Source organism: Cannabis sativa, chromosome 6 (assembly GCF_029168945.1).
Source record: "Cannabis sativa cultivar Pink pepper isolate KNU-18-1 chromosome 6, ASM2916894v1, whole genome shotgun sequence".
In the NCBI taxonomy this organism is placed as follows: domain Eukaryota; kingdom Viridiplantae; phylum Streptophyta; class Magnoliopsida; order Rosales; family Cannabaceae; genus Cannabis; species Cannabis sativa.
This window is the reverse complement of record NC_083606.1, coordinates 13,630,071-13,687,279: the sequence shown is the minus strand read 5'-3', so window position 1 is coordinate 13,687,279 and position 57,209 is coordinate 13,630,071. Positions and strand designations below refer to the sequence as shown.

The window sequence follows — 57,209 nt, the reverse complement described above, 5'->3', positions numbered from 1 at the left end:
GCCTTGAATCGGCTAAGCAGGTAAGTACTCCTATGAGCACCACACTGAAATTAACAAAAGATGAGAATGGAGTAAAGGTAGACACTACACTCTATCGTAGCATGATTGGAAGTCTTTTGTATTTAATCGCTAGTCGCCCTGATATCTGTTACAGTGTGGGAGTGTGTGCTAGATATCAAAGTAATCCTATGGAATCTCATGTATCAAGTTTGTAAAAAGGATTATTAGATATGTTAATAGCACTCCCGATTATGGAATTTGGTACTCGAAAGATACCAATTCAAATCTTGCTTGTTTTAGTGATGCAGGATTGGGCAGAAATGCCGATGATCGAAAGAGCACAAGTGGAGGGTGTTTCTTCCTTGGGAATAATCTAGTATCTTGGCATAGCAAGAAACGAATTCCATCTCCTTATCCATCGCCGAAGCCGAGTACATAGCTGCTGGCAGTTGTTGCACTCAACTAGTGTGGTTGAAACAAATGTGTATTGATTATGGGTTTGATTTGGGTGTTTTGACTATTTTTTGTGACAATACTAGTGCCATAAATATTTCCAAAAATCCTGTTCAACACTCTAGAACAAAGCACATTGATATAAGACACCACTTTATTAGGGAACTTGTTGAAAATAAATCATTGCAATTAGAATATGTTGATACTGAAAAACAATTAGCTGATATTTTCACAAAGGCCCTAGATGCAAGTCGCTTTGACTCCCTCAGAAAGTCTTTGGGAGTTTGCATTGTTTAATTTTATCTGTTCATCATTCGTGTACAATAGTGTTGTGTGATTCTTCTCTAGCTCTAATTCTTCTATCATTGGTTTTGACAAATCATGTTTATGCTTTTGGAATATAATTAGTTAGGATCTCTGTCTGATCATACTTTGTGATGTTGTGTTAAAAGATTCATGTTACTCTTTATTTGTGTCTGGGATTAAATAATGTTCTTATACAGAGTTGAGCAATTTTTGTTTCATGCTTGTCGGGCCCCTTCTTTGGAATAGAGCTACCCATACTAAAGTGTGAAAGCCATCGATGAGTAAGCCGGAACATTGTAATTAGCAACTATGATGAGGATGCACTACCATAGAAAAGGGCTACCTTCGGTATGGTGTGAAAGCATCCGATTGCGGGATCAATTTGAAAAAGGCGAAAATGAAAAATCATGCCAAGGACAATGATCCTATTTTCACTGCACACACTTATGTCTGACAAGTGTGTTCAACTCTGTAAGTCTCCTCTATTAAAATTAAATTAATAATCCTGGTTCACAATTCTCAGTAACATGCATATCTTTTTCCTCAACATCAATTAAGTATGATCATCTCATGAGATTCTAATTAGTTATTTTCCTTGAAAGCATAACATGTAATCTACTTTGTCAATTGTCAATGATATTTGATTTCTCTGCTTGATTCGAATCACATACACTCACTGTACACATTATTTTTTTTTGTTTCGGTTTTACTTTAAAATAAAAAAAAAAAAAAAAAAAAAAGAGGGAGGCGTGTGACTTGCTTCATGGGTCAAGGAAAATCTTGTGCATAAATGGTAAGTATCAACATTCATTCTTTCTTTGATTTATTATGATATTTTTCCAAGTAAAGATTAATCTTTATATGGTAATGTGTTTTTATTCTTGAAAGATTGCTTTATTTTTGGAAAAATTTGTTGGTATTTCTAGTTTCCTTTTATTTTTTTAAAAAAAAAAAAAAAGAAAGGGGAAAGGAGTTGAGAAGTGGGCGGTTTCCTCTTTTGGTTCATGGGCTGGCGGTTTCCTTTTGAATTTTCAAAATTGGTTTCCTTTTTCTTGTTTTGATTCCAAGGTTATATAAACCAAATTTTGTCACTTATTTCACCACCTACCCGAACCCCCTTTCTTGTTTCTCTGTCAAACACTATTCATCTTCTCTTTCAGTTTCAAAATGGTGAGAACCAAGAATCTAGGGCACTCTAAAAAATTAGAAGAAACCGTTCCAACTCCTTCTAGTGCTTCCCCTGCTGCCTCAGTTCCTCCTCCCCGCCGTTGCAAAGCACGGAGATTCATCGCTTCCCGGCGTGAATCTCAAGCCGTGAAGCCAAAACGTCCACCCAAGCAAGTTGCTCGCAAATCCGTAAGGCCCTATCGCACCCGGACTTCCTCTTCGAATCCTCGAAGGAATCTCCTCCTCCATTGGCCGTTCCTCCTCCCCGCCGCATCAATGGCCGGCACCACTCCAACGAGGCCCTTCCTCTCGAACTCGAGCCCAAAGAAGCCTCGGCCGAGAAAGAACTTCAAGCCTCTCAATCTCGAGAGAAGATCGCTCCTCCCGGCCAAGAAGAAACTCAAGACTAATCCTCCCTCGGCTTCCTCAAGTTCCGGTTCGAAGAAGAGGATCCAATGGAAGTCTCTTCGGACAAATCGGTATCTCCGCATACCGAGAAGGACGGTGAAGACACGTAACTCGAGCCGAGCCTCCTCGTTCAAAAGCGCTTCGCAAAGAAAGGCCTCGCCGTCGCCAAAGGCAAGCGGCCCATGGAAGATCCTCCATCCGGTAATATCCCTTCCTCTATCTCTCGCTGTCCAACTTTTTACTATCGAGACAATGAGCGTGATTTGGAATCTTTATGCAACTCGTAAGTTTGAAAGTGAGAGGAATTATGATTTGCATGCCCATCGTGTATATGGTATTGTAAAGTTCATTCAATTTCATCAATGGGAACACACTCTTACTGGTTTTATTGGATTCATTGCTAACATTGTTAAAGAGTTTTATGCTAATCTTACTGATGATTTCCTTGATGAGAACTCTAGACTGTATAGAAGAGTGTATGTTAGAGGTCACTGGTTCTCATTTTCTGAAAAGGACATTGCTCAGGCTCTGCAATTGCCTGAGAATGTTTCCAATGCTGTGATGTCCATGGATCGTGACTTGATGCACTCTGAACTCACTGGAGCTCGTTCTGAATTGAAACCAGGGGAGAGTCTTCGAATTACTCACCTCACTTTTGCTCATGCTTCCCTTATGCGGTTTGCACTAAGCAATTGGGTTCCAAATTCGAACAAGACCGTGGTGTCTCAAGAAGTGGCTACACTCCTATACCGCATCACCTCTGGAACTTCCATTGATCTCGCCTCTCATATTCTCAACCAGATTGTCTCCTTTCGAAGAGGTAAAAAGCCAACCTTCAAACTTGTATTTCCAAATCTCATCTATAAGGTTTTATCTTCTCAGAAGAATGTGGCCCAAGAACATGAAACTCTTGAGCCTCCCATCACTGGCCCTACATTCCAACCTTCTGAATATTTTGATGGTGTGTTCCAAAAACGGCCAAAGGCTGGTCTTCTTAGCTTCGCCGGTGCAAGTTCGGAGCTCGCCGCTGCAGAGCTCCTGGAAGTCAAGTCTGAACTTCAGAATGTGTACACTCGTCTTGAAGCAATGGCTGATGTCCAGCTTGATATGTCCAGGCAACTGACCACCTTGATTAAACTCTCCAAAAATTAAAGTGTTATAGTTTGTTTCTTTTTACTTAAACTTTGGTCTATTTTTGTTCTTTGTTTACTTTGGCACTCCGATAAACAAAAAGGGGGAGAGATATTTATTTTTTGATTTGTTGCCCAACTCTGGACCCTCTTTTTCAGGGGGAGTTGTGGTTTGTTAGTACTTGTGAACTTAATGTTTCTTATTATTTAAAGTTAGCATGCTCTTTGTTTTTATTGTGATATTCGATTGTGTTGCTCAGGGGGAGTAGTAGTTTTTGCTCTTGCTAACTTTGCATTGCAGGTACTTTATGGTAAAAATTATTTTGTTCATCTAAAGTGCCAAAGGGGGAGATTGTAAAGTCCTTTTTTGGCAAGTTAGGTGACAAAATAATTTTTCCTTTTTATGGTAAGATTGCTATGCATTCATTTTCGAAATCTTACCTCTTTTATTCGGTTATAAGTTGCCATTTTCCTTGTTTGGAAAGTTGCACTTTCAGCTGAACTTTCCTTTGTTGAAAACTTCTCAAAAGAGAAGAAATTCTCTTTTGGAAAGTTGTCCTTTTAAGGGAAACTTTGATTATTGCCTTTTCCTTTTTAATTTCGATTGTATCTTGATACAATCAAAATATCTAATCTGTTTTTGGCAGGAATCAAGCTTTGAAAGAAGATCGGACCCGATTTTAGTAAGTTTCCCGTTTAAGGCGGATGCTTCGTCAGCAACCGAATCTGATGTAGCAGATCGTGTTTGTTTTTGGAAAGTTTTTGTACAGCTGCTAATTCGAACTTGTGGTTGCCTCTTTGGTTTCTATGATCTATAAATAGAGCCTAGAGAGCAACCATTCGAATTACCTCTTCCATTATACATTTTTTGCATTTATCTTTTGTGAGAAGAGAGTGTTTTCTTTGTTTTGTGAGAGCCTAGTTGTTCACCTAGGTTCTAGTTGTTCTATTTCTGTTCTTACTCTATCCTAGAGGTTGTGAAGAACTACTTGACTGAACAAGAGATTGGTCTTCGGGAGAAGACTTGATTAAGCCTTACTTCGGGAGGAAGTAAGCACTTGGTCTTCGGGAGAAGACTTGCTAAAGCCTTACTTCGGGAGGAAGTAAGCACTCACACTTCAAAGACGAAGGGAGTTCGGTCTTGAAGGTGTTTCAAGAAGTCAGATTCATAAAGTGGATTACAAAGGATTGCGGCAATACTTTAGAGGGAGTCTAAACTTGTTTAAGTCAATTGTCTTTGTAATTTTGATACTTTATTAATTGATTTCATTCTCTGGGCGTGGCCCCGTGGACTAGGAGTGTTCGTGAGAACACTGATACCACGTATAAATCTCTTGTGTCAAGTTATTTATTTTTCTCGCAAAATATTTTATATTACGCCCGTTCGCTTTCTTTGTAGCAGAATTACTTTCTGCTGCTGCAAACGCTTACAGTTTTTTATATTTTCTTATATACAACTGACATTTGCAAAAACACCGTTTTTCAATATATATTATATTTATTACATTTTTATTTTATTTTAAAATCAGACAATATTTATCTTTCTCTACCCTCAACCCAAAGTGCATTTATTTAATCTCTAATATATCTTTTTCCTATTTCTCAATCACCATTCACCATAGCTTAGTTGGTGGCATGGCATGATGAATGATCCCCTTCCCAAATTTGGGGTTTAAGGAGAAGTCTAAACGTATATATACTGTGCTGAGATGATAACATATAATTTGTTGTGTTTTTTTTCTTGACTGTGTATGGATTGTAAGTTAGGACAATTTATGTGTTTTTTTTTTTTTTGAAGTGTATGTTTTTTCTCAGCTTGAAATGGAATTTTTCAAAAGATCATCGAAAGAAACTACTTTTGGCTTATATAAAGAGGTACTGAAATGGTCATAGACCATGGAAAAGACTATGGATGGAATGGTCTTAGACCATGGGAAAAGAAAAACTATAGAGAAAATGTTCAGATGTTTATACATGTATGTGATTTTGGATTTTATTCTGCACATCACACGTCAAATTCCATTTAAGAAGTATTTGAGGGTGCAGAGAAATTCAGTATTTGATTAAAAATTAAAAGAAAAAAGAAAAAAACTTGAATGGAGAGCATTTAATAAAATTATTAAATAACACGTTGACAATATTTTTATCTGTACATAGGGATGTTTTTCTACTCCATCCAAATATTATTTAAAATTATATACTACATAAAAATTATAATAATACTAAATTAATTAATATTTAAAAAAACATGTATATCATACTAACAAAATTATATATATTTACTATTAAATTAAATTAGGTATACATACAAATTTTTTTATATATAATCCTTATATATAATAAAATAAAAACTAAATATTATTTTAAATAAATATACTATACATAACAAAAATCTATATATATATCTATTATTTGTAATAAGACATAATATTTAATTATAACAATAATAATATGACACTTTTAATTTTAAATAACATAATGTTTTTATTTAAAAGTTATGTTTGTTTTGTTTTCATTTACTTCTGATATATTTTGTGAGAAGACTAGTCTATAACGTTCAAGACGTGTGTAGAAAAATTCAATGCAATAATAATGTGTGGTGTTCGAGTCTCCCCTATTATTTGGTGCATCGACTTGGAAAAAAACACTTCAAAATAGTTAGATGAAAGTACTTGAATTTAATTCTTTCTTATTTACATGAATTCCCATTAATTCAGATATGTAAGTCCATAATATCAGCTCCCTCATTTCATTATAGTAGACTTTGATTGAGTTTTTCATATTCTTTCCTATATATACAGTGACGGATCCAGAATTTTTAATTTGTGGGGGTTTAATTATTAAAAAAATATTTATTATTTACTTTACATTAAAATTATAATTATTTTGTGGGGGCTTTTTACTATTTTGTTGTATAATTATTTAACTAAATAGAAAATATTTAATTTTTTTTTCACACTAACTTTTTTTTAGTGGGGGCTATAGCCCCCACACTCTTATTATTGTGTCCGTCACTGAATATATATATGATTATATATACTACAAGACTATGTCATTTAGTATTGTGCGTGAGGACTCACACAATCATTGTGTGCCATCATTTTATGTTTTATAGAAAATTTATTAATTAAATAAATAATATTTATTTATTAATTAATTAATTTTAACACGTTTCATAAAATCAATAAATATCAAACTCCTCTTGATGTAAATATTTATAGATTAATCATAATACATCTAATATTTATCATAATTAATAGGTAGTAGTAGGATGGAGTTTAATTAGATCATTTTAAGAGAGCATATATTTTGTTGAGTTTTTTCGGGCTAAATTTTCTCAATTATTATTTTATTTATACTTAATTCTTTAAGCTCAAATTTTAATAGTAAAGTCTTCCAAATTATTTAACTGTTAGCAAATTCAATGTCTATTTTTCATAGTTGCCAACATGCTTATATTGACACTTTTGTACCCGTGGTACATTTATATTGGCACACCTAATATTATTTTATTTGAAAATTTATAATTTTTTAATTTTAAATATTTATTTTTTATTTTTTATAATTTTATTTAATTTTAAAATAAATTTTTAAAATAATTTTTAAATAATAATATTAAGTATACCAATATAAACGTGTTACGTGTATAAGACTGTATACAAGTAATCCATGGTAGCAATTAACTGGATAATACCTTAAATTTGCTACCAGTTTAATAATTTGGATAATTTTACCGTCAAAATTTAAACTTAAAATATTAAATTTTTATCTTATAAAGTTACCCTTACAAAAATATGGATGCGTCCTCGTCTGCGTCGCCAGTGTTTGCCGGTGTTCCAAGGATGTTATCTGGGTTATTTTGAAGGGTGAGATCCTCCTGTTCATTTGCCATATCTTTTGTTGATTATCTTACGAAAAGGTTCTTTCACTGAGAAAAAGAAAAGTTTCCCACAGACGGCGCCAAACTGTTTTGGTCGGAAAACAGTCAAGATTTCTTTTTGGGGGCCTTTCTTTTTCCAGTTCTTAATCCGCTTTTCTTTTACGTGATCCTTCTCTATATATCCACTACGTCTTTTTTGCTTGCATGGGTTATCTATCATCTACCCATTGTTATGTTGACACATGTTCCCATTCTTTCATTCTTTTTGCCCTCTGCCACGTGTTTGTATTTTAATACATAACTCCCTTGTTACACGTGTTTGTGCCTTTAGCGGGTTTTAAAGTTATTATTCTCCCTAGTTTCAACGGTGTTGTGTCCGTCGGCATCACATTCCTGAATTTATCAATTTCATACTTTATGCTTTAGTTTCCTCCCTACTTCCGACGGGGTTCTTGTCTGCGGGGATCCGAGTTCTCCTCCGCCGGGGGCCTTTATTCCGTAAGTACTTTTACCTGGGTCCCCTTTTGTTGTGTTTTAGGTACTTCCCCCGTCGGCGTTTTAGGTATTTCCTCCATCGGCAAGGTATCCGGGTGCCTCTTCGGGTCCTGGTATACTATTTTACTTGTAGTTAATCCTTGATTCGTCGATTACCCGTTCCTTCCTGTTTTTCCTTCTGTTTCCGTCGACACTCCCTTTACTCGTTCCTTGTCATTTATCGTTTTCATCCTTTTTGTCCGTAGTGCTCCCTTATGGATTGGTGACATGGATTGATAGTTTGGTCATATCGAGTTGGGCCTACCTTTATACTCTTGGGCCTGGGTGTATTTATTTTGATGGGCCTTTTTAATGTGGGCCTTTTGGTAGTCCTTTATTTTGTTGGGCCGTTTATTTCCAAGTTCGATTTTTTCCCCCCAAACATGGTACATTTATATTGGCACACCTAATATTATTTTATTTCAAAATTTATAATTTTTTAATTTTAAATATTTATTTTTATTTTTATAGTTTTATTTAATTTTAAAATAAAATTTTAAAATAATTTTTAAATAATAATATTAAGTATACCAATATAAACGTGTTACGTGTATAAGACTGTATACAAGTAATCCATGGTAGCAGTTAACTGGATAATACCTTAAATTTACTACCAGTTTAATAATTTGGAGAATTTTACCGTCAAAATTTAAATTAAAAATATTAAATTTTTATCTTATAAAGTTACCCTTACAAAAATATGGACACAATATTAAATTGTAGTAATAATAATGTAGCACTTTTAAATTACGTGTTTGGTATACATTCACTTCTCATGATATTTTGTAAGATTAATCTATAACGTCCAAGACGTGTGTAGAAGAATTCAATGCAATAATGTGTGGTGTTCGAGTCTCCCCCTACTATTTGATGCATCGACTTGGAAAAAAACACTTCAAATAGTCGATGAAAGTTGAATTTACATGAAGTCCCATTAATTCAGATATGTAGTCCATAATATCAGCTCCCACATTTCATTAGTAGACTTTGATTAAGTTTTTCATATTCTTTCCAACAAATATATATATTTATATATATATACTAGCAAAAAACTACGTGCGAGGCACGTATATTAAATTTTATGTTATGTTTTTTCTATGTTATTTGAAAGTGAGATTATTATTGAATACTGAATGCAATATATTAGTGTTTAAGAAAGCTTAATGATTTAAATATATTCTTAAGTTAATCTACAAATAAACTAAAAATTGATGTTCCAATATTTAAAGAAACATTACTTAAATAGGAGTAAGATAAAAAGAAAATTAAAAATCAATCTCTAAATTGTTGATAATCGAAGATAGCATTAGTCTAAAAATTGTAGATAAGAAAACTAATGATAGTCATTGGTGGATTTCAATCTTCATTTTCTTTGATAGAGACAATAGTGTAATTTTTGTATTTTGCACTTTTCATTCTAGCCGGGTCCGCATATATCTGGATTATCCTTTTTTTCTTTGATAAATTGAATATGGTAGTGTCGACAAAGCGGCGGTGTTCCTGCAAACAGTGATGTATTTTCATTTAAGATGATTAGACATGGTGTGCATAATTTATTTAATTAAAAAATCAACTTATGAAAGGCATGTAAAACTATTTTATTTTTTAAAAACTACACCTCCGCATTATATTTCATTAGTTGGGCAGCATTACACGAAAATATTTTTTCCACAATATCTGCGAACATGACAGCAGATAGGCTCTTTGTATTGTCATCAAGTTCAACATATGCTATAGCACTGTAAAATGTATAATAAGATTGTTAGTATATTTTTTTCTTTTAACTTAATTTCAATAACATCATATGTTTTTTGTAATATACCGTGGTGTAGGAAATCCTTCTTGGCCGCATGTTGGCTTGTCATATATGATTTTTTCATCGCGATTGTATAAATCTATTTTTTTATGACACGCGTCACATGACATGTAATAAAAATTCTGGAGAGTATCAGTTATTTTTATTGCCGCCTCAATCCAAAAGTATTTTTTCTACATCCAAATCAAATGGTGTTAATAATAGTAAGATATTGAAACGAAAGTTTTATAAAGTAAATATTATAGTAGTTTTTACCTCATTCAGTTGCAGATTTTTCGCCAACTCTGAAATTTGGATGTTAGTCACTATTTCGTGTAATCCAACAAAAGATTTTGGAGAAGATTCATATGTCAAGCAGTTTGCTATTGCGTTTTTAATTTCTGTTTCGTTACTCTCCGCCCTTAAAATAGAATAAGTATTATTATAAATATAGTATACAAAAAATTAATTTTTTTTGTAAAATGTGTAGCTATAATAGTATGTGTATTTGATTTTATGAGTATTACCATTCCTTCAGTGCTTCTACCTCAGGGAGTTGAGGATTGATTTTGAAGGTACTCGCGTCGCGTGACGATAGAGACAGCCCTAAATCAAAATGTATGTGTTAATTGAATTTTTGAATTTTTGCTTTTAAATATCAGTAGTTTAATTAATGCAATAACCTCTCTTGGTTTGAGCAATTAGTTTTGATCCCGATATTATGGGTCTGTCTTCGATTACTTCTGCTATTTGTAAGCATTCATCGTAGACTTTATGCCCCCACATCGTCAAACATACTGGTTTGAAGCTACAACTTTGTAAAGAAATAAAAAAATGTATTAGCATAAATTTTGTTAAATAGTATTTAACATATCGCAATAAAAATGAACACAAGGGTGTATTTATAGTGGTAGATTAAATGTATAGTTTACCTTTCATCAATTAAATATATCTCTTGAATTGTATGTAGTCCATAGGGAGTGTTGACTTCTTTTGGTGGGTTCATTTTGAGAGCAATAGCCAAAATATCTAATAAATTGAAATATTAAATAGTTAGTCAATGAGGAATATATATTTATGAAAATCAAATTGTAAATACCTATTGGTTTGCTGAATTCTTTAGGTGTATGCAGGTCGCTAAACGGAATGAAATCATAGTTTGGTGCTGATATCTGGTTATCTTCTGTTTGGATTTCTTCAATTTCTGTTCTTGAGTTCACTGTCCAAGAATATTTGTAGTCTCGCTTTTTATCGAAAGGTGGGGTTGTTTTTTTTTACATAGGCGTTGCTGATGTAGTAAGTGTGGAACACTTCTAAAGTGTTTCAACATCATTACCCTGTGTTCATTTTTAAGGAAAAAAATATATTTATGAAATAATAATCTGTTGCAGCGCGTTTATAGTCAGAATTCGGAAAATATAGCATTTATTAGTAGAGTATTGACAATTTTAACGGTAAATAAACTATTTGTATACCTTTTTATCTGCTAACATAAGCTTTTGATATTTGAGTGGTGAACTCTTGCTTGTCCGCTTTCTAGATTTTTCTAACACTCTCATCTCAATCTTCCAACTTTCTGTAGTTGGAGTGATGTCCTTAATTGTTGTGTATATTGTAGCCATTTATTCATCTATTTTCAAATAAAACAATAGATAGACAAAATAAAAAATATAGTAATAACAAAATAAAACAATATATCAAATTTCTTGTACAGTCATTATTCCTAACAATGGATACAATATAGCTATCCACTATATTTGTCTCTCTCTCTCTCTCAATAATATTTTTATATTTCGGTAACAGTGTTGTATATTTTACAATGCTACTACAATATTATTTACCATCGGTTTCTAAAACTGATGCATATGTGATACAAGCGAGCCCGCCATAAAATTGGGACCATATATAAAGTAAAAAAAAAAAAGAATGTATTATTCTTCCTATAAACATAAACATATTTTTCAAAAATTTCTAAACTGATAACAAAAAAAATGAAAGAATGTGGACTGACGTAAGTTTTGATTTGATCAGAGGAAGTTCTTGCTTGTTTCCGAGTGAGGATTTGGTTCTTTAAATTTTATATTTATAGGCAGTTTCTTCTTTTTTTCAAAATGTGAAAAAATATTCAGTTTCTTATTTGTTTATTATTTATATTATTTTTTTTTATCTTTAACAAATATATTATTATTGAAAACTAATAACAGTTTAAAAGATTATTAATTTTAAAAAAAGATTGTTAAGTTTGATATGTAAAGCTTTGTCCACTCAACAGTCAACCATTCTTACTACTACTCCCTTCCACTCGGTCCAATGACTGTGTCTGCCACTGTTGTGAAGACAAAGTAACAACTGTCCATGACAGTTATTACAGTTAGTTGTTTTTCTAACTGTTTTTCTGTTATGAGTTAGTTACAGATAGTTTGGTTGTTAGCTCTATTTCTGTTGTAACCAATTCTTGTTGTGATCACCTAGAGCTACTGATTGTGTATATAAGATCATATTGATTCATTCATCAATAAGATTCTTTTTCAATCTTCAATCTCTCTCTTTCACTATCTTTCTCTGTCTTTCTCTCTTTCTTCTTCTTCTCTGTTTTCTGGTATGGCTAATAACTTTCACATGGTATCAGAGCAATTTCCGCCATTAATGGCGAATGTTGTTTCTGGTGGAGCTGGTCTGAATGGTTCAAGAACTAATTCTGGTGACGGCAACAATGGAGGTGCCACTGGTCAACTCGCCGCCGTCAACCGACTCTCAATCGAGGAAGAACTAGAGATCATGATGAGTTCTCTCCTGTCTATTTCACTCACAATCTTTCAATTCGTTTAAATGATCACAACTTCCTGTTGTGGAAACAACAGGTCTTAGCTGCGATTCGTGGCAACAGGTTACAACAGTATATCAAAGCAGATCCCCCTGCAAAGTTTCTTTCTGATGCAGATCGAGAATCTGGTGTGCTTAACCCTGCTTATTTGGACTGGGAAGTCCAAGATCAGCTCCTCATGTCCTGGCTTCTGTCTTCAATGTCTGAAAATCTCCTCACGCGTATGGTTGGATGTGAGACATCGAATCAGATCTGGTCAACATTGGAGAAGTTCTTTACTCTTCAAGTTTCTGCAAAAATACTTGAGTTTCGAACCAAGCTTCAGAACTTGAAGAAAGGCTCACTCTCACTATCTGATTACTTACTCAAGGTCAAACATCACGTTGATCTTCTTGCCTCAGTTGGAGAAGTTTACACAGCAAAAGATCATGTCGTCGCTATCTTCAAGGGTCTTCCCAGTGAATATGACACCTTTGTCATATCCACCAATACAAGATTAGAAACATACTACGTTGCGTAGATCGAGTCTCTTCTTCTAGCCTCGTAATCCGTAATCGAGAAAACCGATCGAGAGATTGAGATCAGTGCTCAAGTTGCCTCACTTGACATTGATAATCCAGAAGCTAATGTTGCCAACTTCAGAAATAACTTTGGTAATTTCAGACAGCAATCTCCATCCCCGAGGTACAATTATCCATCTCAGTTCTCTCCTTCTAATCGAGGTGGCTACAGAGGTGGATACAATCGTGGAAGTGGCAACAACAGCTCCTATTCTAGCTTTGGATCTGGAATGTATGGCAGAGGTGCTGGCAGGTCAATGAACACAGCAAACAAACTTCAATGTCAGTTGTGTTTTAAGCTTGGTCATACTGCTATAGATTGTTTCTATAGATTCGATAAGAATTTCACTGGTACAACACCAAATCAAGCTTCAAGTCAGTACCACTCCTCCAAGTTCAAAGATGTGCCAATGTTGCTAACATCAACAACTCGCTCAAGACAACAATTGGTACCCCGATTCCGGAGCTACGAATCACCGCACCTGCACCAGCAACATCTCACCCATGGAGCTGAATATGATGGAACTGAGAAACTCTTTGTAGGTAATGGGGCAGGTTTGTCAATACAACATGTTGGTCAGTCATTCTTTTCTACACCTTACTCATCTAAGTCATTTCAATTGAATAATCTCTTGCATGTCCCTGACATTACAAAAAATTTGTTGAGTGTTTCTAAGTTTGCAAAGGATAACAATGTTTTCTTTGAATTTCATGACAATTTTTGTTTTGTCAAGGACAAGGAGACTCGTTCAACTTTACTGAAGGGGACACTTCAGAATGGCTCGTATGTTGTTTGATGCTTCCCAACTCCAGTTTCATTGTTCAAAACCTTCTAGTCAACCAAGTTCGAATCTCTCTTTTTCACCTACTGGTGTCACAGCTGAAGTCAATACTTGTTCCAATTGTTCTCTTAATAATTTCTCTCAGTATTCTATTTGGCATAACATAATTGGACACCCATCTTCTAGGGTTGTCCAAACGGTGCTAAATCATTGTAATGTGTCCTTGAATAATGTAGAGAGCAATAAGATTTGTACTGCCTGTTGTCTTGGAAAAATACACAAGTTTCCATTTCCTAAATTCTCTGAAACTGAGTATACACAACCACTTCAGCTTGTTGTATCCGATTTATGGGGTCCCTCCCATACTCTCTCATCCAATGGCTATAAGTACTACATCCATTTCATGGATGTGTACTCAAGATTCACTTGGTTATATCTTTTGAAAAATAAATCTGATGCCTTTAAAATTTTTCAAAATTTCAAAGCTGAAAGTGAACTACAATTAGGCACCAAATTAAAGGTTTTACAAACAGATTGGGGAGGGGAATATAGAAGTTTCACACCATTTCTGAACAAGCTTGGAGTCATTCATAGACATCCTTGTCCCACAACACATGAACAAAATGGATTAGCTGAGAGAAAACATAGACATATTGTGGAAAATGGTTTAACCTTGCTAGCTCAAGCATCTATGCCTCTTAAGTTTTGGGATGAAGCTTTTAGAGCTGCTGTCTACATTCATAATAGGCTACCTACTCCTATTTTAAATAACAAGACACCTTTAGAAGTTCTCTTTAATCAAAAACCTGACTACCTATCTCTTCGAACTTTTGGGTGTGCTTGTTTCCCAAATATAAGGCCCTATAATAAACATAAAATGGAGTTTAGATCTGCCCCTTGCACATTCTTGGGCTATAGCCTAAACCATAAAGGGTATAAATGCCTTGATTCAAGTGGTAGAATGTACATATCCAGGGATGTTATTTTTGATGAAAATTCCTTCCCTTTTCATAAAATCTCTACTGCTACTGCTTTACCAATCAATTACTCTCCTGAGTTTTTCACTTCTGGCATTATTCCTTCAATCACTCATAGTGATGCACCTGTTCTAACTCCTACAGATTCAGTTAACTCCCACTCGAATACTGAATCTGCTACTCCTTCAGCTACATCTTTTTTACCAAATCAAGTGTCTGACCAACCTGCTTCTATTGACACTCCTTTTTCACCTACTGTTTCTGTTTTTAACAATATCCAGGATTCATCTAATGTGTTGTTTGATGTAGATGTTGCTCAGAATTTTGACAATGCAGCTGTAACATCTGTTCAATCTATTCCTGTGGAAACTACACACTCTGCTGCAATACCTACAACAGCACCTGGTGTCTCTCCAATTTTGCATACTGACATGGTTGTACCAGTATCCAGCAGCTCAAGAACTATCAACTCTCATCCAATGCAAACTCGGGGAAAGTCTGGGATCACTAAACCAAAAGTTTACATGGCTTCCAAAGAACCTCAGACATTAGCTGAAGCTTTACAAAGCCTACACTGGAATCAAGCTATGGCTGATGAGATACTTGCTTTAATAAGGAATCACACCTGGAAACTTGTCAAATTACCAGAAGGGAGAACTGCTATTGGTTGTAAATGGGTGTACAAGGAAAAGCTCAATGCAGATGGCTCAGTCAATAGGCATAAAGCAAGACTAGTAGCTAAAGGGTTTCACCAACAACCTGGATTTGACTTTACTGAGACTTTTAGTCCAGTGGTGAAACCCATAACCATCAGGGTGGTTCTTACTTTGGCCTTAGCTCGTGGTTGGAAAGTTCAGCAACTTGATGTTCACAATGCCTTTTTGAATGGCAATTTACAAGAAGAGGTTTATATGACTCAGCCACCTGGCTTTGAGGATCCAACAGCCCCTGATCTTGTGTGCAAACTTAATAAAGCTCTATATGGTCTTAAGCAAGCACCAAGGGCTTGGTTTGACAAGCTGCATCAATGCCTATTGAGTCTTGGTTTCTGTTCCTCTAAATCAGATCAGTCCTTGTTTATCTGTTCAACACCTCAGTCTACTACACTTATACTAGTGTATGTGGATGATATTTTGATTACAGGAAGTAATTCCCAGGTTGTCTCTCAGCTGGTTACTGATTTGAATAAGCAGTTTGCTCTTCGAGATCTTGGAGAGTTAAACTATTTTCTTGGAATTGAGGTTAACTACACGACTGAAGGGATGCACTTGTCTCAGGAAAAGTATGCTAGAGATCTCCTCTGTAAAGCCAAAATGCAAAGTGCAAAAGCTTCATCAACTCCAATGACCAGTGGAAGCAAACTATCGGGTTATGGAAGTGATCCTATTGATAATGTGCAGGAATATCGTTCGATTGTTGGGGGCTTACAATATCTGACCATAACTAGGCCTGAGCTTGCATTTAGTGTAAATAAGGTATGCCAGTTCATGCATCAACCTTTGCAATCTCATTGGATAGCTGTAAAAAGAATCTTGAGGTATGTAAGTGGCACGATTAAGCATGGTTTGCATCTTAGAAGGCCTACATCTTCATCCCTAGAACTTGTAGCCTACTGTGATGCAGATTGGGCTGCGGATCCAGATGACAGAAGGTCCACCTCAGGGTTTGCAATCTTTCTTGGTCCAAACTTGGTTAGCTGGCAGTGCAAGAAACAACCAACAATTTCTAGATCAAGTACAGAGGCAGAGTATAGGAGCTTGGCATGTGTTGTTGCAGAATTGACATGGATGAACAGTTTGTTCTTGGAGTTAAAAGTTTCATTACCACGTGTCCCTACCATCTGGTGTGACAATTTAAGTACTATACTTCTTACAGCTAATCCGGTTCTTCATGCAAGAACCAAACATATCGAGCTGGATCTATATTTTGTCAGAGAAAAAATTCAAAGCAAGGTGGTTCAAGTTAAACATGTTCCTGCAATTGATCAAATTGCCGATGGTCTCACTAAGGCTATCTCAAGCAAGAGGTTCCATTCTTTTAGAGACAAACTTAGAATTGAGGATCTTTCAATTCTAAGTTTGAGGGGGGCTGTGAAGACAAAGTAACAACTGTCCATGACAGTTATTACAGTTAGTTGTTTTTCTAACTGTTTTTCTGTTATGAGTTAGTTACAGATAGTTTGGTTGTTAGCTCTATTTCTGTTGTAACCAATTCTTGTTGTGATCACCTAGAGCTACTGATTGTGTATATAAGATCATATTGATTCATTCATCAATAAGATTCTCTTTCAATCTTCAATCTCTCTCTTTCACTATCTTTCTCTGTCTTTCTCTCTTTCTTCTTCTTCTCTGTTTTCTGGTATGTCCACTCAACAGTCAACCATTCTTACTACTACTCCCTCCCACTCGGTCCAATGACTGTGTCTGCCACTGTGAACTTCTCAGAGGACCACAAGAGGGTCTGAACCAAACAAAATATCTCTAAACAGATCATCTCCACCTTTACACAACGAATCAGTACCGGACGACGTGTCGTATGGTGACTCAATGAACATGTCACTGAAGTCTTCTTTTATTATATAGTCCGGTAAAGGTTGAATAATCCTATCGTCTGATGCGCTAACTTCGTTGTTGTTGTTTTCAATCTTTATGTCGTCTAATAAGAAAAACGACAGGTCAAATAATGTCGTTGATTCTGGGGAGTATTCAAAATTGAATAACTCGTCCTCAAATGGAGGTAAGTAAAACGACAAATAATCACCCAAATTGTTTGGTACACCGTTCGTTGTCGTTTCGCCTTGGCACTCTTGGATTACAGCTTCTTCTTCTGGTTCTTGTTTCAGAGGCCGGGGCCGGAGCCTCTGCCTCTTGCCCTAGGATTTTCGGATCCAGATTTCTTATTGCCCAGGGATTCGTCGATGGACGAAGAAGAGAAGAAAGATGTTTGAATTGAAAGGGGACCATCTATTTTTGAGATTAATCCCCGTTGTTTTCTTTTTAAATGAGTTGTGATTCTCCAATATTTAATATCAGTTCAAATATTAATAGGATTTTTTTTATTATTATTTTATTAAATAAAAATTAAAAGTGACCCATGAATTTCTCATAAACCAAAAATTTCAGTTATATAGGCACACTTTATATAGAATAGATATTTGAATAAAAATCATAAAATATTAAAATTTATTAGTTAATAAATTCGTTCAAAACAATAGAACGGACTTCAGAGGAACAGTCCTCCAACTGAAGCACACGACCTGTAGAGAAATAAGAGTCTCTTGCCAAGCAATGAGCTAACTTATTTGCAGATTGATCGTTTTACAAAACACAAATTATGAAGGCCTAAAATACCGCTCTTAATCGCTTGACACACACCAAGCTATCTATTTCCAACATGACTATATCCCACGAATGAGTTGCAATCCAACTCAGTGCTTCTTTAATGCCTATTATCTCAGCAATTTCGGGTTGAACACATTCAATCTTCCCCTTCTTGAATGCTTCTACCATAGCACTATGATGATTCTGAGCTACACAACCCATGCCAAAAGACAAGACTCGAACTAGAAAAAACTAAAAGGAAAAGACTAAAGAACCATGTCAAAAGACAAGACTAATGGAAAAACTAAATTAATTTCAACACATAAACACGATCACAGCATTAAAATTATTAAGGAATGAACTCCTTATAATTCTAATCCCATAAAATCATTAATTGGAATTAAACTAATCTATATATATATATTTATTAGATTATTGTTATGTTGAATATTTAATTATATTTTTTAATTTCTATTTTTATTATATATTTTTTTAAAAATTATATAAATTTAAAAAAATCACTTATTAATTTTTTATTTTTTTTTTAAAATATAATATTTAAAATTTTAAAATTTGAGAAAAATAAATATAGAGTTGAAGAATATTAAGATTCAACATACTGCCAATATTTAAAATAATAATAAAAAATAATAATAATACAAATAATATATTAATATTTATATATATATTTAAATTATTTTAAAATTAGTAAGTTTAATTGACATAAAAAAATAATATTAATAATATTTATATATATATTTAAATTAATTTAAAATAAATAATATTAATATTTATATATTTATAGAACTAACTATATTAACATCGTTAAATTTAATAGAATATTCTTATATTCTTAAAATCAACGGTTAAACCAACAAAAATTATTAGATAACCACATTTTATGTAGAAAGATATATGATATGGTAAATAGTGGTATAAATATCTAAAGTTTCAAGTTTGTAAGTGACATAAACTCAATCTTCATTTTTAGCTGTATAAGTACCTAAATATTTGTAAAACTGTAATTTTTCTCTAATTCTGTCAGTACAGACTCTATTATTGTCTTAAACAGGGCACATATAAGACCCAGATTCTAGATCATTGGGTCTAGATAGAAACATATAGTATCAGCTAATTTCAAATGTTCTTTTAGTAAATTCAAAACGGAGTCTGTACTGATGAAACTGGAGAAAATTACAGTTTTATAAACATTGGGTACTTATACCGCTAAAAATCACTATTGAGTTTATGCTGCTTACAAACATAAAATTTTAGGTACTTATGCCGCTATTTACCCTATATGATAAAACAATAAAAAACAAATTTGAATATATATACATTATTGTTGGGTTTTGTGCCCTAAATAAAACCCATTACAATCTGATTAGTTATCAATTTAGAATTTTGAAGTGATTTATGTTTACATGTATTTTACATGTTTATGGTTTAATATATATATATATTTAATATATACACAAAATCAGTTAAGTCCAGAACATATATTCATTCACAATTACAGTATTGTCAATACAGTGGAATGTGATTGTGATTATATGATTCAAAAGACTAAGTCCCTGTTCATCAGTGTTTTGGATTTACACTGATGTGATAATCAGCGATGAAGTATACTTACACTTGGAGTAAGTGTTATGTTCTTTCTAGAATATTGGTAAAGTCTACTAGTTTCGAATGTATGGAGTATACATTGGACTGGACCGATATTGAACTTAGACAAGATATTATAAACCTACCGTTGTATCTTTCTAAGTCAATATCAGAAGTTGATCTTAGATTAAAAGAATCTAAATCCTGATATGCTTAGGCTCAATCTCAGGAGTGCTATTCACATTCTTTGATTTATTAGTTAAGCCTACTTTTGGGTCAGGGTGATACGTATATTTTAGGAACATGATAGCATGACTAAGTGGGAGCGCTGAACATAAATATGGAATCTATAGCTTCTACTGGTGTATAGAAGTCAAGTGATGATTCCCTTCGAGCTTAGTTAAATAGAAGTAAATGGATGAGCTCTTGTTTCAGTGACTATATATTAGATCACTAAAACATCATTTACAGGTAACTAAGTGTTTTAAGGGGCAAAATACATTGAGGGGTGGAAACGGTAAATTTGTCCAATCTCGATGTAAATCATCTATATAGAGGATCTTTAATCACATTAAGATTATAACAATGGTTAAATGAGATAGCATATCTATATCGTGGAACATATAATATGCTCTATATAAGTCTGAGAGTGCAATTCCAAGTTCTAAGAGTGGATTCAACAAGGAATTAATAAGTTAGGGATTTACTTGGTAAATTCGGTTCAACTTATTGGAAGCTCAACAATATAGATCCATGGTCCCCATTCTAGTTGAGACCATACTGTTTGTAAGACTCTATAATTGATTTATGATTAATCAATTATAATTCTAAAAGTTAGACTATGTCTAATTTGAGAATTCTCACTAAGTAAGGATGAAATTGTAAATAAAAGGGTTTCTAGGTTTAATTATTAATTAAGAGACTTTGTATGTCTAATTAATAATTATATTAAATGAAAATATTATTTAATAATCTATTTTAGTTATTAAATAATTAGTTTTGGCATTTAAATGGTTAGAATTGGAAAAATGACATTTTTGGAAAATAAAAATAAAAATTGTGGAAACTGCAAAACCCATGTAAGGCCCATTCACACCATGGCCGCCCACATGTTGTGTGTTTCCCAATTATTATTTTCATTGTTAATTGTCAAGTAATTGCTAACCTAATCCTAGCAGTAATAGGAAAGTGGTGGATCACACCAAATAAGGCAGTTAATCAATTACTCAGTAAAAGAGGAAATTGTTTATTTTGGAAAGCTGAGCTTCCCTTTTCCCTATATATAGCCGCCCCTCTCTTCCTCTTTGAATGCATCATTCATACACGAAATCAAGAGAGAAAAAGGGAGAGAATTTCGAAATCCCTTTGTGAGAGAGAAGTGCCCACACACAGCAAACAGTTCCTCAATCATAGATTGGAAGACTGTGAAGGATCACATCCATCTGAAGGACATTCGGGCTCAGATCTTGATTATACTCTGCGACAGACAGGAATCAAGGGTTAGAGATCTGAGTGGAAGGAGACACATTATTCCGCTGCCATCACTGTAAGGTTTCTTAACTTTTTATGTGTTTTTGTTTATCATTTTAGAAGTTCATATTTAGGTTGTTAAATCAACATACTTGTGAGTAGATCTAAGATCCTAGTAAAATTAATTCAAACAATTATATATATATGACAATATATATTATAATTATAGCATCCATCTTCTTACTTATTAGTTAAAAAAATTATGAATAATTTATAAAAGACTTATTTGTAGCGCAGGTCCTTAAATTATATAAAGTTTGGTAAGTTGGTGCCCAAACTTTACTTTTTATCAAATTGTTTCCCAAATTATATAGTATATACGTTTTGGCAAGTTTATCCTCAAATTGTATTTTTTTAGTAAATTGGTCCCCCAAACTTTTATTTTATTAGCAACATCAAGTGTCCACTCTTAGATATTGATATTCTTATAATTTTTTTTTTTATGTATTTTTACTTATTATTATTTTTTTTTTGTGTAAAATTTAAATAATTTTGTTTTTTTAAAATAGTTTGATAAAATAATTATATTAATATATTTTATTTATTTATTTTTACTTTTCTAGTATTCATATAATATTTAATTTTTACCAAAATATTTAAAATATGTTTTATTTATATATTATTTAAATTTTGCATCAATGATAAAATTTCATGAGTTCATCATTGAGTACAAGTCAAAAATAAATTTTATAATATAATTTACTTCATAATTTATAATATATATATATTATTTTGACTACAAAATAATATCTTACTACATATTTAAGAGTTCTTTCATGCACCAAAATAAAAAAAAAATAACAAATCAAGTCATTTTATTTTCTTAAATACAAAATTAATTAAATAAATAAATAAAATATCAATATTTAAGATTGAAGACTTTATGTATTTAAGAAAATAAAAGTTTGGGAACCAATTTGCCAAAAAAAATAAAGCTTGAAGAACTAGCTTGCTAAAACTTTATATAATTTGGAGATCAATTTACCAAAAAATAAAATTTAGAGACCAATTTATCAAACCTTATTTAATTTAAGAACCTTTAATACAAATAAACCTTTTATAAAATCGATAAACAATATCAAAACAATTAGTTACACACATAAAAAAGTTGCAATTAACTATTTTTAACTTTATTTTCAGCACTACAAATTATTCTATTTTTTTTTTTTTCAAAGATTATAATTTATGGACTATAACTTTTCTTATAGTTATAACCAAAAACAAAAACGTCTACACCAATAGGGACAAAAAGTTCCTCCTACATATTAATTTTCCTATACTTGCATATAAAATAATTTATATTTGTACCAATAGTTCTTATTATTTTGTTTTAAATGAAAATTATTGTGCATACAATAAATTTTGCTTTCTATTCTATTCATTTTCTCTTCTAAATTTGCTCTTCCGCACCCAAGATAATGTTAATGAATGGGTATACTATCAACAATCATGCTACCTTGAAACTTGAAAGAGTCAAGTCCAACCCCAAACTACTTCCAAATGATTTGGCTAACACATACAAAATGGCCATAAAAGCAAATGATACCTAAAAACCGAACAAATTTTTCAGTGACAGATGGGGAATGAATTGTGATATCAAGTATCAACCCTCTTCAGGTTCCACAAGTTGTCTACATAATACTCTTTATATTTTACACTTGTATTTAGCACTGTCATGAAAATTCACTTTCTATACATCTTTCAAATAAATGCCTCAGATGGAAGAGCTTTCGCTTGATTCTAATTCTAGACTTAGGACATGGCAGGCTAGGCTCTTCACAGTTTAAATGTACTCTGCAATGCATAGTTGTCCTCGGCTCAAAATATTTGTGTTCCTTGTAAAGGCCACAGCTATGTTTCCCCAAGATTGATGAGGTTTGTTGTAAAAGAGACCCTATTATCCATAAGAAGTTTGATTTATTAGTTAGTGTTATGAATTAGTTTAGAGTGATGAATCAGTTGCCATAAAAATTAAAAACAATACAAAAAAAAAAAAAAAAAAAAAAGATGGACTTGTACCTAGCTGCAATTGACGTTTGACGACTTCTTTTGTAATAATCTTCAACTCAACATGGCTGTTGTTTTTGGGAAACCATAAGCAGAGACGAATACTGAAACCAATTCATCCATCTCAGTCATTATCATTAAGACAAACATCAATGAAGCTGCTTTCTATAGTTTATAACATCAGTAGAATTTCTGTAACCGACAAACCTTTGTTCCAGCTATGATGGAACCATTAAGAGGATGAACTGCACATGAAGTGACAGGTTCCGACAATGGAACAAACCGGTTTTGCTTGGTGACTCCAGGTGCATTCCCTTCATCCTCCCTACAACATCATGCAGCAACAGTTACAACAGGACAAAAACTACAAGAAAGTTGAGTCATAAAAATCTCACTCTCTTGAAACAGCAAGCGAAATGAACTTTTATCCAAATACAAAACAGAATAATATGATATCTAGGAAAATGTATGGGAGTTCTAGGGTCGAGCTAATAAACATGAAGGGGTCAAATTTATATAATGGATGAAATCTTTTATCGGTTTACAGAGGTAAATGCAATATATTCACTCTAGACAAGTAATATTAGACCACGAAAATCACATTCAAGTGGAAGAATGTTCTCACTTAAAATCCACATGACTTGGAGAACTGTGGTCTGGGTAGAAATCTAGTAAATAAATGCCAATGTCAGAGGATGATCCCACTGCATAGATCTGCACCAGAAATATCAAAGGGAATTTTCAGAGACTTTACTCAGAAATTGAAAAATGGAAAACAAATTCTGACTTGAATCTCAAAGAAATAAATATACGTGTGAACCTTATCTGAAAAGAGTTCCGGTTCTCCAACTTCAAATTTTTATAATACCAGGCAGCCTAGGTCTAATACTGCTGAGGTGTCTTAGTGGCTGAGGGGTCATATTTGTCTTAGTCCTAATACTATAAATATAAGTCTAGTTCAGCTGTAAGGAAGATTTCTGTTAAAAATGAAGTCTAGAACTCAGGGAGACACCAAGCATCTTGAATAGCTTCGAACCAATTCTACAGAATTTCGCTCAATATCAAATAAAAATATCAATTTCTTTCAGGAACTGAGTTGGAGATTTGGCTATCATAGTTTTAAACTGATATATTGATTGTTCATCCATTAGCTCTAAACTAAGTGGAAGGAATCGAAGAACAAGTTTGTCGATTGAAAAGATCTTTGTATGGCTTAAGCAATCAACTAGACAGTGGATCGGTTTGATGATTTTGTAACCAAATCTGATTTCAAAAAGAGTGCTTATTATAACAGTTGTGCGTATGTTAGGAATGGAAAGGCTTTCGTATATCTATGACATGCTTATTGCAAGCAAACATCTATGTGAAATTGACAAGAATAAGAAGTTGTTGAAAAGGGAATTTGAGATGAAGGACCTTGGTTCAGCCCAGAATTTTCTTGGCTGAACCAAGTAACCGCTAATTATGGATTAGTCTATGGTGCTATAACTGATAAACCAGAGGTGGTGGGATATGTAAATTCAGACTATGCAGGGGATAGATTTGAGATTTGAGGAGATCCAAAACAGGCTATATTTTTCAACCTAATGGCTGCACTATAAGCTGGAAGGCTAATAAACAATCCATTGTTGCACACTATCCACAACAGAAGCAGAATACATTGTCTGCTTAAAGAAGCATTGTGGCTGAAAGGGATTTCAAGGGAGCTTGGTTTGAATTAACACTTCGTGACTATTTTATGTTATAGTCAAAGTGCTTTGCATCTAAGTAAGAATCAATTCTTTCACAAAAGGACTAAACACAGATACGTTAGACTAAATTTCATCCAAGACACTATCTCAGAAGGAAGAGTGAAGCTTTCTAAAGTTTCAACAGGAGGAAATCAATCAGACACGCTCACCAAATCTCTACTAACAGCAAAGTTTAGGCACTTCCTAAACTTGCCACAGATATCACTGATCACGGAGTCTTCTTTCTTATTGAAAATTCAGTTAGATGCATTATAGTCAGGGTGGAGAATTGTGATATATTGACTGTTAATACATTAGCTCTTATAATATTTATTAGTATTACCATTGGCTATGCTATAAAGCCTCTTAAAACCGTTAAGATAGTTACAGTTCAAGTACAGGACCTATGCCTACAAATAGCTTCCTTATTCATTCGGATAGAAGTGAACTTGTGTGTACAAAATTTCTAAAAGAGCAATAAAGATTCAGAGAGAGGTTTCCCTGTGGATGTAAATTGGCTGAAGACAAGCTGAACCATGTATTCCTTTAGTTTTTTTTTTTTTTTGAAACTAGGATCCCCGCCTAACCCTATGACCAGGAAACTATAGCAATTGCTATGTAGGTACCCAAGAAGGACTTGAACCTCAGACCTTGTGGAAGCAAACCACATGCCTGAACCTTTGGACTACCCCCTCTTGGGTTATTCCTTTTGTGTTTTAGTGTGTACGTGTGTTTTTGAGTGTTGTGAGGTTATTGTTCTAGGAGGTTATTTGTATAACATAAACAAAGTATAAACATGAAAAAGATAAAAGGTTTACATTCTGCACTATACATGAAACAGTAGACAAATATTAAGCAATGAAAATTGAATAAAAGATCTGCATACTGGTTAAATGATAATAACAATTAAAAAGAAAGGGAAAAAAGAAAAAAAAACAACTGACGGTCCTTACTGAATTTGTAGGTAGCCATGATGGTTTTCGCAAACAAGATGAATCAGCCAAATTTGACTCATTTCTGCATCTCCAAATTGAAACAATTATTAGTTCATGCAAGACATTAGAAGCTAATGGTTATCAAGATCGATATAATACACTAAATCGAGTTCAACTTACAGCCAAGCTGGAGGAGGGCAATGAATATGTGTCACATCAAAATTAAAGGTGTCCAAAACACCAGACCTACATTTAACCAAGATGTCACTGCCATATGGTATCACTCCTGGAAACTCTTTTGATAAGCAGATACCATTTAAATGTAAGAGCAAATAAAACATACACACAGACACAGGACACAGCTTAACTATAGAAATATAAAAGGTAAATTCCTTTGTTTTACGGACTTACCAACCATCATCTAGGTGAAATGCTAGTTGGTGCGGGCAAGATGGATTGATGTTAATAGAGTGTATCTCTTTAGCAATTATATCAGACTGGGCCTGCAAAAAGCAGCAGTTATATAATATTAATGATACTTTAAAGTTGCATATCAAAAAACCACCTAGTCACTTAAGTAATTTATGACAAATGAAGTATCAAAGACAACATTAGGCCTCGTATAACAGATTTTCCTCTAATAAGTGTGCATATAAACCGAAATATAAAATATCATACTAGTATAGTGAGGTGTAATAATTTTTCGTTTTTTTTTTTTTTTTTTTGAATGGAGGTGTGATAAATTAAGAATAAAAATAAGACCATTTTCTTTCTGAAATAAATTATACCTTCAGAAGTCCAATTTTCATTATCACTGATGATAACTTTAATGATGTTAAGGGAGAATGACAAATCTGGATAAACAAAAATCACGTCTGTTATGATCAACAACTAAAAATTTAAAAGCACCACTATATCAATATAGCAAGAAATATTTATATTGAAGTTGCATTTTTGAGTTACCAAAGTATATTAACTCTACTATTTTCCCCAATTAATAAACATAAGACTTAGATTCACTTAACACCATTCATCATTCAAGGCAGATTTTAAAACACACTTACCTCAAAAGGACACTCATTCTATGTCACAAAAAGATTCAATCAAGAAACATTCTTTTACAATTAAAGTTCTTTGATTTCGTCAAACTACTTGTATTGTTGCTATCTTTCTCAAGTTCTTCATGCTGCTACAATTCAATCCAAACATTAAACAAGTACCTACAGTAAGGAAATTGGCATATTACTTCTTTATGGCTACGAAAAGCAGATGCTGGTCTTCCTCCACGAAGATCCCACATGTAAATAACCCCATCCTTGTTGGCTCCATAGATTATCTGTTAAAAAAAGCTAACAAAAAGTCAATTGACCTCCATAAAACCATGGACATAAATTGATGAACATCTTACACACTCCATCTAAAGGCAAAAAGGAAAAAAAGGGCACAATAATGATCCTAGAAAAAATGTAAATTGGTATACCTGGTTTTCCAGATTTAGTTGAATACTATTAATTGTGCTGCGAGAATTTGTAGTAAGTTCAAGACATGGAAATACACCAAGTCTTCGGTCCCATACATTGACTACACCATGTGTATCTGATGCAAACAACCTATAATAGCTCAGCACAAAAACAAAAGGATTTTATTATTCAACTAGTTCGTTCACTTTCTTAGATAAATGCAATAAATTATTTTCCACAGAATTTGTAATCACTGAAAGACCGAACGCATGCAAATTTGGCAGTGTTTGACATAAACAAAAGACTACAACAAAAACCTAGAGCAAACTTGAGATTCTTGGACCTTGCACTCTAATCACTCAATGTCGTTAAGAAAAAATAAATTGAACCTATGCGAGAAAAGATCGCATAACTAACTTATCTACTTTCACTTCACTAACCTGGAATCACCAGCAGTAGAAGCTATATCACTAACACCTTTATCAAGATTAAAATTGTGGAGGGAGAGAGTAGGTCTTATTTTTAATACCTGCATCATCCATAAGATCATTACTATTGCACACATACAAATCATCCACCTAAAATATAGTACATGTGAAAATAGATACGTACTTGGGCTGGTTCAGAAGTGATGTAACCAATATCAAATACGAGCAAGTTGTTACTTCTCAATGAACTGCACACCACCTAAACCACATAGATGAATTACATAATACATCAAATAAACAAATGATGAATTTTAATTTTTAACCAAGAAATCAAAATCTCTCAGGCAGCAGTTCATCAACAAAAACAAAAAAACATGTGTTGTCCTACTCCAGAATCCAAACACAAAATGTAGTTTGAATCCTTCAAATATCTACTTGACCTAAAGATAGGTTAGGCAATAATTATATTTCTAAAATCAAATCTGATCATTAAATGACAATATCATAAACCAAGATTAAAAAGTGCTACTACATAGTCATTAAACTGAACTAATGTCGTAAAAATTAAAGTGCAATTAACAACTTCATACGGGAATGGAAATACTGAACAAGTGTAGTTAGTTGTGCTTCCATAGGTCGACACAAAACCACATATGGAAAAGGAAAAAAAAAAAAGAAAAAAACAACAACAACAAACTTGATGCAAACCTCATCTTGGTTGGCAAGGTTCCACCTGACACAGTCAAGTTGTTGTTGTCTAGTAAGGTGCAGCACGAGTTTCGCTTCATCTTCCACACCTAACAGAAAAGTGGGTAAGATCTGAAACAATTGTTTTGATAAGCAATATATGCAACTGAAATTTGATAAAAGAAACATGAAATGGCAGAATGACCCATTTGAATCAGAATAAATTAAAAATGCACAAAACTTAACAAAGCACTCTTTAATCAGCAAAGCAAAAGAAATTTTTTTCTTTAACTTACATTCAGAGGATTGATTACTTTGGCAATAAAGAGTCTCAAAATCATGCACTGTTAAGCACCCTGATTTTGTTACAGATACCAAATATATTCCCTGGAAATTTTTTAACAAAACGGAACAAACACTGAGTTCTAAATTAAACAGAACAAACTTCAAATTCAGGAACCTTAACAAACCAGACTTCACCTTGTTGTCAAAGTCCAAAGCTGAAATTCCCTCCCTAAACAAATTTAAAAGGAAAAAAATACAATTAGCTATAGCTACCTTTCATTAAAAAAATTTAAAATAAACTAATGATTAATACAATAGATTTTATTAGGGAAAAAACTGACTTAAAAACTGACTTTTTTATGAGCGCTTGACCATGAATATACCCAGCATTAGCTACTCGGTTTATCTAAAACGAGAAAAATCAATCAGCACATAAACACTGAATCATGATAATCAGTAATCAGAATGAGACATATAGCACAACTACGGCAATAGGGCATACATGCGTGAGACAAGGAGTGCCATTGAGATGATGATACAAATGAGGGAAAGCCCCAACCTATTTCCAATTTTGGAAACCCAAATTAGAGTTGCAAATACAAAATCAAGAACAGTACTACTTAAACTAGGGTTAAGGATAACACCTCTGAGTAGGATTGAATGAGTAAATCGGACACTGAATGTCGGTATTTTGGATCAAACCTACCGTTCAATTCAATGAGACTTCGTCTCCATTGTTGCCTGAAGGAGCCATTTCAGATTATACACAATACCACTTCAAAATTAACAATAAATAAACCAAAAATTACCTCCTCACTGGTTTGGAGACTTCATTCAAGGGTTCCAAGGGAACCAAATATTTCTCCATTAAACATCAAAATCAATATGGCTGGCAATTTGGGTTATTGTGTTGTCACGTTTATGACGCTTGACGTTTATAGTTAACACGAACACAACACGATTATTAAGCGCATCAAGCCCTGAACACGAACACAAAATAAATTTTAAACATTATAATTTCAAAACCGACATCTTTAACACATGATTAAATGTATTATGATACGATACGAAACTAACACGATTAAACATTATTTTATAGAGAGTTTTCCAAAAGAGGACGTTACAAAAAGGCAATAAACCAACTAGAAACAGCAAAGTTCAATCAACCAACAATTTTCTTCACACATCATCAAATTTAAACAAAATAATATACAGATCTATTTAATTTAAACACAGTATCTACACAATCTCAGACCAAATGAAATTAGAAACAAAGAATTGAGAATCAAAAACACAATTAAGAGAGAAATTATATCACCTTCCATTTCCAACTGTCTCTGCCAAGAATGTATAATCTTAACATTTCCATAATTGAAACAATAAAAAAGTGAAAATAAAACAGTGTTCTGGGAGGTTCATTAAGAAATACAGATAACAGAATTCTAGGAAAAGGATTTATAAGGTCAAGTCTAAATAATTTGAAAATATACAGTAACTATGCTGATTCTTTCATCGAAACAATAGTTACAATGGTCTGAAACTTTAATGTGCTTAATTTGCTTTTATGCATTTAAGAAGAGCAAGTTCCAAATTTTTGATAAAATGTTAATTGTATATTATATATATAAATTCAAGAACAAATTCAATAAATCCATCCCGAGCACCCCCCATCCCTGGGACCTCACAGCCTCAACCATAAAGCCCCCGTGACCACCGGCCTTGGACCCCAAGCCCAGCGACCCCCATCCTCACGCCCAGAAATCCGACCTCAGACCCAAGCCCCACGACCCCCCGCATGACAGCCGTGACCTCAGACCTTCAGAACACATAGAGAGAAAAAGAGTAAGAGAGGTACCTCCAAGGAGAGATAGCGGATGCCGGTGAGAGATCTCACCGTCGAGAGCCACGCCGCCGGTTAGATATGACAGAGAAGAGACATAGGGTTTTGAGGAGTCAGGGTGAGAAGCTGCCTCAATTTTGACTGTTATTAAGAGTTCAGTTAAAAGTAGGGGGTAAAATGGGTTTCGACACGGCACACCAACACGAACACGAATTTTACGGGAAAAAATTAGACGCGGGTCGAAAACGGGTCGACACAACTTGACAAAAAATAAAAACGAGTTAAGCACGACATGACACGACCCGCTTAACACGAATGTGACACGTTTGATACAATTTTTTAAAATATAATAAAATAAAAAATTAATAATAATAATAATATAATTATATAAAAATATATATATATATATAAATATTTTTGAATATGAAATAGCAACTTCATTGAATAATTAGCATTCGGAATATAAGAGGGAGATTAACTCATCCCAAGCATTATACTCAAAAATGCTAAGACCAGAGAGAAAATAAGAGTGTCTTGCAACAACATGGGCAACTCGGTTTGTTGATCGTCTGATAAAACAAATCTTAACATTATTTAGAGAAGAGAATAAAATTTGACAATCATGAATAATCAAACCAAAAATAGAATTTAAGGATTGATTACTACGAATGCCTTGCACAGTGAGCATGCTATCTGTCTCAACCTCTACATCAGACCAGTTCTTGCTTTTAATCCAGTTGAGAGCTTCTTTGACTCACATTGCTTCAACAACTTCCGCATCATAGACACCTCCATAATATCACGATTTGGCCTCAATGAGCTTACCCGAGCTATCTCGAGCAACAATCCTGAATCCATAAGAGTTATCCCGTGGAAAGAGTGCAACATCAACATTTATCTTGATTTTATTCACTTCAGGTGTAGTCCAACGCTCAGCTCCATCCCCTCTATTCTCAAAAAATAAAGAAGATACGGAAGTGTTATCTTGAGCATTACTGTTTTGGAATTAATTTGTTAAACAACAATAATTATTTTTAATCATTGGTAAATTTTAATTATTTTTTAATAGTTTAGAAAATAAGGTTCAAAAGGCACCTGATTATTTTTAGGCTAATTTGAATTTTTACTCCCTGAACTTTGACATATACCAAATCATGCCCCCTAAACTTTTCAGGTCGTTAACAATTCCCCCCAAACTATTGAGATTGTTAGATTCCCAAGTTGACATTCTAACTAGGGTTTTGGTTTATGGGTCTGTCTTAGAGCAAATGGCTCAAACATTTGTACTGGGACAAATTAGACATGTCACAAACATATTTGAGCAAACAAAATCAAAATCGGAGCACTTTTAGTTTTAAGCACTCGAGGCCCCAGGTTCCTTAGGCACCCAATGCCTAAGTTAACATATTTTCAACCTAGGGCGCTTCCAACCATAATGTCGAAGAAGTATTTCGATCTTTTTCTTCGTTTTCATCTTAAACGAGGAAATAAGTGCTTTTGGAGGAAAAATAAATCGACTTGGAGGCTAAAATAGGGACCTAGCGCCCAGATTGAACTAGGCACTAGGCCGAGCGCCCAAGTTGGCACTTTGTCAACCTGGGCGACTTCAATCAGCATTTTAGATAAAGTCTTGAACCAGCATTAATGTAGCCCAAGTGGGAGAATGTTAAACTTTTATTTGGGCTTACTTTGACTTTTATTATTTTATTAAAATTTGGGTTGATTTAATAGTTCTTTGCTGTGTTAGCTCATATTGTTGGTGATCAATAATTGATGGGCTTAACATATGTGTGTGTAAAGTCTACGTGAAGCAGAAGTGTGGGTTTTTCTAGTTAACTGAAACCTTTGATGAGCAGGCCCAATCCAAGTAGGGTTATGTAGATAAGTCTCCTCCCTAACTCTATATATACATATTGTCTCATCACAATTGTATATTTTTGATAATCAGATAAATAAAACTGTTTTTGATTTAGAGACCTAAGGAGGAAGACTTAGTTGATAGTATTGCACTATCAAATTATGGTAATTGTTATGGATCAATTAAGTACGCATACCTAATTATTATATATTATAATTGTGTTCTATATTAGTTACAAATTGATCTTGAGTTTATTGTTAATTTTTTTTAATATTTTTAACATTGTGTTCCAATGTACAATTGCACAACTTGATGTAAAATTTTATATTTATATTAAAATTATAAAAAGTAATAACTTTATAATAATATTATTATGTACAACAATATAATAAAAAAAGAATATAAATAGTTGATCATCAATGTTCTAATTAAGTATACTAATAAAATAATAAAAGTCAATAATAAAATTGTGCTTTTACAGTGATGCAAATTTTACATTATAGTAAACGTTGTGCTAAATTTGGCATGATAATATTTGTTATATGCTAAATTTAGTACAATATTTATTATGTGCCAAATTTATATAATTTTTTGATACTATTATTTTTTTAAGTGAGCTATATTTTAGTTTTATATCACTTATTTATATCATTAGAGATCCTCATAGGATAATAGAATAATATGCTGACTAAATTAAAGTATATACAAATCTTTTAAAATTAGTTTTGTTATATTAAATATTAATTTGATTCATTTAAAAAAAAATTAGCATACCGCATGCACGTTTTGTTTTCTATATATAGTTGGGTTGGGTGTACGTTCGTTTGATAAACAAGAAAAATAACATTTTTATTGTAAATAAAAGTTGGAAATCGAGAAGGTCCTGCTTTGAAAATTGTTGGCTCAGAGAACCAATGTGCGCATAAGTTATTAAAGATATCTGATCCAACTGCCCTTCTAATGCTATTAATGATAAGATAGCATTTTGTGGAAACATTTTGCAGGAATGGGGAAAGAGTTACACAGGCAATTTCAAGGACAGAATAAATATCTCAAAAAAGAGGTCCATTATTGGAAAAGAGGGAGAGATGATTTATCTATAAGAAAGCACAAAGAAGCTGAACATAATCTTTTTGAGGTTTACACTCAAAGAGAGGTGTTTTGGAGGCAAAGATCAAAACAAATATGGTTGAGGGAAGGAGATCAAAATAGTAAGTTTTTCCATGCTTATGCCTCTACTCAAAAAAGAATTAACTCTCTCTCTCAAAGCATCAAAATTCGGCTTGTTATTGGGTGGATTGGCAAAATGGACTGTCTGATGTTATTAAGAATTATTTTGCAGAATTATTTTCTTCTTCTCCTAGTGCAGCTACTGTTATAACTGATAGCATTCCCACAACCATTACTACTGATCAGAACATGAGTTTACTTGCTCTGGTTATTGAGGAAGAAGTTAGACAAGCTGTAAAGCAGATGCAACCCGACAAGTCACCTGGACTAGATGGAATGACACCAGGATTTTACCAGCGCAATTGGAACACTGTTGGATCGGATGTAGTGAAGCTGGTGAGAAATTTCTTTTGTACTAGATTGTTGCCTTTAGGTTTAAATCACACAAATATGGTCTTAATTCCTAAGAAGAAGAATCCAATGACTATGGGTGATCTAAGACCAATCTCCTTATGCAATGTCTTGTACAAAATCATTTCTAAAGTGATGGCTAATCGACTTAAAGAGCTATTGCCGCAACTTAATTTAGAATATCAAAGTGCTTTTATACTAGGGCGACTAATCTCAGATAATAGCATGATCTCGTATGAGGTTATGCATTATTTAAAACGGAAAAGAAATGGTAAGGAAGGTTTTATGGCTTTGAAGCTCGATTTTAGCAAAGCTTACGACCGTGTAGAATGGACGTTTATCGAAGTAATGATGAAGAAGATGGGCTTTCATGAACACTTTGTGCAACTGGTTTTACAATGTGTATCCACCGTGCAATATACAAAATAGTGGTAAAGAAATTGGCTCTATCGTTCCTTGTCGAGGCATCTGCCAAGGAGATCCTCTGTCCTCGTATTTATTCTTAATTTGTGCAGAGGGATTCTCTTCTCTCATCAGGTGGTTCGAATCAAATAAGCTTTTAAGATGCTGTAGAGTGGCTAATGGGGCTCCTACTACCTCCTAAATGCTCTTTGTCGATGACAGCTACGTCTATTGTAGAGCCAATTACAGAGAAGCCTCTAATGTCCTCAACATGCTCCATACTTTTCAACTTGCTTCAGGCCAAATGGTTAATTTCACAAAATCTTCTGTCTTTTTTAGTTCTAATACTACAAGGACTGTTAGAGATAGAATTTGTCAACAATTGGGCATCAATGAAGTTTACGCAAGCAGCTTTTATGGGCATCTTTTTGAAATAGATCGAGTTCTAATTATGGGCATCCTGGTTGTTTGAAAAGTCTGGCATATACTCTGTAAAGAGTGCTTATAGATTTCTTCAACAATCCAAGGAAGATGTCCAACATGGTACTAATTTGTGGAGAGTCTTTTGGAAAATTCAGATTCCCCCTAAGGTTTCGCACTTCGGTTGGAAGGCAATCACAGGTTGTTTACCTACAAAAGTTCAGCTACAATCGAAACATGTGGCAGTCGATCTTCTTAGCCCTCACTACTACAAATATCAGAATTCGCGACGGTTCTAAAAATGATTTTTTTCGGGAACCGTTGCTAAAAAAATTAAGTAACTATTTAAAACCGTCGGGAAAAATTTAGTATTCCCGACGGTTTAAAATTGTAGTAAACAAAATAGGCGATGTTTTTTTTAATAAAATGCAATTTTTAATGGAGCTTTATAGGCGACGGTTTAAAACCGTAGGCGACTGTTTAAAATCGTCGCCTATAGTATAGGCGACGGTTTTAAACCGTCGCCTATAAGGGTCCATTGAAAAATCATCACCTACTTCTTGCCACATTTCCCACGTGCCCACCTACTTTTTTTTTTTATTTCCCACATGCCCACCTATATCTTCTCACCTATTTCTTCTCCATTTTCCACACCCTAAAACGAAAATCTTAACTCTCCAAAACCCCACCCACGCCTCCGCACCATCGCCCTCCTCTCTCACCGTCTTCTTCCCTCTCTCGATCTCCATTTCTTCTTGTCTCTCTCGTCCATCGATCTCCACCCACCCCTCCTCCCGTCGGTCTCCCTCTACTCTTCTTCGCATACGTCGGACCACCACCACCTCCCGTCGGTGTCCCTCTCATCTTCGTCTCATACGTCAGACCACCACCACCTCCCGTCTGTCTCCCTCTCTCTCTTTCTCTCTCTCTCCAAGCTCGGTATAAATACATTTATTTATTTATATACTTTTTTATTTGTTATATATATTTATTTTGTTATTGTATAAATTTAATGTGTTTTAAAGTTAGTCGTTATTGTAACAAAATTAATTAGTTGTTTTATTTTAATTTAGGTAAAATTATAAAGCTAATGGAGGAAAAAAAATGGGGGAAATTTTAATGGCAGAAAAATCTGTATTTTTTTTTACATTCCTGACGATCTAAAACCGTCGCCTATAACAGGGTATAGGCGACGATTTTAAACCGTGCCCTATACTATAGGCGACGATTTAAGGGCACGGTTATAAACCGTCGCCTATACCCAATTATAGGCGACTGTTTTACAACCGTCGGGAAACCCACATTAGCAATGTTTTTGAATCGTCGCCTATTATGCCCATTTTACGACAGTCGTATAGGCGACGGTTATAGAAACCGACGGTAATACTTTAAACAACTTTTTACAACGTCGGGAAAACCTATTTTTGTAGTAGTGCCTTTCTGTAATATAGAGGCTGAATCTATCATCCATTTTCTAGTAAACTGCCCTTTTGCAACTTCTTGCTGGAACAGGTCCATTATCAACTATAGTGTCAACAACCATGCTGATTTTTGCACCTAGTTTGGAGAGAAAATAGCAGGTAAGGATGATAACACCATGAAAGAGATACTGATGATATCTTGGGCTATTTGGAATGCCCGAAACAACCTTGTTTGGAATAGAAAATCTAAGCTAGCTACTGAAGTAGTTTTGTTTGCAAGAACTACCCTTAATTAATGGAGTTTTGCTCATCAAAGAATTATGGAACCTCTCCTTGTTTTCGATGAACAAGTTGCTGAGGTTGAGCATTGGACTACACCTGCGAATGATACGATTAAGGTCAATGTGGACGGAGTAACTTTTAAAGCTACAAATTCATTCATGTTTGGCTACATTGCAAGGAGGAGTGATGGTACTCTAATAGAGGCAGTCTCAGCTAGAAAAATTGGTCATGTTGCACTAGAAATTGCTGAAATTACAGGCATTAAAGAGGCACTTAGCTGGATAAAAAGCAAAAGATGGCAAAAAGTCTCACTTGAATCCGACTACTTAGTTATTGTTCAAGCAATCAAGAGTTCGGCGTATCTTCCTTCTACTTTTGGACTGCTTGTTCATGACTGTCAACAACTTTTGGCTGATTTAAATTATGTTAATTTTTATTTTGTAAAACATTCTGCTAACAAGGCGGTGCATTTTCTTGCGAGAAGCTCTTGTTGTTCGTCAGTTCGTATCTTTTATGACTACAACTGACCACATGAGTTTGTAGAGATTGTTAAGAATGATTCATCTTATTAATAAATTGATCCTTTTCCATTCAAAAAGAAAGTTGGAAATCGTTTCTAATCAAATCTAAATATTCCTCAATTATATGTTGTTTACATTTCCAAACTTGAAGTTAAGTCGCCTTAACCAAATAGAATGAAGCACCATATGAATTACATCAAATGGTTGAGCTGGCCTGTTTAACACAAAGTGTTTCTTCACTAGTAATACTCTTCTATACATTTTTAGGTACTCTTTAATCGGTACCTTTTTTAAAATATTTTTAATTTCTGGTATCTTTGAAGTTGGGATATTTATGGAAAATGTGTTCCAATTAAGCACATCATTAAAGGGTAGCGAGTAATTATCAGATATAATTACTGGAACACACCCTGCATTGATTGCCTCTACTACTCTTGGACTAGCCACTTCATACCCACTAGGGCACAAACAAAACTTGCTTTGGCCCAATAACTTGGAGTAGTTTTGGCCTATAGGGAGCTTTTCATGAACTCTAACTTCATCGTCTTTATCTTTCCAATGCTCGAACAAGACATGTCTAATATATCCATGGGCCCTTCCTGCAAAGAAGGCAAGAGTTGTACGTTTTTTTGGGCTTAGGCCCACATTAGGTGGGCCTAAAGTTCCAACTCTCAAGTTAATTTCTGGAAGTGAGACATCTCTTTTGGGTTGAAATCCTTCTGAAGTGTTGGCATTGCATAGAACTCTGATGAAGTTGTTCAAAAATTGAGGTTTCCTATGTGAAATTTCTGGTGCCTTAAATTAGAAAAGTACAAAAAAAAAAAAAAAAAGGCACATTAACAATATTGGAAGTTTGAAACTATAAAATAACAATTAATGTTTAGTTCATATAGTCATATAAAACAATGCCAATGTAATGGACAAAATTATAATTTAAGATCATTTTAATAAATGACATGAATCCAGCATATATATTATTTAAAGTTCTCTTCTCACATCTATTATCAATCAAGCATTTTGTCAATGAACAAAAAAACAATTTTCCTAACAAAATCTAACTTTATATTAGTAAAGCACTTATTATTATTCACTGCTTTCTTTCCTTATTAAATTTGATACAACTAATAATAATTGTTGTTATCTAGAAAATTAAGAGGAGTACTTTAATTCATCCTCTCTTTGATTAGCAGTCTCATATTTCAATATAGAGAAATGTTAAAGGGCACCAGTGGTGCCTAGCACTCTCCTAGGTGTTAATATCGCTATTTGTCTAACGAAGTATCGGGTCTCACATAATTTAATATATATATATATATATAATAGCTTTTAGAAAGTATCGCTAGCCAATCGTAACGTGACATGTCGAGAAAATACTAGGCATCACTGGTGCCTAATAACAATGCTCTTCAATATACTACTCCAACAAATAGCATATATATATATATATATGCATGCTACAGAATTACGTATCAATGAATAAAATATTATAAAATAAAAAAAAGTGAAAATTAAGAAATATTATGGGGTATTTGAAATGAGTTTGAGAAATAATAATTACCCAATCATGGCAGGAAAGCATGAAATGATCAGCACCAGTGGATTTATTCCAAAAGGGGTACTTATTGGCGACCACATGAATGTAATCGTAGACAAGCCGACAGAGGCGGTCTCGGCTGTAATCGGCTTTGGTAAGAATGGGATTATAAACATAACTAATGATGTTGACCACACTCAATGGCAGAAAATACATATGTGCTTCTTCAGCATTTCTGGCTCTAAATCCACTCTTCTCACTCTCTATCTCGTCCATGAAATGCCCTTCAATAGCATATATGTTGTTCACTGGTGCCATGTGAAACACTGGTGGCTCTCCTTCCTTGTAGCTCCACACTTTAAATCTCTTAACCATCTCTATGTGACTCCTAATCATCATCATCATTATCATATTATTAATTTAATTAATTATTACTATATTTATTAGCTTTTTTTTTTTGGTTGTTAGGCTTCTTACAATTTAGATTTTTTTTTATTTTGTAAACCCAAGTGTGAAAAATGCTTAAAAAACACGTCGTTTGAATAACGAGCCTCATCGATCCTTTCATTTTCTACTTTTTAAAAAACTGAAGTAATATATAAATATATATATTCAATTTTTTAAGGCCAAATTCAAAAGTGAAATCAAAACTTTGAAAGGAGTAGTGTTTACTTTTTAATTATTTTTATATTCATTTATTTATTCCACTATAAAAAATAAATTGAAATAAAAACCTCTTATTTTTTTTCTTTTGTATGAGTGTTTCTTTTCCTTTATTTGATATTAAGAATAAACTAATTATAGAAGTATATATATATACTTACTGATGAAAAGCATAGGGATTTCTGTAAGCCGAACCTCTTGGTATAAAGCTCTCATTCTTATCAGATTTGAAACTTTTGGTAACAATTGCTTCATGAATAGCTGCTCGAGCCTGGGCCAAATCACTCTCAATTTTATCTGATCTACTATTAATGATCTTCATACAACAAGAAGATGTAGCATGTTAAAATCAAACAAAAAGTACTAGTATATATATATATATAATAATATAAAATGGAATTAATATTGGTGCATGTGCATGCATATATGCTTACCTTAGTGTTTGGATGCAAAGAACTTGATGGTGAGAGAAAAGAGGCTAAAGAAACATTTGGTGGAGTAGTAGTAGTACTACTATTATGGTCGATGTTTTGAATAATAATATCATGACTTGTTGAAGGAATAGGAATAGAAGTAATAGTTGTGTTATTATTGTTGTTGGTTGAAATGTTAGTAAGGGAGTAGGAGTAAGAGTGGATAGTAAGCTGGGTTTGGTTTAGGGTTAGGTTATGGGAGATGAAGAAAAGAATCAGAAGAAGTAAAGTTGAAAGGAACAACACAGCTGTGGAGCTGCTTAAGGCTGAAGCCATGGCGTTGTGACAGGCAGGAATATCTATGCACTCTCCTTAATATAAGACATTTTCTTCAATATTAATTAGTAGGAGAAGATATTATGCAGGAATTAATCAATAATTAATGAATCAATGTTCTCACGTGGGTGGCTTAATTAAGATATTTTGGCCAATATTTGCTGCATAAATTAATACTCAAGTACTATAATATAGACTTTGTTTATTTTATTTTTGCCAGCTTATATATATTGAGTTGATCATATATACATGATATATCTATACGTGTAGCTGTTTGACTAACAAGTAATCGAAAGTACTAATTCCTAGGTCTATACATTAGACTATATGTAAAAATTATAAAAGTCACCATTTCTACCAAATATTTTATTATTATTATTTTTTCAAATGAGACTGTGCAATAAATTGGTTATACTTATATTAAAGAAAAGTGCTTAATTATTTCTATATCTTATAAAAAACTGAGTTTTTGCAAATGTCAACAATACATATGAAAATATAAAATTGTATAAGTCTGCAGAAGCAGAATGTAATTCTGTTGCTACAGAGACCAGTTTTTCAGTAACAAAACAGAACAGACAGAATGTAAAAATAATTGCAAAAAATTAAATCACTTGACACAAGAGATTTGTACGTGGTATCAGTGTTCTTTCGAACACTCCTAGTCCACGGAGCCACGTCCAGAAAATAAAATCAATTAATAAAGTATCAATAATTACAAAGACAATTGACTTATACGACTCCCTCTAAATTATTGCCGCAATCCTTTGTAATGCACTTTATGAATCTGACTTCTGAAACACCTCCAAACAGTGAACTCCCTTCGTCTTTGAAGTGTACGTGCTTACTTCCTCCCGAAGTAAGGTTTGAACAAGTCTTCTCCCGAAGACCACTCTCTTGTTCAGTCAAGTCGTTCTAACAAACTCTAAGACAGAGTAAGAACTGATATGAAAAGTACTAGAACCTAGATGAACAACTAGATTCTCACAAAAAGAAACTCTCTTCTCACAAATAAAAAAAATGCAAAAAAAAAGAATACTAGAAGAGTTGATTCGAATGGTTGCTCTCTAGGTTCTATTTATAGAACATAGAAATCCTAGAGACAACCACAAGGTCGAATTTACAGCTGTACAAAATTTTCCTAAGATAAACTTGATCTGCAGCATCAAAAACGGATTCTGACGCAGCAAATCAGACCAGAAAAGGAAACTTGCCATAAACAAGTCTGATCTTGTATTGGGTCTTGATACCTGCCATAAACAGTTTGTATAATCTGATTGTATCAAGACACAATCGAATTTAATAAGGATAAAGGCAATAGTCAAAGTTTCCTTTAAAAACCAACTTTCCATAAGAGAATTGCTTCTCTTAGAAGTTTCCATACAAGAAAAGTCCAGCTGAAAATACATCTTTCCTAACATAGAAAAGAGCAATAAAAACCGAATAATAAAGGTGAGAAAATCATATTGGAAACACAAAGCAATCTCACCATAAATAAAAAATATTTTGTCATCTAACTTGCCAAAAAAAAACTTTACAATCTCCCCCTTTGGCACTTTAAATGAACAAAATATTTTTTTAACAAAGAAGTACCTGCAAATCAAAGTTAGCAAGAACAAACAACAACAACTTCCCCTGAGAAACACAATCGAAAACCAAAATAACAAAATAACAAGCTAACTTTTAATCCAAAATGAAACACAAGTACCAAACACAACTCTCCCTGGAAAAAGGGTCCAGAGTTGAGAAAACAAGAAATTAAAAACAAACTTATTACTCCCCCTTTTTCTTTATCTAAGGGCCAAAGACAAGAAACATGGAAATATAGAAATATGTCCAACAAAACATAAAAAAGAAAGAGAAACTTATGCCCCATAGAGCTTGATCAATGAGGACAGCTGCTTGGACATCTCTTGTTGAACCTCCTCCATGGTAGCAAGACAATTGTTCACCTGTTAAACCTCATGCTTGACCTCCTGGACATCTGCAGGAGCAGAACTCGAGCATGCACTAGCAGCAGCACCAGCACTAGCTTTAGGACGCTTGGGAAAAGCTCCATCAAAATACTCCGAGGGTTGGAATATGGTGCCAGTAAGGGGAGGCTCAAGTGTTTCATGAGAGTAGGCCACATCTTTTTGAGAGGACAAAATTTTATAGATTAAATTAGGAAACACAAGCTTATGAGTACGCTTTTTACCTCTGCGAAATGAAACAATCTGGTCCAAGATTAAAGAAGCCAGATCAATGGATGCCCCAAGGTGATACGAAATAGAAAGGATGCCAGTAAGGGGAGGCTCAAGTGTTTCATGAGAGTAGGCCACATCTTTTTGAGAGGACAAAATTTTATAGATTAAATTAGGAAACACAAGCTTATGAGTACGCTTTTTACCTCTGCGAAATGAAACAATCTGGTCCAAGATTAAAGAAGTCAGATCAATGGATGCCCCGAGGTGATACGAAATAGACAGGATGCCAAATCTTGAGACACCACGATTTTGTTGGAATTGGGAAGCCAATTGCTAAGTGCAAACCGCATGAGAGATGCATGAGCATAGGTGAGATGTGTAGTTTTGAAGATTCTGCCCAGATTTCCATTCAACCCATGCACCAGTGAGTTCAGTGAGCATCAAATGGCGATCCATAGACATGATAGCATTAGACACACCTTTGGGTAATTGCAAAGCCACTGCAATGTCCTTGACAGTAAAAGAAAACCAATGCCCCCGAACGTATACTTTACCAAAAAATTCAGAATTTTCATCAAGCAAGTCATTAGTCAAATTGGCATAAAATTCTTTGACAATACTTTCAATATACCCTTCAAAACCAGTGAGAGTATTTTTCCATTGATGGTATTGAACAAACTTAACAATACCATATACCCTATAAGCATGCAAATCTTAATTCCTCTCACTTTCAAACTTGCGGGTAGCATAAATATTCCAATCACGTTGATTATCATGATAGTAAAATTTGGAATGGACAGTTTGAGATGGAGAAATATTACCAGGAGATGAACTCTGCATAGGCTGCTTGCCTTTGGTAGCAGCAGAAGCTTTGGCTGCTGAAGATGCACGAGGAAGTGCTGGAGCAGATTTGGTCAAAGGTGGCTCGGGTTCGAGTTCAGTTTCCTCATTGTCAGAGGAGACTCCAAAGTCTTCTAGAAGCTCTTTTTCAGAATGGATAGACTCGGATTTGGTCTCATAATCATCAGAGGGGACCTCCATTGGTTTTTCTTCTTCAAAACTTGAAGAAGCCGAAGGCGGATTCAATTTCAGCTTCTTGGCAGGAGGAATGGGTCTGTCATGGCTTTGTTTAGTGCGAAGTTCCTTCTCGAGTGAAGCTTGCTGGGCACGAGTGCGAGAGGATGGACCTGTTGGTGTTGATGCAGCAACACCCCTTTTCTGATGCAGCAGGAGGCGATGCAGTTGCACGAGGAGGAGACCCCTTCGACGATGAAGACGATGAAGTGCAAGGTTTGTGGGGTCGCATAGATTTTTGAGCAACTTGTTTGGGAATTTGTTTCGGCTTGGGCTTCAAGGGATGAGATTCACACTGAGGAAGCGATGAATCTCCTGGGTTTGATGCAGTTGCAGCAGCAGGCAGCAAGATTGGAGCAGCAGGAGGAGCATTTGAGGGGGCTTGTCCAGATTCCACCATCTTGCTTGGATGCCCTAGGTTCTTAGTCTTAGCCATGAATTTTTAAAAGTAAGAAAGAGAAGCAAAGAAACAAGAACAAAAAGAAGAGGGATCGGGTAGGTGGTAAGAATAAATGACAAAGAGAATTGGTTTAAATAAACATGAGAGAGTGGAGCAAAAAAGGAAACCAATTTCAAATTTGAAAAACCACTAGCCCACGAACAAGCAATAACCGCCCCACTCTTTTTCCAAAAATATTTTTTAAAAAAAATAAAAGGAAAATAGAATAACCAAGATACTTTTCAAATATAGGCAATATCAATGACAAATTACAATGAATAAGATATCAACCTTTAAAAAGTAACTTATAAAAAAATCAATTTAGAGTAAATGTACCAAAAAAGCACAAAATTTTCTTAGCCCACAAGCCAAGTCACCAACGCCTCCCTCTCTTTTTTATTTATTTTTATATTTTTGAAAATCCGAAATAAATACAAAATAAAATATGCACAATAAATATAATGTATTCTAAAGTAACCAACTAATCAAAATTCATAACCAATGACAAATATACATGTTATGCTTTCAAAAGAGAATAACTAATTAGTATCTCAAGAACAAACCATACTTAGCAGATGTTGAGGAAAACGATATGCATGTTACAAATAATGTGAACCCGAATTTTTTTTTTTATTTTAGTAGAGGAGACTTACAAACTTGTACACACTTGTCAGACATAAATTGACAATGATCATGTATTGCTTAAAGTGAATTACTGATGAAAACAATTTGTGTACATAAGTTGGAGAGGTATAAAATCTTCTTGATCAAACAGTATCAAGGTAATTCTCTAATAACTCTTTTCTAAATGGGCCTATAGAATTGGTAAAAATTCAATTACAAAATCACTAAAACCAATTGGAATGGCAAAAATGTAGACCATAAAAATAATGATCAAACCGAGGAATGTAAAGAAAAACACAAAAAAGGGATGAGACACTTACTGTTTGAAATCGGGTTGTGGAGCGATGAACGACTCTGCAACTGGGGATGAGGGGAACGGCGCGGTGATCTCTTTGAATACTTAAGGTCGAAAATCAAATTCGATGAAATTCACAAGAAGTATGTCAAAGACAAAGATAGCATGCAAAGCTTCATATAATCTGGGTGGAGTTTTTTGAAGAGAATCTCAAGAATTTTTGAAATGGCAAAGTGATGAAAAGGTGGTTCCTTTTTTAGTTTTATACCATTGGGTTGATCTCCGTCAGATTAAGGAAAAAAATGATCCAACGGGTAGAAATAAGAGAGAAGTGGAAAAGATGGTTATTTAATGCTCATGATGTGCCTCAAAGCCACAAAACCGCCAAAATCAAAGGCATGTGTTTCTTCAAAATAAATTATGACAAATATACCCTCTGTAATCATTTAAAAATCACTTTTTATTGAAAAAAACTTTTTAAGGGACAATTGTTATACCCGAATTTCGACTGGTACTTCAAAAGGTGACACGTGTTAATCGCGGAGAATATGAACGAGCAAATATAGTGGCAATTATATTAAAAAAATATTAAATGGAATAACTCATTAACTGCAGAGTCAATATGGTACATTTATAACTCGCAATCTGCACAGTCTTTAGTGAGACAAGGATGTACGAACTATTGACTCACGTATGAACGAGAAATCACTTCGAGTCAGAGGACGTAATCGCAAGGACATCCATAATACATAGCGAGGCATTTACCTCGCAATATGTAAAGAGGTGTTGACAAGGCAAATTGGCCATTAGAACACTTAGCGTAAAATATACATTATATTAACTAAGTGTAACAGCTTGAAGGACCTAAATAATGGATAGAGAGACATCCATCTAGCTATAGGAACGCATACTCCTGGTAAACTCCAGCTCGCTGTCAGGGTTATTATTACTATTGAGAACCCCCAAGACATGATTGTCCAGTTTGCAAGGCCTTATGGTTAAAGAGCAGTTCTTAAGTTTGCTCAGTACACTGGTGCTCATGTCATTGCTGGAAGACTTATGAATAAACCAAGCTATTCATGTACCAAGCGAGACGCCGCAGCGAGATACGTTTTGCAGCGTATCTTAATCAACGTTAGCGTTGACCCTTTAAAAGCGGTTTAAATCACAGTAGTGGGATTCTCAAATAATAACTGCATTTATTTATGTGGAGCGTAATTAAGGCCCACAATTTTGGGAAAATATTGTTGGGGGATTTGAATTTTAATTTAATTAACTGTCAACCTATGTTATTATAAATAGGGGCAAATTACAAAGAGAAAGGGATGGAAAATTCTTGAGAGAAAAAAGAATATACTGATTGTAAAGAACCCTAGTTATGTACCAGAAAAGTCTGAATAAGATTGACTCGTGGACTATGCAGAGTTAACTGCAAAATCACGTAAAAAGCCGGTGTCAGATTTGTTTATGCTATTTTTCTTCAATCTTTTATAAATTCTGTGCTAAACCTATTACGAAGATAGGCTCATATTCGTTAACAAAGATTTGCGTTAACACTATAAATGATATTTCAGTAAACTAATATAATTACTGAAATGAGATCCCAATCATTTATTTCTATTCAGCCAAGCTCGAAGGAAATCATCGTTTCACTTCTAAATATTTATAGAAGCTATAGATTCCATATCTATGTTTAGCGCTCCCACTTAATTGAACTACCATGTTTCTAAGATGTAAATATCGGCAAGAACTATAAGTTAGCTTCCACAAACAACTTGAAGAACATAAATAATACAACTAAGTTGAACCTAACCATATTGGGATTAAGATCCATAGACCTAAGATCAACCATTGATATTGACTTAGAAAGATATCACGGTAAGTTTATGATATCTTTTCCAAGTTCAATATTGGTCCCTTCCAATGTATACTCCATACATCTGATACTAGTAAACTTTGCCAATACCATGGAAAGGACATAATACTTATCCAAGGTGTAAGTATACCTTATTGCCGATTATCATGCCAATCTAAGTCTAGTGAACTGAAATATCATGGGAATTAAACTTTTGAACATATAATCATGATTATATTCCATTGTGCTGACGACACTATAATCATGAACAAATATATATATGTATATATTTACATATATTCTGGACTTAATAGAATTTATACATTAAGTATAATCATGAAATAAATCATGTGACCATGAAACATAAAATAATTTTTGATCTTTTATTAATTAGTAAATCTGATTATATTGAAATGAGTTTTATTTAGGGCACAAAACCCAACAAAAATAACTTGGCCTAAGCTTTTCGTTCCCACAGATAACACCAAATCGTTGATGGTGAGAACTCATCAACTAACTTGTTGGTCAAAAAATCAAAGTCTACTTCAAGCTCAGAACTAAGAAAATGATTAAATATAAATTCAAGTGTCTATCTCAAAGTAGAGAGAACATGAAAACTTTCTATTGCTCTCAATATGATGGTTACAAGAGTGATTTTCCAACCCCCTCCTCACATTAAAGGAAGGAGTATTTATAAACCCTAAAGATCTAAGATACATGGTGGTTCCAAGGGACAAGGTGACATCCATGAGCTGGAGGTTGCAAGTGGAATATTTACGCCTTGTACCTTTGTCTAGAGTTAAGTGGTCTCGAGTTGTAGGGTAGTGGTTGTAGAGTCCTAGTTTTTAGGGCATCCAGGTATGCGAGAGTGATGCTCCCACAACTTGTACCCTTGGCTTTCAGAGCTTCTAGAAGGCGTGGCCGTACTCTCCTCGCGTGTTTGCATTGTCCTTGTGACCGTATCCTTGTCATTTCACTCTGCTCTTGCTTGGGAAAATTCCACCAAGTTTTGTCGGGCCATGGACGAGTGACATTTGTGGACACATGTCGAGTGACATTGACAATGTAATTGACGAGTTACTTTGCGAATGCCCTTGCTATGCGACTTCTCAATGGTGCATGCTGAGTGACTTCTCAAGGGTGAATGCCGCGTGACTTTTCAAGGGTGCATGCCAAGTGACTTCTCAAGAGTCCATGCCGAGTGACTTCTCAAGAGTGCATGTTGAGTGACTTCTCAAGAGTGCATGCCGAGTGACTTCTCAAGGGTGCATGCCGAGTGACTTCTCAAGAGTTCATGCCGAGTGACTTCTCAAGAGTGCATGTTGATTGACTTTTCAAGAGTGCATGTCGAGTGACTTCTCAAGAGTTCATGCTGAGTGACTTCTTAAGGGTGCATGCCGAGTGACTTCTTAAGAGTGCATACCGAGTGACGTCTCAAGAGTGCATGCCGAGTGACTTCTCAAGGGTGCATGTCGAGTGACTTCTCAAGGGTGCATGCCGAGTGACTTCTCAAGAGTGCATGCCAAGTGACTTTTCAAGAGTGCATGCCCAGTGAATTCTCAATGGTTCATGCCGAGTTACTTCTCAAGGGTGCATACCGAGTGACTTCTCAATGCCCTTGCTGAGTGTTTTTTTAATGCCATGGCCGAGTGATATTGTCACTTTCAAGGCTTAGTGACATTGTTACTCTCAAGGCCGAGTGACATTGTCACTCTCATGGCCAAGTGACATTGTAAATCTTAAGGTCGAGTGACATTGTTGCTCTCAAGGCCGAGTTACATTGTCAGTGTCATGGTCGAGTGACAGTCTTGCTCTCAAGGCCGAGTGATATTAGTCACTCTCAAGGCCAAGTGATATTAGTCACTCTCAAGGCCGTCTGATATTGTCACTTTTAAGGCCGAGTAACATTTGGTCATGATGGGGCCGAGTGGCATTAGTCACTCTCAAGGAAGAGTGACGTTAATTCACTCTTAGGCTGAGTGACTTTCACCGTGTCATCCCTCATGCCTTGGTCAACTAACCTTGGAAATTATTAGTGCAAATTTGTGTGGTTAACAACTTTCTTCTTTTTATCTTCACGCTTTGGATATTTATTATTTCCTTTAAAGTTTTTCTTGTAGTTATTTTTCAAAACTCTTGCATAATTCCTTATTAACAGGGCAACAGTGTCATCTGTTAGACATCCAGATAGATTTGAGATTTGTTTCCATCCTCTTTATGAACAAAAGCATGGTTATTCTTTGGTTTTTCTTTCTATAATTCTTTCTGCTTCTACCTTTCACCTTGTAAGAGTCATTTCATTCTACAGTGACCCAATTAGCGTATCCAAGTCAAGCTCTTCAACATCTTTCATATCTTCTATAGAGGTGACTTTGGACTTGAACTTTTTGGGAAAAACCCTATCACTTTCGAACAACTTTAGCATTAGAGTAAGTCTTCCCTAATGCATGACTCATTCGAAATGTCACACAACTTGGCATGGAATTCAGCTATTGTCTCATCTTCTTCCGTAGATAAATTTTCAAATGCCTTTGCCAAATACCGCAACCTAGAATTTCTCAAAGCATCAGTCCCTTCATTTTTTATCTCAATTTTTCCAAAGCGTATTTGGCTACATTGAATAGTGCGTGCATAGCTTTTGAATTGTGATTAGCCTTCTACATTTCTTCAGGAGTCCATGTGCTCATTGGTTTGGATTTGATCATTCCTTCTTCCACAATAGAAGGACATTGCCAACCATCTTCTACAACCATCCAAACTCTCTTATCAATTACTTTGAAAAATGCACTCATCTTGGTTTTCCAATAAGGATAATTCGCTCCCTCCAGCGTTGGAGGTCGAGAAGTGGATCTACCTACCCTAAAAATTTCCATAACAAACATAAAAACACAGTATATACTCCCAGAGATGGATCTGAAAGGAGGTTAGTTCCAACTGGATGTTGCAAAAAGGGAAAAAATGCAAAAAAATTAAAAAATTGCAACAGTAACAAATTTTACTATAACACAGCTTGGAAGAACCCTAAGGATCAATATTTCTAACAGAAAAGGCCCATTCAGATACCAAATGTAAACCCCAAGTTTTTGTCTAACCTATATTTATCATATTTGGATTGATTTTATCTTGATTTATGCTTGAATATTAAAAATAAAATCAAAGATTCAACACTAGAAATCTACAAGCTTCACATGCCCTAGAAACACATTCCAGGCGGCTAATGCTTGGCTTCTTTGAACCAAGCTAATGATTCACTAATCCAAAAAGTGTATCTTACAATTACAAATCTAACATATACAAGCTTTTTCAAAATACAGTGTAGCTTTACCCTAATTAACCAAATCCCTCAGTTATATACACAAGATCCCTTTGTGTCAATCCTAAACTCCCTTCAACACTTTTCTCAATCTGAAATTCCTTCAGATTTCAAGCTTAAGACTCAAATTAAAATCCTTCAGTGCTTTCATCTCACTTTTGATCTTGCATAGAACCTTGAACCATCTCCCATGGAGTTCCTGCAAGAATTCGATACAAAGAAGAAACAAAGATAAAGGAAGAAAGGGATATTCGATCCAAGATTCAATATCCTCTACAATATTAGGGTTAGTCAAAATAGTTCAAACCAATGAAACCCAAAATGGATAGCTGTAACTAACTGGACAACTAAAAACTCAAAAAATCGTTTGCCGACATAAACTATCAGTAACAGTACAAAATATAGACTTAACATCAAGCACTCCAGACATGACTCTGAGACATAATTCGCCACACATAAAAATAATGACTGTGATAGAGTGTTTCTTTAGTTTTTGTTAAGCATTCTATTAATAGGACATGTCATTTCTCAACTAGAGTCTCTTATAAATCATCATTTTTTTCTAGAGTTTCCTATTTCCTTTAATTTTAAGACTATTTTGTTGAATTATTTATATTAATGAAGTTTAAATTTTTATTCAAATATATATGATCAAAATATTTTTAATTTATGAATTTAAATTTAATTATTAAAATATATATAACTAAAAATAGAATGGTGAATAAATTGATATAATTTATTTATTGATCAAATTTGAGTTTAAAGTATTAAATGTGTGTATTTTCAAAATACAAAGTACTATATGAGTATTATTGAAAACAAATGATAAATAGTTCTGTATTTTCATAAAATACAAGGCATCAAACCAATATATTTATAATAGGCATTATTTAAAAAAAAAAACATAATTAAAAAAATTACAAAAATACGATTATATGGAATTTTAAATATTTTTACCGTTTTAAGATTTTATTTATATATAAAATACGTTCTTTTGATGTTTTTATGTCGTACACTTATTATTTTATTTTTGGTTTATGGTTATTTGTTTATTATTTTTTTTATATTGTTTGATGTTGTTTGAATGTTATTTTCTCATTATTTTTATGTATTTTTTTTTGTTGTTTTGGTGTTATTTTTATAAACACCGTAAAAAAATTTGTTAAAAATAGTAGTTTATATAAATTTCTCCAAAATAATATATATATATATATATATGGATGTATTCTTAATGGGTATTACCCATGAATTGGTAAAATTAAAAAAATTTAAGTTTTAATGCTTAATTATTTTATCTAATTAGAAAGATCTCTCATTTTTACATCGTATGAGCTTACATTGTTCTATCGGTTGATAAAAAAATTAAAAAAAAGTTTTTTAGAAAAAAAAGATAAGTAAAAGTTAGGTTTAACTTAAATATTTTAACATGAACATATTTTTGATATAGTGTAAAAGAGATATTTTTGATATTTTTTTAATTAAGTAGTTAAACTAATCATAAAAATTTAAATTTCTCTTTTATTATTCGTTATTAGATCAAAATTTGATTGTTTATTATTTTTAAAATTAATATTTATAATTAAATTTGTTTAGTAATTATTTATGAGTAATACCCATTAAAAAATGTTCTATATATATATATTTATAGAAGCAGGCTAAGGCAAGGTATTAAAAAATGTTCTATATATATATTTATAGAAGCAGGCTAAGGCAAGGTTTTGCTTAGGAACCCAACTTAGAGGTGCAAAAGATATGCTAAAAAATATTATTGGTGTCTAGTATCCTCCTATGTGTCAATATTGTTATTGGTTCAATTAAGTATTCAGTGCCATATAATTTAATATAATAATTTTTAGAGAATATTGCTAATTAATCACAAAACAACATGTGTAAAGAAATACTATGCACCATTATGTTCAATGACAATATGTAACTCACATTAATTGGGATTGGCCTTGCGATTTGGCCTTTCCTTTTTCCTTCCTTGTTTTCGAAATTCATAAATGCCTAATAATGAAATGATTAAGTAAAGTTGAAGATATCTCTTGGATCACAAACTTCTTGAATCCGATGCCCTAATTGATGCACTTACAAGCAATCAGTCTTGAATTCCGAGAAGTAATGAAGGAACCACATGATCCCAAATAAAAAAAAATAAAATAAAATAAAATAAAAAAATAACTAAAAAAAAGTTTTACTTCCCTTAAGAACAGAAATTTTCATTTTCTTTTGTTATGACATATAGATGTTAGATTGTAGATGTAAAGGTTTTTTTTTTAATAAAAAATATTCATTTTTTCTCTTGCTTGTATTAATTAAATAAAATATAATATATATAATATTCTTTCACTACATAAAATAAATTTTATTTAGAAGAATAATTTAAGAATTATTTTACTTATATTTTTCTCTTATAAATTTATTTTATTAGATGAAAGATCTAAACAAAACCTAAGGCTAAAGGGAAAAAAAAAAAAAAACCTAACAGTACTATAGTGAGGTAGCATAAAAAGGAGACATTCATTAAATTTATATTGAATGGGTAAATAAATAAAAGAGATCGGCTCAAGGGGTTAGGCCATTAAGAAACTGTCTATAGCATCCCTTGAGGTAATTAAAAGCTCAATTATACAAATTTTACTAACTAATTGATAAGTGAAAAAATTAATGCTATCATAGGCATTAATTACTAAACAAAAAGTTCTTTAGATGTCACCCAACAGTAGTTCTCTAGGAACTTTAGTTTATCTAACTTCTAGTTTAGACAATGAGAAACTTTTAATTGGATAACTTTATTTTGTAATGTTCAGAATTTATAAAATATGAAGAAAAATATATATATTTTTTAAGTAGTGATTAGAATTATTTATGAATTTACAATGTAGATATTTGTAAATAGTGTAGGAACCCTCTTGAATCAAGATATAACTCATCGTCTAACTGAATTGGGTATGCTTTGCCAAACTATGAATTGCTAAAATAAGTGAGCAACATTGGGACAAATATGCCCCCATAAATTTAAACAATAAAGATATAACGTATAACATACAACATGAATACAAGTTGTTTTCTGTCTCAAGAGAACGAATTCGTTGGAATTATATGGTTTGGAGTTGGTTAAGTAAGCTGAAACATAGATTTATCATGTGGTTGGCCATTCTTGAAAGATTGCAAGTGAAATCGAGACTTTTTAGATTCATAATATGTAAAGATGACATATGCTTGTTATGTAGGAATGACATAAAAACTGTCACCCACTTATTCTTTGAATATCATCACATTGAACAATGTTAGCTATAAAGATGTGGTTGGGGTGGACAACAGATAGTATTCTGTTGGCAGATTTGATAAAGAGAATATGCTGAGGTAAATTGAGCAAGTTTCGAAAAAATGTGATAGCTTTGATAATGGCAGCAACTATATATAGTATTTTTTTTTTTGATAACCAACTATTTGGTGGAATAGAAAATGATTCTTTTTGACACCAAAGAAATTAAAGTTAATGTTAAATATAGAGTCATAACAACCTAAGAAGATAAGGCAATAGGATGTAGATTGGTTTGAAAAGTCGTAAATAATTTTTGGATTTTTTTCAAAAATATACATAAAATATAAAATAATTACAAAAATAACTTAATAAATCTCAATTACAATAATGTCTTGCCATGTCATTAAAAAATACCTTAATTCTAAAATAATATGCCTGAAATAAAACTAATCCCGAATATATATTTTTTTTTTTAATTTTCTTGTGTTTCAAAAGTAACTTTTTAGTTACTTATGATGTTGATAATAAACCAATAAGTAACTTTTTCATAAAAAAATATCACTTTTATATTATATAATTTGATATACATTTTTACTACTTTTAAAATTTATAAGTATGCAATTTAATAATCAATTAATTATTTAGATTATATTAATACATTTGGGTAACTTTCAAATTTATTTTATAAATAATAAATGGTCATCCAGTAGCCTATCATTTTTGTAAACTGTATTTCAAAAAAAATATATACCATAAATATTTAAGTCACCCATATTTTTTTTAATGTAAATTAATAAATACATTTTGATTAGTTAAATAAAGAATAAAGTTACAAATAATTTCTAAATCATTATAAATACGATATTTTTTTGGACCAATTAATTATAATTTTGATAAGATACCAATTAGTTACTTTTAATAAAATCATCAATTTTAAATAAAAAGATGATGATCAGACGAAAAATCTTATCATCAGATATGTCTATACTCATATATGTCAAATAAACTTATTAGTTTATTTTGGTATATTATTTACTTTAGCATATTGAAACAAATTTTCGTTCTTTGTTTACACTTTTCGTATAGCTTACCATCATATTTAGTAACAAATCTATTGGTTTATTTTGGAATATATTGAAATAAATTTTTATTTTTCTTTTGGTATATTGGAACAACACTTCATTTCATTTCATATAGTCTACGTTTATATATGTCAATAAACTTACTAGTTTCTGTTTGTTGGAACAATATTTTTTTTAATACAGAGTAAACTATAATCAAACATAATGATATACACCAATAAACCTATTAGTCTATTTTTCGTATATTGAAACAACAATTTTTTTTTTCAGATCGAGACATCAAATATTGTTATATATAAAATACATAACTATAACATGTCTTACAGACTTACATAGTAAACTTGGATAACAATATATGCACTTGTCAAAGATTTGAATATGATAAGATGTCTTGCTCAGACAAAATGCCTTGGTCATAAGTTTATTTGGCATAATATAACTATGATATGTCTATACTCATATACATGCAATTTATTTTGGCATATTGAAATAAATTTTTATTCTTTGTTTACATGGTATGTTAGACTTTTTATTTGGGCTTACATTAACTTTTATTGGTTTTATTAAAACTTGGGTTGATTGGATAGTTCTTTACTGTGTTAGCCCATATTGTTAGTGATTAATTGCTAATGGGCTTAGCATCTGTGTGTAAAGTCTAGGTGAAGCAGAAGTGTGGGCTTTTCTAGTTAACTGAAGCCTTTGATGAGCAAGCCCAGTCCAACTAGGGTTATGTAGCTAAGTCCCCTCCCTAACTCTATAAATACATATTGTCTCATCACAATTGTATACCTTTTGATAATCAGATAAATAAACTGCTTCTGATTTAGAGATCTAGGGAGAAAGACTTAGTTGATAGTATTGCACTATCGAATTGAAGTAATTGCTATGGATCGAATTGAGGTAATTGTTATGGATCAATCAGGTACGCATACCTAATTATTATATATTATTGTGTTCTATGTTATATACAAATTGATCTTGAGGTTTATATTAATTTTTATAACATGTGGTATCAGATTGCCTATTATATATGATTTAGAACCTATAATTTGTATAACAATTAATATGTTTATGTTAATTTTCTTCAATTACATATTAATTTCGTTATTATTTTATGTTCAATTTTTTGTTTTTCAATCTTAAATATTTAGGGGTTTTATTTATCATAAAATTCTCTTTCTATTGATATCTTATATTACTAAAATCGTTTAGTAAATTAGGAGAATTTTAAGATTAAATTTTTAGAGTTTATGTATTTTTTCTTTATGAAATTAAATTTGGGTTTTTTGATTCAATTGTTTCTACACTAAAATTGATGGTGCAAATCTCATTACCGCTCAATTTACAATGTTTCTACATAATTTAATTTTTAATTCGGCTGAGAAAAAATCACAATCGGGCTCCTTTGTTTCTTCTTAGTTTTCGGATTGAACACAATCCGATCGACACCCTTTTCGTCATTTATACCCGAAATTAGTAGTGTAAATGGACTAGAAATTCAATCCCGATCGAAACCCATCCTTTATCCCGTGTTTTCGTCGCTTTTTGGCCGGAAAACAGACCAGACCCGACTGGAAAGAACCGAGTTCGCGAGACCCGGTTTCAGACCCGCCCAAGGTAGAAGATGAATTCCAGCGTCTAGCCTGCGAAGCCCACTCTCGGCAATGGCGCGTGGGGCCGCGTGAGGCTACGTCCGACGTCGTTTTTCAACATTTTTTTCCCAGCGTGCTTAGAATTTAATTTTTGATTTTTTTATGATTTTTAATTAATTTTTTGACTCCGTTTAATAATTATGATTATTTTAATGATAATTATGTAGTTAAAAAATTATTAAAAATATTTTTTGATGATTTTTCGAAATCTGTCGATCATAGAAAATTTTTTGGGTTTCTTCTCGTTCCATATGACATAGTCACTCTCTTATTTGATTTATCTTGACTATGTAATCTCCACCAATATTTTTTCTTTCACATTTTTCCATTATTTGTTGTTCTAAAATTTTAAAACGTGATTGTTTGATGCAAAAATAATGTGTTATGGTGGACACTTTATTTTTTATTATCAATATATTACAAGCAATTTATATATAACTTTTTAGAAATTTGGTTGAAAATTATTAAATTTTTAATGATTATTTTATCACCAAATTTCATATGTTATAGAAAATATATATTTTGGTTGGTTATATGTGTAATTACTTGCCGAAAGGTAGTAGGTATACATATTAGTTCACATTCCATGAAGTGAGTTAATATTAAATGTGTATATTTTAATTATTTGCCCAAAGGTAATAATTTAAATATATATTTATTATTATTTTTTGCTTGAATTAATATATATTATTTAAGAAATTTATTTTCCCAAAGGTAATAAATTCTTAATTGATATGTATTTTTTCTTAATTGTTAACTTCATGAAGGTAGATCATGTGTGTGTGTTATATTCTCACCCCAAAGGGGAGTTTATAATGACCAGTTGACTCTATAATATTTTCTAATTGCTTGGCTCATATAGCTTGATCAAGTTTTAATTTTTAGATTTTTTGGTCTCCTTTCCAAGAACAACAATAACGTTTTTATCTGAATTCTGAATGCTTCCAACTTTAAGGCGTGGAAACGAGATGTGAAAATTACTTTAGGCATAATAGATTTGGACTTATGCCTTCGAGAAGAAAAATCTGCTGATCTTATACTAATATCAGCATTGTTGCCTAGAAAATTCTTCATGCACAATGGAAAAATTCAAATCATCTTAGTCTCATTGCTATGAAAGTTTAATTCCATAACATTCATTTAATGCTTTGCCAAACACCTCAAATGCAAAAGAGTTTTTCAATGCTGTAGAAAAACTATATGACACTGGTGAAAACGCTGAAGTTGGACATCTTATGGATGAAATGACAACCATTAAGTATGATGAATTAAAAGGAGTGCGAGATTTTATTTTGAAAATTATTAATGTTCAGTCCGAGTTGAAAGATCATAATATTCCTCTTCCCG

The 57,209-nt window shown here is 33.2% G+C and overlaps 2 protein-coding genes and 1 long non-coding RNA gene across 6 annotated transcripts; all 3 read right to left on the bottom strand.

The window, feature by feature from the left end:
• Positions 1-10,397: 10,397 nt before the first annotated feature.
• Positions 10,398-10,957, bottom strand: LOC133039069 (uncharacterized). Its single transcript, XR_009688598.1, has 3 exons — positions 10,773-10,957; positions 10,606-10,702; positions 10,398-10,487 (listed from the first exon to the last, which is right to left on the bottom strand). It is a non-coding gene; the product is annotated as an uncharacterized LOC133039069 (long non-coding RNA).
• Positions 10,958-22,795: 11,838 nt separating this feature from the next.
• On the bottom strand, positions 22,796-30,955 carry LOC133038788 (uncharacterized). Of its 3 annotated transcripts, none has more exons than XM_061117098.1 (20): positions 30,659-30,955; positions 29,613-29,783; positions 29,448-29,544; positions 29,306-29,362; positions 29,145-29,209; positions 28,999-29,032; positions 28,815-28,905; positions 28,540-28,628; positions 28,016-28,090; positions 27,844-27,932; positions 27,424-27,553; positions 27,190-27,279; positions 26,732-26,797; positions 26,355-26,446; positions 26,124-26,189; positions 25,962-26,025; positions 23,904-23,992; positions 23,486-23,603; positions 23,291-23,382; positions 22,796-23,165 (listed from the first exon to the last, which is right to left on the bottom strand). In XM_061117098.1, the coding sequence occupies exons 2-19, from the start codon at positions 29,669-29,671 to the stop codon at positions 23,338-23,340; spliced, it is 1,416 nt and encodes a 471-aa protein (XP_060973081.1). In that variant the 5' UTR covers positions 29,672-29,783; positions 30,659-30,955; the 3' UTR covers positions 22,796-23,165; positions 23,291-23,337. The 3 variants fall into 3 exon arrangements, with proteins under 3 accessions (XP_060973081.1, XP_060973082.1, XP_060973083.1); XM_061117099.1 differs by having other exon boundaries at positions 27,190-27,282; positions 29,157-29,209; XM_061117100.1 differs by having other exon boundaries at positions 29,157-29,209.
• Positions 30,956-37,220: 6,265 nt separating this feature from the next.
• On the bottom strand, positions 37,221-40,273 carry LOC115715779 (probable glycosyltransferase At3g42180). 2 transcript variants are annotated; one of them, XM_061117095.1, is made up of 4 exons: positions 39,760-40,273; positions 39,487-39,641; positions 38,687-39,050; positions 37,221-37,923 (listed from the first exon to the last, which is right to left on the bottom strand). In XM_061117095.1, exons 1-4 carry the CDS (start codon positions 40,072-40,074, stop codon positions 37,249-37,251), a joined length of 1,509 nt encoding a protein of 502 aa, XP_060973078.1. In that variant the 5' UTR covers positions 40,075-40,273; the 3' UTR covers positions 37,221-37,248. The 2 variants fall into 2 exon arrangements, with proteins under 2 accessions (XP_060973078.1, XP_060973079.1); XM_061117096.1 differs by lacking the exon at positions 39,760-40,273 and having other exon boundaries at positions 39,521-39,644.
• Positions 40,274-57,209: the final 16,936 nt, after the last annotated feature.

What these genes read in the sequence shown, in the direction of transcription:
- LOC115715779 (XM_061117095.1), bottom strand. Translation starts at nt 40,074, where the DNA reads ATGGCTTCAGCCTTAAGCAGCTCCACAGCTGTGTTGTTCCTTTCAACT. An exon ending in CTTTGCATCCAAACACTAAG is followed by an intron (nt 39,642 to 39,759) that starts GTAAGCATATAT and finishes TGTTGTATGAAG; the next exon opens with ATCATTAATAGTAGATCAGA. An exon ending in TGCTTTCCTGCCATGATTGG is followed by an intron (nt 37,924 to 38,686) that starts GTAATTATTATT and finishes TTCTAATTTAAG; the next exon opens with GCACCAGAAATTTCACATAG.
- LOC133038788 (XM_061117098.1), bottom strand. Translation starts at nt 29,671, where the DNA reads ATGGAGAAATATTTGGTTCCCTTGGAACCCTTGAATGAAGTCTCCAAA. An exon ending in ATAAAAAAGTCAGTTTTTAA is followed by an intron (nt 29,033 to 29,144) that starts GTCAGTTTTTTC and finishes AAATTTGTTTAG; the next exon opens with GGAGGGAATTTCAGCTTTGG. An exon ending in CTTTTCGTAGCCATAAAGAA is followed by an intron (nt 26,798 to 27,189) that starts GTAATATGCCAA and finishes TTGTTTATCCAG; the next exon opens with ATTTGTCATTCTCCCTTAAC.